The following is a 72,089-nucleotide window of genomic DNA, read 5'->3' on the forward strand; positions in this document are numbered from 1 at the left end:
TGTAATTTGCACAACCAACTTTTTATCCTCTTGTTCTTTAGTAAACAGTATGTTCTTCAAGAACCCGGAAAACAAATAAACGATGAACCTATCAAACAAGATTAAGAACCTTTTAAACCTCAAAAACCATATACAACATCAGAAACTCTAGAAACCTGCACAGACAAACAAGGGTTCTTGATAACATAAACGTGCAATGAATAACTATTTAATCTAGGTGTAGATGAAAAGTTTAGTCACCGTGATGGTGATCAGTGCTTACCAAAAGTCAAGGGTCAAGAGCCCAAACTAAAGCAAATGTCGTAGATGTGTTTGCTTTAGTTGGGCTCTTGACCCTTGACTTTTTGCAAACACCGATCAGCATTATGGTGACTAAACTTCTCAACTAAACATTTTGGCATCGTAGGCATATGCAGCATTTGCTTTAGTTGGGCTCTTGACCCTTGACTTCATTTTCAACCAAACGTCAACATCTAAACCTCTGTCTCAATAAGAACTGCTGAAGACATCTGACAGAAATAAAGTCAATCTGGTAAGTAATAAGTGAAGCTGGTAATACTTTTTGTGGAGCTGTTTAACCATTCTCATGAGAAATTGAATGTCTTCTTTTATCTTCAGTAGATTAAGGCTGAAGAAAGTTGTTCTTATTTCTCTTTCTTTCAGTGTTTGTTCACAGCAGGTGTTTGAATGATTGAAAGAATATTTCAGGAACATCATACTAAAATTAAGGAAACTGGACATTTTTACATTCTTTGACATTTCTAGAATGTTAAATTGTTGATTAAAATTAAGTTGAAAGAACATTTGTGGAACATCATACCTTTTAAAACACATTCTTCTAACATCAAGAAAACTGGACATTTTTTTACATTCCCAGAACCAATCCTGAATATTTAGAGAACGTTCTTATAACAAAAATCTGTTAGCTGGGATGGTAGATTAAGTAATCACCTGTACTGCCTTATCAACCACACAACATCTAAGCAGCTTTTGGCAATCCTCTGAACATGGCATTGAGTGTTGCCCAACCAAGTACAACCAGTTCTGCTCAAAATACTAATAGCCGGTATGCTAAAGGCCATGATACACTAAGCCGACATCAAAGAACTAGCACAGACGAAAGCTCACTGTGTTGTCGTCTCACTTCGCATGGATCTGGGCCAAAAAAGTTTAAACATTCTATGAAGACTACATCTAGAATCTACATTCTGCACCTGCATGAGAGGAAAAAACTCTCCATATCAGCAGGTGGCAGTAGTCCATATACGTCATTAAAAAAGGGAAACCGGAACAAGTACTGTGGATACACCATAACAATGTAGCGCTTGCTTACGATGGCCCTCTTTGGTTGATCGGATCACAAGTGGACAACACTAAATACAGGTGTAAATGGGGTGTAAACATTTTGATCCACTTTCGACCACTTCCAGTGGTAGTCACAAACGCATTAGACCAGATTGTTTTGAAGTGGAAATGCTCATGTGATCAAATGTGTTCAAACAGCCACTAAAGCCCGCCTACTCTCCAACTACTGACCTAACGCGTACACATTATGGGAAGCGTTCTAGCCAGATGGGATTTAAACTTTGTCAGCTGAAGACCCAAGTTTGGTTTGAAGATGAAAAATGTACCAAGCACAATGTTCTCTCACCATTCCTTATTTCTAACACTCACTCCCAGCGTCCGGCAGATCTTGCGGCTGTCAGAGCAGAAACGAAAGCTGATGCTCTCTGTATGTTTTTCTGCCATCTCAAGCTTTCAATGCAAAAGCTTATTTTGTCCATTAGATCGAAAGATCTGACAAAAAACATACAGTTACCCATCCATAGACCCTCCCCTCGAATAAATCAGGACAGAAGTGGTGAAAAGTGGACAAAAGAGACTGAACACACTGCAAAAGCTCACCCTACAGACACTCAATGACGGCCGATATTGGCCGACTGTCGGCTTGGTGTGTCATGGCCTTAACAAGGACCCTAAAGACTGCAGCTCCAGTCTCTAGAGCAGTGCTTGACGCCAGGAGAGTGGAGTTCACTTGCACAGTTATCTCTTAGCAGTTCAGTTACACTCATTCCTGCAAAGGCCAAAGTATGCTTCAGTTTTGATGCAAACGTTGGTGCTTGACACATGAGAATTAGAAAGTTTCATCCTTGTCCAGTTTCTGTGCTATTTCTCTCCAGAAGTTATAACCAATAAAAATGTCTTTGTACTCTTTTATACTCTTTTTTTACTCTTCCAGTAGTTTGCGGTTGTCTGTCTCATGGGTTTATTTTTCAACTGTGAAACAATGGCTCTGGCTAGTGTTGCCACCTTGTGGACAAACTAATTCATTAATGGGAGGTGAATTTCATCTAGTGGAAACTTTCGGTACTGCGCACAAACAAATTCTTCCTGAAAGCTCATTTTTTAAGATATCAACCTCAAATTTGGAACACAGCTTGCTTACATTTATAGCTTTGATTCTTCTAGTTTTACAGTAAAATGTGTTTTGGAAAATATATATTTCATATAAAAATTAAAAATGGTATTTTTGTGCATTTTTCATAACAACAAATGTGAAATGTTATAACTTTTTCAAGTTTACTTTTTTTTTTTTTTTTTTTTTTTACTTTTTTTTTAATCACTTCAGCAATAATCTGCCAATTGTCATCTTTAAAAAGACAAAACTTAAGTCTGTGCTCCAAAGCATTAAAGATTTTTTACAGTTTAAGTTGAAAATTTCATTTTCAGGTCCATGCTCAAAAAGTGAACAAATGGATTACAACTACTGCATAAATATAATTTTGTACAATAATATCCCCTAAAAATACAAAATATTAATTAAAAAAAAACATTTTTGAACTAAAGTTTGGTACAATAATTTCATTGAAATAATAATAATAATAAAAATCAGCAATTTTTGACATGCGAACAGTACCAGCATAAACCAGCATGAATTCTATGTCAGTTCTATGTCAGGTTTATACTGGATAAAGCTGGTATAGTCCTGGGGACCAGCAAACCAACAACCAGCATCCCATGCTACTATCAACATGCAAAACATTCCTTATGCTGGTGACCAGCAACGCTGCATTTTCCAGCGGAGGTTCAGGTGTATTAAAGGGATAGTTCACCCAAAAATGAAAATTTGATGTTTATCTGCTTACCCCCAGTGCATCCAAGATGTAGAGGACTTTTTTTCTTCAGTCGAACGCAAATGATGATTTTTAACTGCAACCGCTGCCATCTGTCAGTCAAATAATAGCAGTGATTGGGAACTTGAACAATAAGAGTCGAAAAAACTTCCATAGACAAATCCAAATTAAACCCTGTGGCTCGTGACGACACATTGATGTCCTAAGACACGAAACGATCGGTTTGTGCGAGAAACCGAACAGTATTTATATATTTTTTACCTCTAATACACCACTATGTCCAACTGCGTTCAGCTTCCGGCTAGTGAGGTCTGATCGCGCTCTGACAACGGAAGTGTCACTTCCGTCATCAGAACGCGTTTTTTGACCTCACTAACAGGAAGCTGAACGCAGTTGGACATAGTGGTGTATTAGACTGAAGAAAAAAAGTCACCTACATCTTGAATGCACTGGGGGTAAGCAGATAAACCTCAAATTTTCATTTTTGGGTGAACTATCCCTTTAAATTAGGGTTGGCCCTATATTCTGTGCTGGTCTATGTTGCAGAAGCGCATCTCATTGTCTTGAGAAAATTAAAAATATCTCACTCTCAGTACAGCCTGATGTGCCTAAATTCTTTTCACAGAAGTTCGCCAAACCAGTCCTGTAAACCTGATTTTAAAGGCTGCTTTATCACAAATGTGTACCTATGGTCTCTCAGTCAATCAATAACACATGTCTGAGACTGAAGGCTGGTGTGTGTTGATAGCAAGATTGAAGCTCTGTGTTTATGAGGGAAGAGTTTTCAAGAAATCACCTGTAGCCACATGTCCCTTATACCCATAAATCCTCACTACGCCCACAGAAACCCTAACACACGTCTAAGTCTTCCTTATTCCGTCTCTAGCCCCCTTTCTCTCTTCCGCAAGCCTAGTTCTCCGCAGGTATCCTGGAGTAATCCGTAAGGACACGGAGACGGGCTTTATTACATCTGATGTGATGAAACTGGGTCGTTATAAAGAGGCCGGCGGAGGGAAGGATGTCAGGGCCCAGATGAGCACGGCCTCCAGTGAGCAGAGAGCTCAGACGTCTGCACTCATCTTCACTTTTACACAGGGGGAGAAATTACTGCCCTCCCTCAGCTGACAAAATGTCCAAATCCAGTCTGAAATCCACTCTACATAGACTCAAATCCACATCTCTGACTGGATCCTCAAAGCAATCTCTCACAAAACAGACCCCGTGACTGATTTCTTTTTACTAGCAGAATATGTGCTTCATCCCTTCATCTAGTGCACTGCACTGACACTGATACCAACAGGCAAGTTAAATAAAGTGTGAAATTCTTAACATAAGGACTGTTACACGGATGAAAGGAGCATGGATAAAGGGTTGCATATCTTTTTTGTGACTGCTGATGTGTTGTGACCTTTTAACACAAGCGCTGTGTTTTCGCACACAGACAGATTGGCCATATGTAAGTGAATTTTATGGTGGATTTGTAATGACAAAAGCATCGAGTTAAATCACGAACAGGTCTTAAAATCTGACTCATGCAGCTTATGGGTGTTAAAGCTCGATTCCAGCTGTAAACCTAACACCACTGCTCAGTCTATCACTCCTTACAGTGTGTGTATGCAGTAATTAACATGTTACAAGTGCTTCATGTTCTATATATATATATAGTACTGGTTTAAAGCTGCAGTGTATAATCTGGCACCAAACATGATTGCAATAATCTACTTGTTTTTCTGAGGAAATGTGAATGATGCTTGACTATGCAAACTCACCACCACAATACTAGGTTGTTCTGAGTGGTTTTACCACACTATTATGTGGTTGCTAGTGCAGTTGCCAAAACATTGCTATGCAGTTCCAAGCATTTCCCCCCTATTTTATGGCACATCAATTGAAAGTGGTAAGTTTGGTCATTAAGGCATCATGTCTAAAGCACAAACAATGTGCCAATGAAACCGATGAAATTCTTGTGCGTCACCATGTACTCTATGTGTCTGCATTGATCAGTTTATATATGAATAAAAGCGTAAATTAAATCCGTTTGTCATATAAAGTGATTGTGTCTCTTCACTGTAAACCCAAATAAGTTGGCAAATCAAAAATGAGGCAATCAGTTAAGTTAAGGAATTCATAGTTTAATTAAGCAGAACTGGCAGATTTTTTATTTTGTACTCATACATTTTAAATGTTCTTAACTTCAAATGTTTGAGTACACTAATTTATACATGCAACCTCAATTTAACATACTTGCTCTCAAACTAAGCCTCATGCACCCAGGCCCGGATTAAGAACACATTGGGCCCTGGGGCTATAGCAACACTAAGGGCCCCCTTTCATATGATTGCCATGCCACAGTGTCTTGTACCACAAGAATTTTTTTTTTAATTATTATTATTTTTATATTTTTTAAAAATTCCTTTTATCAAATCATTTTATATAAGCACACTAAATATTCCATGCTATTAACATATTTTAAAAAATATTTAACATATAAAATATTTAACATATTTTAAAATTATATTGCATATATTGCTGACACAATAATTCTTTCCTCTGATTAACACAAAATAAACTATTTTGAAGAATGTGGGTAACCAAACCGTTGATGGTCCCCAGTGATTTCCACATTATATATATTTTTTTCCTACTATGGAAATGAATGGGGACCAGCAACTGTTTGGTTACCCACATTCTTTAAAATATTTTCTTTTGTGTTCAACAGAAGAAAGAAACTCATTCAGGTTTAAAACAACTTGAAAGTGAGTATGTGATGACAGGATTTTAATTTTTGGGGTGAACTATCCCTTTAAGCACAAGGGTCCGCATGCTATTAGGATGCTGTCACTTTAAGACCTGCACGCGTCCGATTTTCTCAACTCACTTCAGACATAACCAACTGTGTTTATGTAAACCTTTTGTGTATTTGACAGTATTATAGCGCAATCAGACGCGAAAGATGAAGTCCAGTAGTCAGGTGCTGTTTGACAGGCTTAAGTGTGTGTGCACGCTTCGGGTGTATGGGGTTGGGGTCAGAAAAAGCGCATCTCAGAACAGCACACGAATGACAGGTTTAACTGGCTTTTAAAGCACATGCAAATAAAGAACTTGTGATTGCGAATAAGTGCAGTGTCCCGTGAGTAACTCTACCGCTGTGTTAACGTGTGATGTGAATGTGTCGAGGTCGAGATGTACGGATGCGGCACCAGAACTGCAACTGATAAAATGTACTTCAAAGGCAGAAAGTGAGACAAGTCACACGACATTGGTGTTCGTCAAAAAAACAGTAGGAAAGTTAATTCGGGATTTTTACACGGGTGATGATGATGAGAGAAAAACACTGACATTCTGAATTCAAACGGCAATAAAATCAACCGACTCGTCCCTGTAAATGTTGAAAACACCTTACGTTTTAATGAGAAACAATTACTATCCGAATAGGGCTTAACTCGTAATAAAAATAATAACTTGATGCAGCTGCTATCTCACCTTTTTCAACGTGTAAAGCACGCAGATCGGCGACGGTGTCGGGTGAAGATAATTGTGAGCTGCCGCTGCACGCGGGGTCTTCCACTGGCTCGGATGTTTTATGTGAACCGAAGCAGTTAGTTTTGTAATTTTTGCTGTAAGATTAGCATCCCTTTTCTCCCTTTCAAGCTTATTTTTCATTTTTTGCGCAACACTATCACTTTTTTTAATCATTTTGAACACCAGCGAGGCTGAACAAGCAATAAAGGCCAATTTTCTAGTCTACATGCGATGCGATAGCATAATGCAAAGAGGCGTTTCCCGGTGTCATGTCGCGAATTGTAAAGTGATTTTGATTGGACAGTGATTTATCAGTCAGGCACATTTTCCAATCATTTTTTCTTGTTATTTATTAGACACAAATCAACCACCTTTGACTTGTCAATCTCATTTCCTCCAGCCAATCACGGGCCCCCTCTACCCGCGGGCCCTGGGGCTTCAGCCCCACCTAGCCCTTATGTTAATCCGGCCCTGCATGCACCACTTGTCACCATGATTGTAACTCTCCAAAAACCAAAAACTCTTCTAAATTAGCATAACAAAACATTAATCACTACTAAATCTCACACTTTACATTAATCTTGCACAAAAAAAATTATATAACATTTAATTTTAGCATTTACTCTCACTTCCGAATGCCATGGGCAAGCATGCTGGGAAATAGAAATCCCAGCCTAGTTTCAGTTAAACTTAAGTTTGTCTAAATTAAAAGAAATAAGTTAATAAAACTCAAAACAATGAAACAGTTCAGTTTACTTAAAATATATCAGTTCTGTGAACTTGAAAGAAAAACTCATCAAAGTTAATTTTACTAAACTAATTTGTTTAATTGAAGTTTGTCCTGCTCAAACCAATTAATTTTTTTGAGCATTAGGGTTTACAGTGTTTAGAAGACTTAGGGCCAGATTTACTAAACAGGGCAAATTAGCGTTAAAGCGAAAATTCCACAAAAGCGCCGATGGAAGTGGAAAGTTCTGCGCATGATCTACTGACGACGCGCAAATTAAAGAAGACAAACGCAGCCGGATCATTTCCATAATGACCAACACTATCTAGCAAAGAGCATCACAAACTAGCGTCTGGTTTAAGACATGCTTTTTTGGGGGTGGTACATAATGGCACAAATACCAGTAAATTGACTAGCGCAAACCTTAGTAAATCACCTCGCATGATTCATTTAATTACTCTCGTCCCATAAATGTCTGAATTTAAAAAATGTCTGAAAGAAAAACTCCTACAAATGCATATGCAATAAGTTCAGTGCAAAAATAACCCTGTCCACACCTTTTCTTTTCATTATTTATTTTTTCACTTTAGTAAATCCTGACAGTATGCCAAAAGGGGGTTTGCACTGGAGCAAGCTGTTAGTAAATCTGACCCTTAGCTCAAACCCCTCGATTCACTTTTACAATAAGGTGACCAGACGTCCCCATTTTCCTGGGACAGTCCCAGTTTTTGGTGCTCCGTCCCTGACTAGAGCTGTCCCCAGAAATGTCCCCGTTTTATAGATCGCTCAAAATAGTCTGCAAATACATTGCAAAAAAATCCGACCAGCATACAGCAGCCTGCTGATTATCGGAGCAATTGTGTAGTGATTATTTTCACCAACAGGAGCTGTGCAGCCACACTACTTGGTCATGCGCGCGCCGCTACTTCATGAAGAACGTGAGAGAAGAGCGTCATTATCATTAGTTATCAAAAGAAACATCGTTTTCAGCTTTCAAGGTAGTAAAATACCTACTATTCATGTTAAATTAAAGTATTACGGTTTATAACATGGCCTGATATTTATAAATACAAATAATAATAATAATAAAATATTAATAATAAGCTTGCAACTTACTTAGTGCTTGAAATGAGTCTAAAATGCAAAATAGTTAGTTTCTGTACAGAAAATATTTTTTTCTGTACAAAATTTCTGTACAGTATAAACAGCTCGTGAAAATGTAAATATTAAATTCAATAATAAATGTTAAAAAATATTTTTTAAATGCTGTTTTATTTATCTCATATTTATGTTGTTTTATTTTGTAATGTGATTTTTGATAAAATTGTAATAGTTTTTTTGTAGTTAAGTTACTGGTAAGTTTTTAAAATTAAATCATGATAATTATTAATGTAAAATGTGGAACCCACAACAATTTTTATTTAAAAAATCAAAAATGTATTGTGTCCATTTTTTAATTAATAGATAATAACAAATGAGATTTCGGTGATATTTTGACCATTCAAATAGGAAATATCCCCAGTTTACATTTCAGAAATCTGATCACCTTATTTTACAATGACTTTATAAACTTTTTGAAGCATAAAAAAGCAAAAAAAAAAAAAAAAAAAAAAATGTTTTGATGGAATTGACTTTCAATGAAGGGACAGAAACCTCTCAAATTACATTAAAAATGAATGGGTTTGGAACGGCATGAGGACAAGTAAATGATGACAGAATTTTAATTTCTGGATGAATTAAACTGTGGAAAACAGGTTGCCCCCACCCAAATTGGCTGAGCCAATGGTGCTATGTTGAGTTGTTCAAAGTGTCACAATGTTTCCGCACTGAAATCAACCCAAGGTTGGCTTTATAGTATAATGGCTTTACTTTCATGTCTATATATTAAACTGTGATAGGAGGACGTATTTTAACATTGAAAAAATGACACTGCAACTTTAAGTCATAAATTGAAGCAGAGTCAGATATGTGTGTGTGTTCTTGTATACATGGTTTATGAGGACACAAATGTGTATAATGACAAGTATATTGTACACTTCCTGTGTTCTCGTAAACCAAATGGCTTAAAAAAGATACTAAACTGTGTGTTTTTTTTAATCCAATGCAAATGCAGTTTCCTGTGATGGGTAGGTTTAGGGGTAGGGGTAGTGTGGGGGGATAGAAAATACAGTTTGTACAGTATAAAAACCATTACGTTTATGGAATGTCCCCACAATTCACCAAAACAAACATGTGTGTGTGTGCGTGTGTGTCTTTGATTGGTAAAAGTGAGACATTGTTTTAACTGGCTGAGGTAATGCCATTGTGACACATCTCAATGTTTGCAGGAAATGCCCAAGGCTGGGGAAAGCATTCCAGAACCCATCACGTCACAGGATACGGACAGCACAGGGGTTAGTGGGGGGTCTGGGAAGATTGCTGGGTGTGGAAGATATTCTGGTGGGATTTCAGGGATATTGCATCAGGGGAATGGAGGAAGTGGAGATGTAGTGGTCAAGAGACAGGCTTTGCACTTTTAAAACATAAAAAGTGAGAGTATATGATTCCAAAATTCAGTCCAAAATGAGTATAGTTTCACAGTATGTTTTGAGAAATAGTAGGAAACATGCAGGTTATACTGTGCACTATACAGTACCAGTCCACTCTGAAACCAATGTGCAGATCTGAAGAACTCAACTTATTCAATCTCCAAAGAAGCATACAAGAATCCACTGACATCTACAGACCACAGATGAAAACAGAAGGTTGTGGAAATTTTCCTTAATACCTGTGGATTTGCATTCTAACGCACAGCATTGTTGTGGCAGTCTGGCTGTTCAATGCCGTCCCTGAGGGAACGTGAGCCCTGCAGGTATATGAAGCCTACTGCACAACACCTGTTTAAACTAATGAGGTCTGCAGAAGAGGACAGAAGCAGGGTGTGAGAACAACCTGTGCATAAAGCTCTCAGATGAACCTGAGATAAGTACACAGCTCATTGTTTACAGTAGGCATCACAAATATGTGGACATTTAAGTCACATTTAAAATATCATAATGCCGTTCCATTTGATATTAAAGCACGTGTCATGAGCATTTAAATGCTGCAAGGGCTCTTCTCAAATCTTTTTAATAAACAAGTGTTTTGGTGATTTTTAGTGGATGTATGAAGTCAGTTCACACAGCTGTCCTATCAGAGTAACTAAAATCATTCTTATCTATTGCAGACAATCAAACATTTAACGTGACTTACGTTTTCAGATCCATTATAGGGCCACTCTATATTTTAAGTTCTTATTATGAGAGTACTATAAACAGAAACATGTACAGACAGAAATGATAGTTATTATGTTATTTATAATCATATAATTATAATAATGAACTAATTATGCAAGGAGTCATTTCATAAAAAAAACTAATCATATCATTAATTAAATAAACTCCATCTGTTCAAGGTACTCCAATAAATGTTGTCATGTTTTATTATATATGTAAGGCCAATTTATCATAATACATACACTATATTATTGTAAGGCTGGTTAGTAATTTGGAAAAGTCATAACACAAAACACTTTGCATTTATGAATCAGTTTAAAGTGTGAAAAAATTCAATCAGTGTGCGAACTGAGAGATGTTAAGTGATATTTTATCAGGATGGATCAGGTTAATCAGTAGCCTGAAGGAGATTGAGTTAAAGCGTCTTAGGCGGTAATCCCTGTGTGTATGTGTGTGTAATTGAGACAGCCCTTTAACCCTTATTAGCAATAGCCCAAGGGATCTGACACATACGGTTTGTTGTCCTCATTGTAATCTCTAAATATACTCGACTTGTCTCCATTCATCCTGTATATCCCTTGTAAAATCAAGGATGTTGTGTTAAATAAGCCCAATTTAACTTTTGTACAGAACATATTTTTGATGATTTTAACAGTTTTAATGTCTTGGCAGAAACTCACTGCACAATGGGAGTCTAAGGAGTAACCCAGCTCACAAAATTATATTCTGAGAACGTTTTGCTAACGTTTCCATTAAGTTATTTAAATGTTCTCTGAACATTCAAAACATACAGTTTTTTTAAAACTATTTTTTTTTTCTTGGTTATTGTGATCATTAGGGAAAATATTAAAGGATCAGTTCACTTTCAAATAAAATGTTCCTGATAATTTACTCACCCCCGTGTCATCCATCTAAGAAGAGTGTATAAATAATGTTTTGAGAACATTATTAAACCAGAATCATGTTACTGGGAGAAAGTTTGTTCTTAACTTTTAGAGAACCTTACCAGAACATTTAGAGAATGTTCTCTAATATTTGGGAATGTGCTCAGTGTTGAGGAAAGATACTTTTAGAAGAAATGAGTTACAATATTGTGTTACTCCCTAAAAAGTAACTAATTGCATTACTTAGTTACTTTTTATGGAATGTAATACGGTACATTACTTTTTGCATAACTTTTTTCGCATCTGGGCTGGACTTGCTTTTTAATAACAAAAAAATATATTTTTTTGGCAAACGTAAAGGCCCTTTCACACAAAAGGCCCTATCATACACCCGGCGCAATGCGACGTCAGGCGCGACCCAAGTGTTTTTTGCTAGTTTTAACCTGACGCAGTTATAATTTTCACTAGTAATATGTGCCTATAGGTGGGTGCGCAACACGCATACCCTCTGCTTGTTACACACACAAACATGCCAAATATTAAAAATAAAAGGATTACAATGTAAAAGTTTTTTATTGTGTACTTAAAGATAAAAATGCCTACATGTCATAATGGATAGTCATTGCATGTATCAGAATGACCTATTTGCAGTAATGATGAATGAAATTTGACCAATCGTGGCGATGCACACATGTATTTAAACTGACTCATCATGTTGAGGGTGTCTATATTCCACCATGTAAACAGCAATCCGCCATGGTGCAAGCGCACCTGGCATTTAAAGCGAATGGGAGACGACACTCTGATTGGTTTATTGCACATTACGCCCTAAACACAACCATGACTCATTAACAAACTACACACAACCCTTTTGGACCATGCGCCTTGTGGCGCCAACCATTTTTTTCGTCATTAAACAAGTAAAAGTGGATTCGGACACGTCCTAAGTGCACTTGCACCGTACGTTTCAGATCATGCACTTAGATCGTTAAAATAGGGCCCCAAAGTGCAAACACAAAAGGAAACACAGATTCACACTTGTACAGTAGTGCTTTCAGCTGTGCTGATCACAGAAGAATAGGACGCAGGAGAAGAAATAAAGCTATAAAAATAATTTAAACAAATGTAATGTTTTTCTAAAGTCATTTTTGCTTATATTGTTGAATTGGATCATCAAAGCTCAGCAGCAAAGGCATTCATTAATAAAGTGAGATTAAATGCATAAAGTATATTTGCATTTCACTGTTTTTATTATATATCTGTTTTTGTGCAAGTGAGATGAGTAATTGCTCATATTTTGTCTCTAGAATTACATGAAAAAGTAATCTGAAAAAAGTTACTTGAAAAATGTAATCCGATTACTCGCGTTACTTGCAACACTGAAAGTGCCACATTGACTTTCAGTACAAGCGTGTAACTGTCAACTCAGTTTTGTTTGTTTAAATAAACTGAATAATAAATCTATTATATTTGATTTTTGTGACTGTGTGTTGATACATAACATGTCACAGATGCTGTCTATACAACACAGACCAAACCAAACCTACCCCTATAAGAAGCAGATTTATGAATCCGCTGAAAACCAAAAGGGATTTAGCTAAGCAAAGTGTATCTAAGTAAACATGCATTCATGCAGGGAAGTTCAGAGAGTGTCAGCGATGGCAAACTGCTGAAGGCCCCTCGGTGCGTCTCTTTATCCCCCCACTCCAGCTCCACGCATGCAGGCTGTTTATGCATCCGTGCGTGTTTGTGTCTGCATGTGTGCGTCCCTGACTTCTCCCAAGGCAGAAAGCAGCGCTTTTTCATTTCAGCAGTGGGAATAGGGCGTCTGAATAGGCCAGTGTACGGCTATATCACATTATTAGTAATCATATCTGCTTAAGCCAAGCCTGCTGCTCCAGATGGCTGCTTTCAAGTGCAAATGAAGCAGTGAGACGAGGCCGCCTTTAATACGTACTCACGATTCACAAATAGCCATTGATTTTTTCTGTGTCCCCCTCCATCCAGCCAGTCTGCCGGTATTGAGCTCGGATTAAATGGTCTCCTGGGTTTTTAAAAGGAACATTGATTCTTCTAATTAATTGTGCGCCGTTCTGAAGCAGAATGCATAAACTCGTTCGTATTTGCACTTCAAGTCAATTATTTTGAGTTCGGCCGGACAGGGAACAAACAGGCCCGACATATACGAGGAGCTGATGGGAGTCATTTTGTTTCCTCGGGAAGTGTGAATACTCAAATGAAAGAGAGTTATTTCCATTTTAGTTGTACGTCTGAATGGGAATTGACAGAGGAAGAGGTACAGTCGCCCTCTGGGATTTCAGATGCCGTATGAATAACACATGGACGTTTTTATGAGCGCGCGCTCGCGTATACGGAGAGTGCAAATACGGCTTGTTTTAATGTATTGACAAATGCCTACTTTTCATAGCCTACCTCGTCATTATCTTAAATGAAATATTTTCTTCTGCTCTCAGAAGTACCCTATTGTTTTATGAATTCAAACAACGGCGCGTTGTGGGAATTAGCTTTTGATAGCTACCTGCCGAGAGGCCGCCGGCTCGCCCCCACCTGCATCATCGGTGCCCGTTCTTCTCGCGAGCGCTGTACACCTCTGCGCCGGAGCGAAAGGTCCTCTCAGCGCTGACAGCTTTGCTATTTAAGACGGGGACGGTCCGTTCCTCCAGATTGTAAGAGTGCTCGAAGAAGCGTATTACTCTCCTGATACTTCATTAATCTCCATCAAACGCGGCGACACTGCCACGGCTGACAGCGGGGACAAAGCAGGGTGCTGCTCTCCTCCCAGCTCAGATAATGCGTGTTTTACAGTAGCCCAGATGTCCACACTCAATAAAACATTTGAGGGAATCAGGCGAGGTGTGTTTGGGGATGTCTGTATTGACTGGCTGCTGTGTGGAGACAGCGATACGGGGGCTGCTCGACTCTGATTACAGAATTAAAAGAGTGGGCTGACAGAGCGACTGGCAGGCCGAGGGACGGGGATAATTGTATCTGTGGAGGGATTTGGATTTGACCAAAGTGTGCCATCCTGATTATCTCATGCAGGAAGAGCTGCACGACTGAAATGAGACTTGGATTAACCTTTATTTCCTTTTTTTTGTTTCCTTGCTTGAGTGTGGAGAGAAAGAATATGCACCGTTGTGACGCTGTTATTGTGAAACGATTGTTTAACTTTTTAGAAAGACCGTGAGTGCTATTGTAATAAAATTGTAATTTTCTTCGGGACTGCCTCACAGTTTTTAAAATTGTGAGATTGGGTTGCGTATAAGTGTGTGATGGGGTAAGATGAGCCGGTGTGGGGTAAGATGAGCCACCCCCTGTGACAAACTGTGTGTGTGTGTACACTACCGTTTAAAAGTTTTTAAAGAAATTAATACTTTTATTCAGCAAGGATGCGCTAAAGTGATGCAAAATATTTCTATTTCAAATAAATGCTGCTCTTTTGAACTTTTGGTAACACTTTATTTTAGGGTCTTTTAACTAGTTGCTTATTAGCGTGCATATTAGTAGAATATTGACACTTTATTAGTACTTATTAAGCATATATTAAAGCCTTATTCTGCATGATCATATTCAGGGTTGGGTTCAAAATAAAATACTAAATACCTTAAATTTAAGTGTATCAAAATAAACTACAAAATACAACAGCCACACCATGTATCAAGATAAACTACTGTATTTTTGTATTTTAAAAATACTAAAAAAATTCATTTACAAGGGGTATGAAATTTCTTCGCAAACCTTCCATCAGTTGGCCCATTTGATCTATCCCTTCAGCATTACACTGACTCAGCTGATTAAGTAAACAATGTTTGATAGCAACAGCTTTTCTCATGCAATAAATCTGACATATGCAACCAGTTAAAGGCACAATATGTAGGATTTTTAGATTAAAATATCCAAAAACCACTAGAACAGTGTTATATATTTTGTTGACTTGTGTACTTACATTACGGCAGCTGCCGAGCAAACGCACAGAGTAGCATTATAACAACTTTCAACACTCAAATGTATCGAATATGATAAAACAGCGCTGCTTTACCCCACGTGCACATGACCGGAAGAAGCGGAAGCGGCGACTGCAGCATAATAAAAGTCCTGCTGCTCTCGAGGCGTGTGTCGCACTCGTCTCTCATTAGTAATCGCTCCAGCAGCCTCGTTACTGCTCTGCTTCACACTACAGAAACGTTAATAATCTCATCCATGAACATGATTTCTGCCTCATCCCGATTCTTTTCCACCAGCTGTAGACGTGAAGACGACACCTCCCGTGATTCTGTGAAATCAAGGTGCATCGAGCTACGCTTTTGTTTTGAATGAGCGACCTCTAGCGGCGAAATACATATTGTGGCTTTGACAGATCAAATATTCACATGTCCCTGTGATCTCCTAGTTTTAAAGTAACCAACAGTTTAATGTTTGCAAATGACTCATAATTGTATCCTAATTTAGTTACTTGGTGTTTGGTAATGAAGGGCCTACTTTGCCTAAGCAACACTGACTCAATGACAAACAAGTCATTCATAAGAAGACAACTGATGGCTCCTGTATTCATAGCAACTAGTTTCTAACTAGTTTGTTAATCATAACATCTAATCATAAATATAGGGGGCTGCTGCTCGGTATAATAGTTTTCAAGAAAATTATGTAAATTGGAAAACTATTTAGCCTATAGGCTACCAAAACGAACACCAAAACTTAACATGAACTGTTAAAAATTATAGCAATTTATGCAAAAAAAAAAAAAATAAAAAAATGATGGAAAGCTGGCAGCTTGCATGTTTCTTACCTTGACCACCTTCTTCCATATGGATCAATTTTCTGTTCTGATCTCAACAAATCTTGGCAAACTATTGAGTAGGCACCAATCAGAGGCCGCAATTTTATGATGTCATCATGTAGACTTCTTACAAAGTATTTTACAGTATTTTAAAAATACAAAACACTGAAGTACTTTGATACAAAATACGAAGCTATTTTCATCAGCCCTATCAAATACAAATTACAAAATAAATACTGCCCATCCCTGACCTTATTCTACATTCTTAATCCTACCCAATACCCAAACTTAACAACTACCTTATTAACTATTCATAAGCAGTAAATTAGGAGTTTATTGAGGGAAAAGTCGTAGTTAATAGTTTATATGTGTTCCCTATACTAAAGTGTTACCAAACTTTCTATTCATCAAAGAATGCTGAAAAAATGTTTCAAGGTTTCCACAAAAATATGAAGCAGCACAACTATTTTCAACACTGATAATCATAAATGAGCATCACATCATCATATCAGAATGATTTCTGAAGGATCATGTGACACTGAAGACTGGAGTAATGATGCTGAAAATTCAGCTTTGATCACAGGAATAAATTACATTTTAACATATATTTCACATAAAAAACAGTTATATTTCAGTATTTTGGTATGTATATATATTTTGATTTGATTAATCTTTTATATTCCAGTACAATATGATTGAATATGTAGCTACAATAAACATTGGAATTCTTTTAAATTCCATTTTTTATTCTCCTTTTTGTGACTGTACAGAAATTTGGATGATTACTTTCACTAAAGTGAATCCATTATCCACGGGTCACAGAGATGCTGGAGCCTTTCCCAGTGTCTCGGGGAAACACCCTGGATGGAGGGCCAGTCCATCACAGCGCTCACACACAGACATACAGTACAGTCCAAAAGTTTGGAACCACTAAGATTTTTAATGTTTTTAAAAGAAGTTTCGTCTGCTCACCAAGGCTACATTTATTTAATTAAAAATACAGTAAAAACAGTAATATTGTGAAATATTATTACAATTTAAAATAACTGTGTACTATTTAAATATATTTGACAAAGTAATTTATTCCTGTGATGCAAAGCTGAATTTTCAGCATCGTTACTCCAGTCTTCAGTGTCACATGATCCTTCAGAAATCATTCTAATATGTTGATTTGCTGCTCAAGAAACATTTATGATTATTTTCAATGTTGAAAACAGTTGTGTACTTTTTTTTCAGGATTCCTTGATGAATAGAAAGTTCAAAAGAACAGCATTTATTTTAAATACAAAGCTTCTGTAGCATTATACACTACCGTTCAAAAGTTTGGGGTCAGTAAGAATTTTTATTTTTATTTTTTTGAAAAGAAATTAAAGAAATGAATACTTTTATTCAGCAAGGATGCATTAAATCAATCAAAAGTGGCAGTAAAGACATTTATAATGTTACAAAAGATTAGATTTCAGATAAACACTGCTCTTTTGAACTTTCTATTCATCAAATAATCCTGAAAAAAAATATTGTTCACAAATATTTTGTACAATTGTACACATTAAATGTTTCTTGAGCAGCAAATCATCATATTAGAATGATTTCTGAAGGATCATGTGACACTGAAGACTGGAGTAATGATGCTGAAAATTCAGCTTTGCATCACAGAAATAAATTACTTTGTGAAATATATTCAAATAGAAAACAGTTATTTTAAATTGTAATAATATTTCACAATATAACTGATTTTACTGTATTTTTAATTAAATAAATGTAGCCTTGGTGAGCAGACGAAACTTCTTTTAAAAACATTAAAAATCTTAGTGGTTCCAAACATTTGGACTGTACTGTACATTCATTCATGCTTATGGGCAATTTAGTGTCTTCAGTTCATCTGTCCTTTGGATGAAACCAGAACACCTAAAGGAAACTCCACACAGCGAGACCTCCAAGCTCAGTTGGGACCTTTTTGTTGTGAAGTGACAGTGAGCCACCTAACTGAAATATTTTTTTTGGTAACACTTTATTTTTTATTTTCAGAATTCAAATTTCCTGATAATTTACTCACCCCCATGTCATCCAAGATGTTCATGTCTTTCTTTCTTCAGTCAAAAAGAAATGAAGCTTTTTGAGGAAAACATTCCAGGATTTTTCTCCATATAGTGGACTTCACTGGGGTTCAACGGGTTGAAGGTCCAAATGTCAGTTTCAGTGCAGCTTCAAAGAGCTCTACATGATCCCAGACGAGGAATAAGAGTCTAATCTAGAGAAACAATCAGCCATTTAAAAAAAAAAAAAAATTAACCACAAATGCTCATTTTGCACTGCTCTGCGATGCTTCACGCATGACGTAATCACGTTGGAAAGATCATGCGTGACATAGGTGGAAGAACCACAGTAGGGCGAAAAACTCCATCTTATTTTCTCCTCCAACTTTAAAATGGTCCGAAATCATTGTTTTCTCTTTTTTTTTGTAAAGGCCGTTTGACTTAGTCTTTGCACGTCCACAGTGTTAACATTAGTACTTCTGCATACGTCACACGTGACCTTTCCATCATGATTACGTAATGCACGGCACATCACAGAGCAGTGCAAGACGAACATTTGTGGTTAAAAAGGTTTTTTTGTTTTTTTTTAGAAAATGGCTGATTGTTTCTCTAGATAAGACACTCATTCCTCGTCTGGGATCATGTAGAGCTCTTTGAAGCTGCACTGAAACTGACATTTGGACCTTCAACCCGTTGAACCCCAGTGAAGTCCACTATATGGAGAAAAATCCTGGAATGTTTTCCTCAAAAACCTAACCTAAGAAAGACATAAACATCTTGGATGACATGGGGGTGAGTAATTATCAGGAAATTTGAATTCTGAAGTGAACTAATCCTTTAAAGTGACATACCGTAGTTACACGTTACATGTACTTACTATTGTACTATAGATAATTATAAGCAACTGACCATAAACCAAACCATAACCTACATCCCTAAAGTAGGTTACTTAATATTCCTCAGTACTTGTTTGTGTAAGTACACTGTAACAACATCACCTTAAAATAAAGTGTAACCTATTTTTCTTATTTATACTGAAATGTTCTTTTTATTGTTTCATCACTTATAAACATTGAAACATGAATATTAATATTTTTTAACATAGGTCCAACAGCACATCTGAATAAACCACAGGATTTTATGCATTACTCATGTCTGTAACACAGCGAGGGGTGAGAAGAAGTACAAACCATAAGTGTTAACAGTAGCAAACTAATATCTAGAGCTAAATATTTGGATTAGTATAATACATTTTTCTCTTATGTGTTAGCATGTTTTTACTGTTAAATGTAAATAGTTTAATTAGCCATGCATGGCCCAGGAAGTTAAGTCACTTGACCACAATTTTATAATAAGGTACAGTTATAATGCCATATGGATGTTGTCTAATCATTTCCATTGATAAGACGCATACTAAAATATAGTTCTACTTCTAGATCATTTTGAATTACCTAGAGAACAACTTAAGCATAAGCCGGCACATCTTACCCCATGCACTCCCCCATACAGTATGTGTGTGTAATGGTATGGTAATGACTCTACTGTGTGATCACATTCTCTGCAGGAACCTGGAAGAAAAAACACACACAATCGGCCCTGAGCTCAGAGTACTTTCTACCACACACACATACACACACTCCACAGAGAGTCTGCATAAATTGTCATCTTTCTCATATTTACGAGACAAAGTCAGTGCTGCTGATGTAGTGTAGTATAGTGTTCCTGGCTGAAATTGCACTCTCAGATATGGGAAAACAAAACCGTTTCTGTATTACTGTCTCTGTACTTCAGGGGGAGATTGAATAGAAGATGTGTATGATAAAAAAAAGAGAGAGAGAGATGACAGAATATTTTAAATTGTAGTACTTTACATGTTTTGATTGTAGGTCATAGAGAGGGATATTTTGGCTCGCTCCACGGGAACACAGGGAAACCATGCATACTGATTTCACTGCCTGATTTCCATCCCGTGAAAACATACACACGCACACATTTCTTTGTGATTTCTGCCATTTATTGTATAATCCCTGTTTTCTCTCAGAGAAATATGATTTTAGATATACGATTGATGGGTCCAGACTGCTTTTTATTTTTTAATCTTTGTTCAGGCTCCACCACAGAGCCTAAACTTCTGTACAATCACATGTTATATTTCCAGCTCTCGAGAAAATGGGTCAGCTGAGCTCCGGCAAGGAGAAAACGCGCACTGGAAAGCGAGAAACATTTTCGCTCTCTTGGATCGGCCTCTTTGCAGCGTTTCTTCAGCGGCCACTGAGGTTTCTCCCATTAAGAAGTTCACAGGGAGATAAGTAGAGGTTGGGTTTCTTGTCTCACTCCCAGGGCTGTGCTAGCCAAAGCTGAAACCCATTATTGAGGCCTGTTTGTCAGACCTAAATGAGCTAGGAACGACAAGTTGTTTTCTGTGGCTTGGCTACAATGTTTTGTTTTGCATACAGTGACACTAACATTTCTGGAACAATAATAAAGTTATTTAGAACGCAGCATATGTAATTCATAAAACAGAACATAATTAACTGCTCTCGCACGTCAACACGTCATAGCGCAAAGATGTCTGGAATGTATGGGCAATGAAGAAAACTCAATTGACTTTGGTGGATAAAATACACATCAGAGAGACTCCAGTTGTGTTCTCCACTCTGGGCAGCTTTCATTTGATTTAATTGTAACAGATTTGTGAAATGAAGAGGAAGGATTAGAAGATATCAAAGACCGATTAGTGGCTGGCTTTTTTTGGTGTCTGCGCTACAAATGTTGTCATAGTCATCCATCAGCTGGTGCCACTACGCCCAGAGGCAAAAACCACAATGGCACCACACCAAGCAAGACAGACAGAATAAAGGACTGCACCCATGAAAGGCCAAATCCTGCCGCTATAAATCATACCAGCACAGCGCTAACCCAAAACCATTCTGAAAAATACAAACAAACTTCAACATTAAATGTTATGGGATGGAGAGAAATAAACACATAAATTAATGTGACAGTTCGAAGAGCAAACGATACCTAAGAACGACAGCAATCAGGGAAAGACATTTCATTAAAGGTGCATTTTTTATTTTATTTGACAGAAGAGTATGAGAAGTTGGGTCACTGTTATATGTTGGAGTCTACAAGACACTTTTGAAAAATATGTTTAAAATGATGTCCACTTACATAAGACTTCAGTCATGTTTTGTAGCTTAAAAAACATGTTTTATTGTATATGGAGCAGGTCGCCTCATGGAGGCTGACATATTGAGATCACATGACCAGTGATTTCAAAACACTGCTTCATGAAGCTTCGAAGCTTTACGAATCATTTGTTTTGAATCAGTGGTTCTGAGCGTGAATCAAACTGCCAAAGTCACGCCCCCAGTGGTGAACCATTGAAATGTCGAAACACTTATGATGTTTCTTTTACTGAAATCACATGACTTTGGTGCTCCGAATCCCTGATTTGAAACAAAAGATTCGTAAAGATTCATGAAGCAGATTGCCCATCACTAAATATTGTCATTATTTTGTTTTTTTGGCGCACAAAAAGTATTCTCGTCGCTTCATAACATTAAGGTTGAACCATTGTAGTCACATGAACTGTTTTAAATATAACTTTAGTAGCTTTCTGGGCATTGAAAGTGTTAATTGTCTTGCTGTCAATGCATGCCTCACTGAGTTCATCTTAATTTGTGTTCTGAAGATGAACGAAGGTCTTACAGGTGTGGAACGACATGAGGGTGAGTAATTATTTTTCATTTTTGGGTGAACTAACCCTTTAAATGCCTGTAATAAGGTCTGTGGTGAACACAAGCTCAAAATATTGTCACATTTGTCACATACTTTAGTAAAACCCCCTTGTGTGTGTTTAAGATTTTACTTGTCTTGAAAAAGGTGGTTGCTAACAAGTGTCTAAATGGGACTACAGAGGTTGTCGGGGACAAGTAAAGGTGCTTTTACAGCCTCGTTGTGTTTATGATCAGGCTCTTGAAAACTCTTCTAACTCAAACGTTCAGGGATGGAAAAAAAAGACTAAAATGGTTGTCGCAAGCTTAATGATTGCGACGCTGAAGTAATGCGACTGTGGTGTTGTTCGTTTATATCCTCCGTCTAGCTTTTTCCTTCTCCCGATTCTATTTAGGCTTCAAAATTCATAAAAGTTGTGTTAATTTGTGAAGATTATAATGATGGACATGTAAGAATCACAAACTTTTGTTGGTCACAGAGTTTAGTTACCGCAATAATCCATCATGCAATGGAAAAAAATCCTATTGGGTTTTTATGCCATCACAGCGCTTTACAGTCATGCAGAAATCAATGCATTTGAATGATGCTCCATCCACATTACTAGATATCAGTAGAAGTCTGACTGCCATATTGCCAAAGGCTGCATCCAAAACTGCATGCTTCCCTACTATATACTAGGCGAAAATCTGTTTGTGACAAAAATAAGTACGTCCGAATTCAGGGTACTTATAAAAGAGTCAGCAAAAAGTACCTGGATGACATACTACTTCCGGCAAGACTCTGAAGAGTGCTTGGATGGACGCTTTACTATCCCATGAGGCCACGGGAGAGGATTTGTGAATAAAGGTAAAGTGACGCAACTGACGCTGGTAGGTCACATGATAATGACAATATGGCTATGTCTTTACAACCTTTCTGCAGGACCTTGAAAGGTGCAATGACTTTGCTGCCTACATGTGGTTCAGAAACCTCTCTGATTTCATCAACAATATCTTAATTTGTGTTCTGAAGATGAATAAAGGTCTAATGGGTGTGGAACGACCTGAGGGTGAGTAATAAATGACAGATATTTCATTTTTGGGTGAACCCTTTAAGAAATTCATAATAAATAATAATAAAGCAAGGTGCCCTGATGAAATATTTGAGATGTATGGTTTATTTAAACTGCAAAGGTAAAACCGCATACACCGGTGTATCCTCGTTCACAGCTGCTCTGGAAGCTCCCTTACTCCTCGTTTCTTGCGGTGCAATTAGGGAATTGAGATGTCCTTCAAGATGGCTTTCTTTGATTGGTTTCGGGATCACACGCTGTAGGACGGAGGAGCAAGTAATGAGGAAGCATTCATTTGAGTATTGAGAAGCCTCCATACTTACCAGTAGGTAAAGAAGTATGTGAAAGAGTAGTCTCTCTGAATTAAAAAAAAATAGTAGGTGGAAAGTACCTGGATGATGTACTACTTCTGGAGAGATTCTGAAGTGTGCATCCGATGGACTTTCCCATGAGGCCACCGGAGAGGATTTGTGAATGGAAGAGAAGCGACACAGGTCGCTTATAGGTCACAATGACAACTTGACGGATGTAGTATGTCCAGATTACATTAATACTACACACCATTCACGCTACAGAGAACTTACTTTTTTAACAAAGTAATTTTTCAAAGTAATTTTTAATCTTTCATTCAAATAGAAATACCCCAGAAAGTATCCAATTTCAGATGAAGCTAAATGCACCTTTAATTAAAGGCAATCTTGAGAAAAGTTATGTAAAATCATTAGCTATAAGGAAAACACACACACACACACACACACCCCACAACATCTCTTCTCTGATGATGTGTTTACTAGCGAGAGGGTGGAGCAACCTGTCACTCACATGAGTTCCACCAATAGCAAACATCAACCATCTAACCATCCAATCAATTCTCCACGAACAAAATCAAGCCCTGCCCTACATTTGTTCTTGTTCCAGAAGCCATTTCACTCAGGTATACATTACAATAAGGAAGAAAATACTATCACAGCTTCCATTTCATGCTGACTTTAATCCATGCTTCTAGTCTTATTATTGGTTCACATTATTCCAAATATTTGCCATTGTAATTTTTCATCTTTCAAGTCATTTACATTAATGAAACAACACTGAAATTATCTCCTTTTTGAATTAATTCACAAAGCCATCTTATTTTTCATCTCCTCGCATCTAACCACATAGACTCATATACTGTATATATAGAGAGAGACCACGATCAACAATCCAATTCTTAGAAGAAAAAAAATCCAACCCCCCTATATATTGTTATATAACTGACGTAAAATGGGCTTTGAAAGCTGTTGATGTTGTTTTCATGCTAAAGTCGTGCAACAGCAGTTATTAATTTCAAAATAACATAAACAGTATCACATCCCATATGTTAATCATTCTACAATTTAGGGTACATTTCATGTCCATTGATTATAATTGTATTTTTTTAACAATTGTCTTCTAAAACATTTTATTTGTGAAAGGAAAGCACACTCTAATCTCGCCCAAATATATTTCTCACTGGCGGCTCGAAGTTGGCCAACGGCTGACCGTCGGATCGGTGTGTCTCAGCCCTTATACATTTCTACATGATATCCTGCATATAGGCAAATGGCGGTTCAACTCATCAGCTAGAGACTTGAGGAAATAATCAGACAGTATGAATCAAACTAGCATCTATGTGTCAGATTATCCAAAAGAAACCAGAAGTTCAGTTAACAGATGTATTGTACAGTTAGAGCAAAATGAATGCAGGGAGGAAATTTCACGTGAATACTTCCTACTATCATAACTACATCTGTGGGAGCTGTTTTTTTCCTGCACGGGCAGACGTTTAGAGAAAAAAAGCAACGTTTTACCCTAATGGAGATATTTTTCTTTAAACATGAGGCTAAGCTTCTAGCGCAGTAAAGCCCTCTCCCCTGAGCCTCTGTCTCCACCTCAGTGGTGTCCGAATGGTGGTCCCTTCTCTCATGTGTCATTGAGACACATTTGATATTCTGTCCGCAGTCTTTCCTGCGGTGCCATTTTGAAGCTTCCCCATTGAGGATCCATTTACCAAGGCCACCGGGAGCCTCCAGCCGGGCAGACTCTCTCCACGCGGTCCCTTCCACTGTAGATCGGCCCCAGCAAGCGGCTCCGCCAATATGTTAATATGACGCTTTCAGAAACAACTCATATTCATGCGGTAAGCAGGCCCAGCTATTTTCACCCCAGTAGACGAAGAACTAGTCTCACCTCTGCGCTTTACAAAATACCAGAAAATGACTGATTTTTCCTCTCCGAACTAAGCATGCAGATTTTTGAAAGGTCATAAATTACAGAATTTATATTCCTCAGCTTTGAAGTTTTGAAAAGCATAAATGCATGTACTAAAGAAGTTTTGTTAGCATATTTTGGTGCATTTTCATCTGTCACTTGGTAGAAGATCAAGTGTTGCTTGGCATGTTCTCATCCTCTAAAACTGAACTAAACTATGCAAGGTCAAATAAAGTATTAAAGCTGCACGCAACGATGAAAGGACCCTCGCACCCAGGGCCACTGCCACCCGGAGGCCTTAGGAAATCAGTGAACAGTGGGCGACATGCATTTAAAAGCATGTAAATATAGGAAAAATATGACAAAGTCATTTAGACGTGCCACACTTCCTGCAGCCAACAGGTGGTGCTTTGACTATAAATGAATATTGTCATGTTGATTTCCTCAGGCCAGGCCACGTGTTTCTAGCATGTTTGGTACTTCATGGCATATACAAATGTGCTTCTGGTAGTGAATTACAGTGTCAAGCATGCCATTTCCTGTTGCCAGTAGGTGGTGCTATAACTAACTGAATATTGGCATATAGATATCTTTAGTCCCTCTTATCACACATGTGAAGTTTGGAGAAGATCAGACACTGTATGCCTGAGTTACAACAGCTTCCTCTTTCATGGCGAAACATCAGACTTTGTCAGGCCGCCGCAGACACGCCCTTCTGTGAAAACTCAAGAGCTTCGCAATTTAACATCACTAAGGCCTTTAGATTAGACTGACCAAATATGATGTTGATCTGGTTAAATCTCTATGAGAAGTTAATCACAGTGTAAAACATGTCATTTGCTGTTGCCCACAGGAGGCGCTATGACTGTAACTGAATATTGGCATGTAGATGTCTTCAGGCCAGGACTCTTATCAGACATGTGAAGCTTTGTACAGATCGTCCTGTTTCATGGTGAAACATCAAAATTTGTCAGGGGCGCCACTTTAGCGAAAACTCTAGATCTTCGCAATTTAACATCGCAAAGACCTTTAGATTAGACTGACCAAATATGATGTCGATCTGATTAAAGCTCTAGGAGGGGTTTGTTAAAGTACAATAAGTGGAAATGGCAAAAACTGCCAAAATTTTGCAAAGAAAACTCAAAATATCTCACTTCCTGTTGGGTTTTCAGATTTTGCGCCGACGGACTTTTTTTGTACGTATTGGGCTGTTATATATGTCTACCAAATTTCATACCTGTACATGAAACGTAGTGCGAAGGGCGCTTAATTGAAATTTTGTAGGTGGCGCTATCGAGCCATTTTGCAACACCTAATTCTTAAACCCATATCAAACATTAATTTTCACCACTTCTGTTTCATGAGTTTTCGAGCATGTTTAGGCCCTCAAAAATGAATAATTGAAAAGAATAATTGTCATTTCAAAAATGAAGAATAATTGACTGAGCAATTACAATAGGGTCCTCACACCACTGGTGCTCGGGCCCTAATGACTCAGGAAACACTGAATACAGAGAAGAGCATGGGGTCTTGATTTGCCATGAAGTGAAACCAAACTAAAGGCCCTGTTTCCACCTGGTATTAAGATGCGTTTTGATCTATCGGATCACAAGAGGACGAGGGAGACACATTCCCGTTTACACCTGGTGTTTTAATCTGTCTCTTTTGTCCACTTTTAACCACTTCTGTCCTGATTTCTTCAAGGGGAGGGTCTATGGGTGGGTAAATATATGTTGTTGTTTTTTTTTTCTTTCAGAACTTTCGATCTAATGGACAAAATAAGCATGTTAGGTCATTAGGTGAAGAGTAGGCAATCTTTTGCACTGTTTGAATGCATGTGTTTAATACTATCTCTGGAAATATTTGAAAGTGGACAAGCTCAAGGTTTTCTGTATTTTTGGCTGCAGTGATGAAGTCAACGATGCTGACCTGTCATCTCCGGAGTAGTGCACGCACCTATATACACATTTCATATGGATTACATAACATGAGAATATTTGTTTTCTATTTGAATTGGTTTGTTTAAAATTTTGCTTTCTATAGATATATATTCATGTCTGTGAGGCAAGTTTACATGGAGTTTCGGTTCTTTTTTTGGAAAAGCTTTCATTATTTTACAAAAGCACAATGTTTTGTTTTTATGTGCACACAAATAAAAGTAGACTCTTCACAGTTTCAAAAGATGTATTACTCTTATCTCTATGACCAAAAATGATGGAGTATCTTAAGTGCAAGTGATCGCACCGGCGCCTCCATGTTAGCTGTCATACAGTAAACACGCTGCTATTCAGCTTTCATGCTCCGCACAAACACTGGAATAGTATTTTTCTAGGATAACGTTAAAGCGAGCGGCCATGTAAAATTGATACAACTTACATGTTTCAGATGATATTTGAGGTCGACGAATGATAGTCGAGCATTTGGATGTCCTGTGCACTGTAATTGACACGTCCGTCTGTCACGGAATGCGTGACTTCATCACCTCTAGTGAAGTTTTTCTTTCACCCAGCGACTAAGCGACTAATAACATTTTGGTCGAAGCCTCTTCTCGTTGACTAACGGTTAGTCGACTATTTGTGGGCAGCCCTAGTTTATAGCCTGTTTTCTTTCTGAATTTATAAAAGTTGTGTTCATTTGTGAAGAAAAAACTCCCACAGATCCCATCATTCCCATGCCTTCTGAGACCAAATCAATCAATAACACGATTCTCCATGTTCTGTATTCCAGCTCGGCTTGTTCAACGATCAAGACGGCGTTCTTGGTTTGCAAGCCAATTTGTCACCTTGCCTGAAATCACATCCTCTCACACATCAGACAAAAGCTCAAAGCAATTAACTTATTGTGTAGTACTTCAATCTAAAGATATGAGATAAGATACCGCCGCCATTGTACAACAGCTGCGTTTTGCCTTTCCATTTGAGTGTGGGTGTCTTTGTGCGTTAGATTGTGGATAAGCCAACGCAAGGTAAGGTAGGAGAGCGAGAGCCACAGATGCGGGCCTTTCTTTCTCTGTCTGCCAGCCTGTGTTTACCTGACACTCAGATTGACAGAGGAGTGATTGGAAATATCCCCCACTCACTGGTGCGAGCCCCTGAGTGCAAGAAAAGTGCTTTTGTAGTCTGGCTGTAATGGCCCAAGTTTGAATTGAAGGTTGAAGGAAAACGCTGCTCTCTGGTCACTCTCGGGGAGGAGCTGACGCAGTGGAAACGATGCAGCGAACAGAGTCTTAGATCAGGAACGCAGCTGAGAGTGCAGAATGTCTCTGGGCTGTTATCTCAATGCAATCGTGCTAATCTTTTGCCGTTTATAAAAGAAACAGCACTGCTGCGGACAAACTTCCGAGACTTTTCTCCGTCTACATGTGTAGGACGATACAAAGTGATTTTTTTCTATATGATCTTGGTGAGATCAACTTCCACCCAGTTTTTTCTACTCATGCTCTCTGGTGAATAACAAAACAATCTGCTGAATTTGCCCCCCAGACAGTCTCATTTCCTGAGTTAATTTCCTCATTCTGTGCTGTTGAACTCCCTTGACGCACTATGAATCAGGTACATCAGTTGTCTAAGTTAGGAAAAATTAGAAACGGTATTATCCTTTTTTTTTTTTCTTTTGTGAGACGGTGATGCTAACATGAATAGTAGAACAAAAACTTTATTGTTGTTTTACCATGTCGATTGTCAATACAGAGTTCCCCATTTGGTAACAATTTCTTTTAAGGTGACATAGTTACACATTACTGCATGTACTTACTATAGTAATAACAGTAAATTATGCATAATTACAAGTAACTAACCCTAAACCAAACCCTAACCCTAACTCTATAGTAAGTACATGTAGTTAATCAATATTACTCACTACTTATTTGAGTAAGCATAATGTAACTATGTCACCCCGAGTCAAGGTGATGTAGTTACATTGTGTAACCCCCATTCAAATTCAAATCATGATTCCAATTCCTATCCTTAAAGGAACGCTGCACTTTTTTTGAAAATGAAAAAAAAAAAAAAATGTCCAACTCCCCTAGAGTTAAACAGTTGAGTTTTACCATTTTCGAATCCATTCAGCCGATCTCCGGGTCTGGCGGTACCACTTTTAGCATAGTTCATTGAATCTGATTAGACCGTTAGCATCTCGCTCAAAAATGACCAAAGAGTTTCGATATTTTTCTTATTTAAAACTTGACTCTTCTGTAGTTACATTGTGTACCATGGGTGCAGCAGGCATAATATCACTGCGCCTGCTGCACTCATGGTACGGCAGCAAAGTTCCTTGATTATTACGCCGGAATGAGAGTATAGTTCCTAGCCATATCGGCCTAGAAAATCGCAACTTTTCATTTTCGTTCGGTCTTAGTACACGATGTAACTACAGAAGAGTCAAGTTTTAAATAAGAGAAATATTGAAACTCTTTGGTCATTTTTGAGCGAGATGCTATTGGTCTCATCAGATTCAATGAACTATGCTAAGCTATGCTAAAAGTGGTACCGCCAGAACCGGAGATTGGCTGAATGGATTCGAAAACGGTAAAACTCAAAATGAGCCTATTTTCAAAAAAAAGTGGAGTGTTCCTTTAAGCATGGGCAATATTAGTGGGACTTCCCCCCAAACCCCACCCCACAGCTGATTTCATTGGTCAACTCAATCACACAGTCACCTGGTAAGAAAAGTTCTGATTTCATGGATTCAGTTTAAAGTTCAAAAAAATAATGGGCCCTATTTTAACAATCTAAGCTCATGGTCTGAAGCACATGGCGCAGGTGCACTTAGGGCATTTTCGAATCCACTTTTGCAAGTTTAACAACGGAAAAAATGGTTGGTGCGCCCGGCGCATGGTCCAAAAGGCTTGTACCTAGTCTCTTAATGAGTAATAGGTGTGTTTTGGGCATAACCTGCAATAAACCAATCAGAGTCTCATCTCCCATTCCCTTTAAGCCCGGGATACACTGCATGATTTTTGGCTGCCTAAGATGAAAGATTGACATTGTGAAACAATCGTGGTGATGTCTGTGATCGTGGCTCTTAATTGGTGGTCCTATGTCATACAGTGAGAGTGGTACAAAGACGGCTGTTTTCAGAAATTCAGCATGATCAATGCACAGTGTGTTTGCTGCTACAACCTACATCTACTGACCAGCCAATAAAATGTATCTCGTAAACAAGTTTAATAGATCCATGTCGCACTGTGTGTGTTGTTGGCTGATTCACTATTTACATGGCGGAATATAGACACCCTCAACCTGACGAGTCAGTTTAAATCAGGAGTGGGGAACGTCGATCCTGGAGGGCCACTGACCTGCAGAGTTTAGCTCCAATCCTGAAGAAAACACTCACCTGCCTGAAACTTTAGTAATCCTGAACACCTTGATTAGCTTCAGGTGTTTTTTCTTCAGGGTTGGAGCTAAACTCTGCAGGACAATGGCCCTCCAGGATCAACGTTCCCCACCCCGGGTTTAAATACATGTGTGTATTTCCACGCTTGGTCAAATAATTAGCCAATTTCATTCAACATTACTGCAAATAAGTAATACTGATACATGCAATCACTATCCATTATGACATGTAGGCATTTTTATCTTTATGTACACAATAATAATAATCTTTTACATTGTAATCCTTTTATTTTTAATATTTGGCATGTTTGTGTGCTGCTGGACCTCCCTGTGTGTGTAACAATGTGCGTTGTGCACCTGCCTATAGGCGCATATTACTAACGCGGCCTTTAAATAACAAAAATAAATAAATACTGCACCGTTAACTTTAGCCCTTTTTGTTGCTCAATGGCACAGTCGTTTTCAGTTGCCTCAAAATAGCAACACACCAACAATGCACCTGAACACACCTCGTTTTCAGACCAGCACGCCCATGGGTGAACAGATGAGCGCGAGTGCATTTACTATTTAAACAATATGGGCGCAGGACGTGAAAAAGATAACTCTGTTGGGCTGAAACTAGCAAAAAACACTTGCGTCGTAACTGGTGTATGATAGGGCCCAATGAATGGTTTGCAATGGTTGCAACAAACAGTAATGCTATCTATCAGGATGTGCTAAAGTTAGGGTTTAGGTTAGGGTTAGTGATTTGTATTTGATTCTGTGTCGTGTCAGAAATCAGAGCTGTGACTGACATGACCAGTGAAATCTTTAGAATCAGGTTTGAGGTTAACTGGATTGTGATTAAATTCAACCTGATCTTACAGAAAAATGTAACAATGTTATGAGGTGGTGCTTTCTGTATGAATTCGTAAAATGTGAATTGTAAAAAAACGTACAATTACTAGAAAAAAGTAAGCATGAAGGTTCGCTCCTTAACATAACCATCAATGGGGCGTAAGCAGATCATTCGAATTTTACAAATGGGATCATACAAATTAGTCACCAATTTGCCAAAACACAAAATAGTTACGAATTGCAACACAGTTGTGTTGGCAATATTATGATATGGTCAGACTTTGTAACAGATAATATGATGTCAAACTCTGTGGCATCTTTTTTAAAAACATAATTCAACATATAATGCATCCAAAATGTTAAACTATACATTTTATTCCACAAAACTGCAAGGCCTAATTTTAATTCTGCTGAGAGGTTGCCGTGACGTATCAATCTTATATTGATCACACAACATGATTTCACAGGGCAGAGTTCACAAAACTTGAACTTTGGAACCAGTGAAATTCACAAAAAAAAATTTCCCGTCTTCATTCGCACGCTTATGAATGGAAGTCAATAGAACGAAAAGTTTATTGTGACAACTCCCTTTGTAGCAAAGCTATAGCATAACTAACAACCACAATTACTGAATGTTTTATTTTGTAGTTATGTAATAAATTAAGTAAAGTTACTTTTTATTTAACTGAATTGTATAAAATTATACTAAACTTATCTAACCATTTTCATTAGTACATTTTTCTAAAAATAAATAAAAAGATAAATGCATATATATAAAAAATAATGCATGACCAAGGTTGTTTCTGATGTTCAGATGGCACGTTTCATATCAATCTTGCATACTACAGTTGTAAATTGCTATTAGCCTATATTATGATATACATTTCATGAAAAGTGTGGGTGATGGACATGAACATGACAGCTTTACAAAGCTTTCATCGGCTATAGGCAAGGTTTAGTTTAACAAAACTACGTTCTAGTGCAGTTTTTTTCCATTTTATAAGTAAGCTCTTTTCAAGCTATGCCCACAAAACATTGTGATTATTAGTCAAATTTTTAGATGCCAAATTGTGCATTTTTACTGTTTCTTTAGAATGTTGGCAATGTTACAATCTGTTTGACTAATACACATTCACAACTGACATTATGTTGCACTAGAAAACCCCCTCAAAACTCTTTCATGGTTAAATGATTTGATTTCTACATTATTATTGTACAAACCCAATTCAAAAAAAAGTTGGGACACTGTACAAATTGTGAATAAAAACAGAATGCAATGATGTGGAAGTTTCAAATTTCAATATTTTATTCAGAATACAACATAGATGACATATCAAATGTTTAAACTGAGAAAAAAAAAAAAATAAGTTGATTTTAAATTTCATGGCATCAACACATCTCCAAAAAGTTGGGACAAGGCCATGTTTACCACTGTGTGGCATCCCCTCTTTTTATAACAGTCTGCAAACGTCTGGGGACTAAGGAGACAAGCTGCTCAAGTTTAGGAATGAGAATGTTGTCCCATTCTTGTCTAATACAGGCTTCTAGTTGCTCAACTGTCTTTGGTCTTCTTTGTCGCATCTTCCTCTTTATGATGCGCCAAATGTTTTCTATGGGTGAAAGATCTGGACTGCAGGCTGGCCGTTTCAGTACCCGGATCCTTCTTCTACGCAGCCATGATGTTGTAATTGATGCAGTATGTGGTCTTGCATTGTCATGTTGGAAAATGCAAGGTCTTCCCTGAAAGAGACGACGTCTGGATGGGAGCATATGCTGTTCTAGAACTTGGATATACCTTTCAGCATTGATGGTGCCTTTCCAGATGTGTAAGCTGCCCATGCCACACGCACTCATGCAACCCCATACCATCATAGATGCAGGCTTGTGAACTGAGCGCTGATAACAACTTGGGTTGTCCTTGTCCTCTTTAGTCCGGATGACACTGCGTCCCAGTTTTCCAAAAAGAACTTCAAATTTTGATTTGTCTGACCACAGAACAGTTTTCCACTTTGCCACAGTCCATTTTAAATCAGCCTTGTCCCAGAGAAAACGCCTGCGCTTCTGGATCATGTTTAGATATGGCTTCTTTTTTGACCTATAGAGTTTTAGCCGGCAATGGCGAATGGCACAGTGGATTGTGTTCACCGACAATGTTTTCTGGAAGTATTCCTGAGCCCATGTTGTGATTTCCATTACAGTAGCATTCCTGTATGTGATGCAGTGCCGTCTAAGGGCCCGAAGATCACGGGCATCCAGTATGGTTTTCCGGCCTTGACCCTTACGCACAGATTGTTCCAGATTCTCTGAATCTTTGGATGATATTATGCACTGTACATGATAACTTCAAACACTTTTCAATTTTTCTCTGAGAAACTCCTTTCTGATATTGCTCCACTATTTTTGGCCGCAGCATTGGGGGAATTGGTGATCCTCTGCCCATCTTGACTTCTGAGAGACACTGCCACTCTGAGAGGCTCTTTTTATACCCAATCATGTTGCCAATTGACCTAATAAGTTGCCAATTGGTCCTCCAGCTGTTCCTTATATGTACATTTAACTTTTCCTGCCTCTTATTGCTACCTGTCACAACTTTTTTGGAATGTGTAGCTCTCATGAAATCCAAAATGAGCCAATATTTGGCATGACATTTGAAAATGTCTGACTTTCAACATTTGATGTTATCTATATTCTATTGTGAATAAAATATAAGTTTATGAGATTTGTAAATTATTGTATTCCTTTTTTATTCACAATTTGTACAGTGTCCCAACTTTTTCGGAATAGTGTTTGTACATCAATATGTCAGTGTTTGTATGTGAGTGCATTCTCTTTTAGCACCTTGTGTTGTTTCTCCTTGTGATATGGAGTATGTGAGAGGTTTTTTCATGTTCATGTCTACTCTCTGTATTCTGGGAAGATTTTTAAAAGGGTAAACTTTTATCTAATGTATACATGCATCAGTTTGGCTCATCTTTGTGAAAGATGCTGCTCCCTTCAGCGTTCAGGCTGAGCTGCAGAAATGACTGATTATCATTAATCACTCCTGTTACTTGAGAAACACTTGACAGAGCTCAAGTGGCCTCTTACATGAAACCATAAACCTCTTAATTGCTGATTATAAGACCATGAAAAAAAAGATGTATCATCAGTTTCCCTGCTTGTTTGAATAAAAACTGGCAGGCAAACAGACTTATTCTTTCAAAATATGTTAAGGAAAAAACAAGGTTTTCGTAATAATAAACTAAAAAGACAAACAATTAGGTAAACGCCTCAAAAACAATAATAAAACAAACCCTGTCGTTCCCCATACTGACGGAAACTGTTCATCTTCACGGACAAAACTTGAGTTGCAGGACAACGAAACATAGGAAGCAACCCGGTCAAAGTGACAGACATCACGTCCATCCAATCAAAACCCGAGTTCTCCAACCTAACCTCCAATGAGAAGAGAGACGAAGGGCGGGACTTCCTGCTGGTGACGCAGTTGGCGAAGTGGAAGCCCCGCCGTCAATCAAATTAGGAAAAAAACAAACTGGACTAAAGCGAGCGCAGGCACCGATTAAAATAATCATGCTCGGGGTGTAATTAAACGCAGACATCAGTCTTCTTTACAGAACTCACGTAATGACCGGTACGTAGGATTTGGAGAGCGTGAGAATGGTGGCTTTGAATCTTTGTGCAGGCTATGTTCATGCTAAGCTAGGCTAACGCTAGCAGGCGGGTGAATCTGAGAGAGTTTAAGATCCGCGCAGGAAATAAATACAGAGCTCAAGTGATCCATAAAGCAACAAAACGCCTCTATTGTGCGCGATGAAGCCGTGTGTGCAGCAGGCGCTCGGTGTAGACGGGCTCTAACAGCTGTTTTGTGTTGTGTGTTGAAGCGCCTGAAGGGCCAGTGAAAGCGGGAGTCATGGCGGACAGCAGCAGCGCTCAGGACGGCGGCGGCGCGGATCAGGTAAATCACATCAAATCCTCTCCTCTCTTATTCTCTAATGCATGTGCTTTAGTGAAGTTTTCACTTTGTTCTGTTAAAACACTGGTACTTCCTGTGTGGCCACCCCCTTTCATGTATTAAACCCGCCCATCGTCAGGACGGACAGCCCTCGCCGCTCGCCCTGCTCGCAGCCACTTGCACCGGCCTCGGTTCGCCCGCCCCCGGAGCAGAGAACGGGGCAAACTCGAATAATGCTGCTGGGGTGGTAAGTCTGTAACTACTGATGTATCACTTTTATTCGACCTTACCGTGGTTTAAGTGTGAGCTAGGGCTTGTTTACTTTGAATGAGTGCGTGTTTACTCCCCAAACTTAAAGCGCAGGATATAGAGAAGCACTGATCTAGTTAGTTTAGACTGAATACATTAGTGTGGTTCACTCACAGTGCATCGCGTTCTTACCAGGAACTACCCACAGGAAGGCCAGTCATATTCTCAGCTATTCACAGACCAAACTGATTAATCATAGTTTGTGTTTTACTTGCTTATTTGTTGATATCAGACCAACATGGAAAAGGTCAAATAATTGGCTGTGTCGTTTAATTTTCCCAGAAAGCAAAACTGTGAGGGATTCATGTTAGTCTTTTCAGCAGTGTTATTTTTGACAGCAAATTTTGATTTAGGCTTAGTCATAGTCTTTCGACTAAAATGCCATTTAGTTTTAGTCATATTTTAGTAATCTGAAATTGTTTTAGTCTAGTTTTAGTTGACTAAAATCTAATGTAGTTAAATTGTAATGCATTAAGTAAGCATTTCTCTAACAATACACAGATCCAAAACACTGACATACATCTGATATTCTCCAAACTGTTTATGTTCACTTAAAGGGTTAGTTCATCCAAAAATATGAATTAAATTTGAGTCATTTATTACTCACCCTCGTGTCGTTCCACACCCGTAAGACCTTCGTTCATCTTCAGAAAGCAAATTAAGATATTTTTGATGAAATCCGATGGCTCCGTGAGGCCTGCATAGGGAGCAATGACATTTCCTCTCTCAAGATCCATTAATGTACTAAAAACATATTTAAATCAGTTCATGTGAGTACAGTGGTTCAATATTAATATTATAAAGCGACGAGAATATTTTTGGTGCCCCAAAAACTCTAAATAATGACTTGTATAGTGATGGCTGGTTTCAAAACACTGCTTCATGAAGCATCGGAGCGTTATGAATCGGCGTGTTGAATCATGATTTGGAGCGCCAAATTCACGTGATTTCAGCAGTTTGGCGGATTGACACGAGATCCGAATCATGATTCGATACACTGATTCATTATGCACCGAAGCTTCCTGAAGCAGTGTTTTGAAATCGGCCATCACTAAATAAGTCATTATTTAGTTTTTTTGGCGCACCAAAAATATTCTCGACACTTTATAATATTAATATTGAACCACTGTGCTCACATGAACTGATTTAAATATGTTTTTAGTAACCCTTTAAGAGAACCAACTGTACTTTACTCGCCAAAACGGATGGTTTTTGACTGTTAAAGTGCAAAAAGATACGAAAGAGCTCCATTCAGTACTTGTCAGGGATCAACACACTTATCATTGAGGTACTGTTACAGTTTTTGTTTACAATTTTGATTAGATTTGATTTTTAGTTTTTCTGCTTTCATTGTAATTTTAGTTAAATATTTTAGTAATTTTTTGTGTTTTTGACTTTTAGTTTTTGCTTTTAAATGTCTATATAGTTTGTTTGTTTTTTCTGTTTTTAGTTATTTTTGTACACCAGGTTAAAATCTTGGAAACCAGATGAAATAAAATAAGTTTACATTTTTATATATTTATTTTTTAATTTCAGTTAACGTTTATTTCAAGTAATGAAGTTTTTTTTTTTTATGGTTTTAGGTTTAGTTAATTATAATAACCCTTATACTTGTAAAATATTTTTAATAATGTGTTAATGTTTTTAGTTTTTCATTCCTTTGACAAGATAGTAGTTTACTATGAATTAAATACAGTTTGTGTAAACAAAATAATAATAAAATAATATAATATAAATAATAATAATAATAATAAAAAAAAAATTATAAACCAGACTCTTATTCTGAAATGTCTGCAGTCTGCACTGTAGCAGGCTGCTTATTTAAGTTCAGATGAGGGAGATAAAATATGTATTCTTACAACCGCCTAAAACATATGACCATATAAACATTGTGCAGTAAACATTGTCATCAACATTAGCAATCACTTGGCATAAATGTGTGCTATTCATTAATTGTGAAGCAGTCTGAAGCGCTGCTGGACGAGCCTGTAGAGCGCGCAACAGTGCCGCGTTTTCCCGCGGTTAAGTCAGCACATTCAAATGTGCGCATCTTCCACACTGGACAGCATTCCTGACTGGATATCTTCCCAAATCATCCCTCTCTATCATTTTCATCTCATTTTTATTTGTTGACGAAAATTAGAGTAGATTTTAGTCATAGTTTTAGTCATTCAAAACCCATTTTTATTTAGTCATCTTGTTTTCGTCTGTGAAAAAATGTCGTTGACGAAAATTGACAAATTATCCGTCAATGAAATTAACACTATATACACACACAATTTTTAAAAGAAATTAGTACTTATTCAGCAAGGATGGATTGTAATTGCAATTAATCAAAAGTGACGACACATACTGCTATCACCTTTTACATTGCTACACCTCTATTTCGAATAAATGTTGTTCTTTTGAACATTCTATTCATCAAATACTTGTGAAAAAAAAAAATTAAGCTGTTTCCAAAAATATGTTAAGAAGCACAAATGTTTTCAAAATTGATAATAATCAGAAATGTTTCTTGAGCATCAACTAATAGAATATTAGAATGATTTCTGAAGGATCATGTGACTCTGAAGACTGGAGTAATGATGCTGAAAATTACGCTTTTACAGGAATAAATTATATTTTACTATATATTCACATAGAAAATATATGTTTTAAATTGTAATAATATTTCACAATATTATTTTTGTTCAAAGAAATGCAGGCTTGGTTAATAAAATCCTAGTGACAAAAAAAAAAAAAAACAACTCTGGAAACTTGTGAAAAATTAAATATAGCGTGTACCTTGATTAATGGCAGTTTCACAGCTGTACAGAAAAATGGAAGAAACCATTGGGCATTTTTGTAGTATTTATGTTTGTCCCTCCAGAAGTAATAAGTACTGATTATTTAAAGCAGAACTTTGACTTTGATAAGATTAATTCATAGATAAGATTAGTTGACATAGTTTTGATTAGTTCATCTTTCTGTAGAGTGCAAACATTAAACTTTTAAGCCTGCTGATGCCATTTTTTTTTTGTGTGTGTGTGCATCAGGTGGCAAATGAATGGACTGGGACTAATAATGTCTGGTGACTTAGAGAAGCGAGCATATACAAACAAACCGTTTCATGAGCCCATACGATAAACATGAAGTGAAAGTGCAGTGAAAATGTTCAAGCTAGTACACAAATGCAGATATTGGCACAATGGTGTTGTCAAAAGTACCAACTTCGATACCGAGACCTATACTGGAATTTTAAAAATGTGACGCTTTGAGCGCTGTTGAGTGGATTCGTAAACGCCTCTGATTGGCCATTGTGTTCACGCGAACACAGACATGTCTGTGATTGGCTGCAATGACCGACGCTTCAAAAACCTGTTGTAAATAGACATCTTTGACACTCTTCATTGAGCGCTCACACAGATACACACGGGAGAGTTTGAAAGCAACTCCACTGATAGACTTCTGCTTTCAGACACTTTCAAATTCAGACACTTCTGCGTGCTTTCAAACACTCACGTGTTGATCATTGTAGCCAATCACAGACATATCTGTTGAGTGCGTGAACGCAATGGCCAATCAGGTGTTTACGAATCCGCCCAACAGCGCACAAATCGTCACATTTTTAAAATTTCAGTACCAACTTGGTATCGAAGTCAGTACTTTTGACAACACTAAGCACAACCAAATGTTGTTTTCCATTGATGAGAGACTTAATCCAGTGATGAAAAACGTCCATAATAAATCCAAATTCACAAATTCCACTCTATTTTATTGTACTTGAATTTTTTCTTGCAATTTAGTTAATTATTGCTATATTAGTAGAGAATTGGATTCTTTTGAAGTTAACATGATACCTTTCAGTGTTTCAGACCAAATTCTAACAATTCTCTTACATAGGATGGGTTTGTCCATGTTTTGCATTAGTCACCATAGTAACGGCAAGATAATTTATTTTGCAATGTTGTGGCATCACTTTGAATATTTTTTTCTTGTGTGAAACTATTTTGTTTCCCTCCCCAGAACGCAGACCTCTCAGTGCAGTTAACAGGGTCTGAAAGGTGGGAGGCGGTAAAGGACGACTCGGGCGTCCTGCATCTCCCGGGCACGGGTATCGTCACGTCCAACGGACAGTATGTTCTTCCTCTCCAGAGCCTCCAGGGTCTCCAGAGCCAGCCCATCTTACTCACGTCAGGGACCGACACGTCTGCCGGCGCAGTGCCTAACATCCAATACCAAGTCATCCCTCAGGTGCAGACGGCCGACGGGCAGCTGGGTTTCTCTGCCTCTGCCGTCGAGGGGGCCTCGATGGCGCAGGACGCCGCAGGGCAGATCCAGATCCTCCCAGACGGCACCCAGACTATCAGCGTCACGGGGACGACGGCAGCCGACGTTATCCGCAACAGTCAGCACCTCATGACCCAGTCTGGCCAAGTGCACCAGATGTCTCTGGGAAGCTCCGCCTTCAGCAGTCAGGGTCAGGTGGTCACTAACGTGCCTCTGGGTTTGCCTGGTAACATTACCTTTGTGCCCATTAACAGCGTGGATCTGGACTCTCTCGGGCTCTCGGGGGCCCAGCCAATAGCGACCGGCGTCACGGCTGACGGACAGCTGATCATGACCAATCAGAGCGTGGAGAACTCTGAAGGCTCGGAGAAAGCAGGGGAACAGCAGCAGACGCTCAACTCAAATGCAGACATGTTTGTGCCTACCACATCTTCAGCATCCTCCTCGTCCTCACAGCAGCAGGCCAGCACGATAGACGGCACGGGAGTGTTGACGCAGCCTGTGGCGGGAGAGCAGGGAGACGGATCGGGCTACCTCAGTCAGGGCACGGTGCAGGTGTCGGGAGGACAGCAGGTCATCCAGTTACAGCAGCTGCCCTTGCAGACCGGTGAGGGTCAGGTGTCTGCACAGGCCCAGCAGTCTCTGCAGAACATCCAGCTCATCAACCCAGGAACATTCCTCATCCAGGCCCAAACCGTCACACCGTCAGGACAGATACAGTGGCAGACCTTCCAGGTATGTAGCTATAATAATAATAATAATAATAATAATAAATATTTAATTGTAAAGCACGTTTATCCATGGAATGCAACTCAAAGTGCTTCACAAGCATAAAAACAAATATTGGGAAAGACACTTTCACCCCAAAATCAATATAAAATACTCAAAAACAACTATAAGAAGATCAGGAAATAAAATTAACTTACACACAACATTTTTGTTATACTCATAAGCAACTTAAAAAAAAAAAAAGATATGCCTTAACCTATCTTTTAAAAATATGAATGCTAGTAGCCTCTTCCACTTCATTTGGTAGACAGTTCCAAATTTTTGGAGCATAGTGGCTAAAAGAAGTACCACCGGATCCAGATTGCTTATGATTTACTGTATAATGTGCCAAAAGACCAGCACTAGAGGATCTTAAACTACGATTTGCCTCAACAGACAGTTGGAAATAAGGTGTAATAAGGTGCAGGATTATGCAGTGTTTAATAAACTAGTAAAAGAAAATCAATCCTTTGTAATTTAAACAAATCTGTCACAAATGATTTATAACCAGTTTTAGGGCTGGGAATTAAGAACCTTTTTTTTTTTTTTTTTTTTTTTTTTAATTCACTGCTTCTGTAATGATTGCCCTGCTGATGCAGACAGAATCCAGTAATAAAACTGATTCCTGCACCCGTATTCATCAGTGGCCCTGCACACGACAACAAACACACTGTCTGACCAGCAACCACCACACAATCAAAAATAGGCAATAATTATAATAAAAACTGATCAGTCTTGATCATGATTGATGTTACTGATTTTGAAATGCAGTAAAAAAGTCTACAAAATGTCAAAAACATACATTTTTAATTTTGAGATTGGTTATTGTTGGTTTCAGTTGTACCACTGTGACTTACAACGCGACAATGTAGGAATGCAGACGGACTCTTTTAAATAACAATTTTTAAATTGTCTCATAACACTGAGTGCTTAAAGGGATAGTTCACCCAAAAATGAAAATTGTCTTCATTTACTAATCCTCGTGTCATTCCTAATACATAAGACTTTGGTTCACCTTCAAAACCCAAATTAAGATTTTTTTAATGAAATGAAAGTCCAGGTAACCAGAACTTAAAAGTGAAATGAAGGTGTTGTAAAACGAAGCCATATGAATTGAGCGGTTTAATCCATCTTCCGAAGAGATATGAAATCTTTATAAACGGTTTTAATTTAGTTATCACGTTACTTAATCACTTGCTTAACCAACACAAAATAGGTGTTGCTTTAAAGCCTTGAAGCTTGGGTTTACAGTGAATATAAGGAATATGACCATCACCTAACAAGTGCTTTTAAATTTGCTGACATTAGAAGTGCTCTGTTTTCATAGCATGAAAAAATAACTGCTTTACATGAAAATGTGATCTGTAAAATCATCATGCATAACAGATAGACTTGTCATGTATCATTGAAAAGGTCTCAACTAGCAGAATACAAAAAGCATATTTGCTTTAGTTACAGACCAAACTATTCCAAGTATTTGTATGAAAAATTGCTGTCAATGCATGTGTAAACAATATGCACATGTTTTTGCGCCACGTTTTGGTTTGTAACTTTGCAAAACATTAGTAACCCATAGTAGGTCACATATCTATTGAGAGCAAGCCCAAACACATCTATTGAACAAGCCCAAACACAAAAGACAACAATGCGTAGATCATGTAGTGACATGATATGCTGCTTGGCTAAAGATATAGGACATCCGGGATCTGATCACAATCATGACGCAATGTTTTCAAATGTCATTTGGAAGTTCAACCAATTGAAACTGGATCTTAGGTGTAGTGGGTGGGTATAGTGTGTAGAGACCAATCGGACACTGTTTTACAGCTGGAGCATGTTTGGATTGATCACTCAGATTGATAGGTCTTGATTTACCATGCGCCATAGAATAGGAGGTGAAACAGTGCCGGAAGATCATCACTTATCAACCAGGATCTTATTACTTGTTCATTCTATGTACTTGTATTGTGGCGTTTACACAAGTAGTTCTTATGTTCAGACTTGTAATTAAAATGACTTGTTTTGAGGGTTATTTGGACCCTTGGCTAATTATGTTTCAAAATAAACAGCTAGACTTCCTAATCCATTGCATGGCGTTAAGACATTAATATACTTGACTATGGCTTGCTTGCTTCATTTTTTTTCTTGTGTGTCTGCTGCAAATTTTGCACCTGAGCCGCACGCACCTCAAAGCTATTGACCATTGATATGTTTTATCAATTAAATTATCAACAAATAATCGATCGTCCATTAATCGTTAGAATCCCTAGTTTGGAACAACATGAGGGTGAGTAAATAAGGTCCTAATTTTTATTTTTGTGCATTACCTTTTACCTTTACCATATTCTGCTGTTTAAAAATGTTAGCAAAAATAGTTGTATTTTTATCATTATAATTATATAAACATTCCACCACTCTGTTTTCCTGTTCCAATCTGTCCCTGCAGGTGCAAGGAGTTCAGAATCTCCAGAACCTTCAGCTCCAGACAGCTCCAACTCAGCAGATCACTCTTGCCCCGGTGCAAACACTGTCTCTGGGTCAGGGCGGTACACCAGTCAGCCTGACCTCAGGACAGATGCCTAACCTGCAGTCGGTGACGGTTAACACTGTGGGCCAGGCAGGCATTCAGTTCCAGCAGTCCGAGGACACAGACAGCACTGGAGGTACAGCAGCTGGTGCTTCAGGAAGGGTGATGAAAATGTCTGGAGTAAGCCTTTTACTCAGGATAGGGGTTTCCAATCCTGGTCCCAGATTACACTGCTCATTTTTGATGTGTCTCTTTTCTGACACACTTATTTGAGATCTTGGAGCAGGGGTGTCCAGACTCGGTCCTGGAGGGCCACTGTCCTGCAGAGTTTACCTCCAGCTTGCCTCAACACACCTGCCTGGAAGTTTCTAGCATTTCTAACAGTGGCCCTTCAGGAGCAGGATTGGACACCCCCGTCTTGGAGTCTTTACTAACGAGCTGATGAGTTGAATCAGGTGTGTTTGATTAGGGAGACATCAAAAAGGTGCAGTGCTGGGGTTCCTCCAGGACCAGAGTTGAGAACCACTGATTTAGGGAAGAAAAACATGGTAGATGAATGCAGGGCCCTATGAAATCCGTTTCATTCTTTTCTAAATTCTTTGTTTTCTAATTTAATTAGTCTGGATTCTGTTTTAATGTCCATTGATTATGATTTGTGAAATTAATCAAATTAAATTAATAAAACAATTGAATAATGCATTAAATTATTAACAATTGTAGTGTCCTATGAAATTTTTATTTTGTTTCAGAAATTCTGTGTCTTCTGTTTTAAATGCAATGTTTTAAAGTGTAATTGAATAAAATTAATATTAATATAATATTAAATATAGTAATGTTAATAAAATTTGATATTTTGTGGTATTTAATTGTTTAAACTCTATTATTATTATTATGACTTTATGAAGTACATTTAAATGTACAATAGTAATATATTTCTTAAGTAATATATAAGTTAAATGAAAGTGTTATCTTGATGGGTTGAAGTGAGTTTCTATGTGCATCTAACAATAGTTTTATCAAATAAAATAGTAAAATGCTCTTAAAATTCATATAGAGTGTACTCATATAAGCCGCGTTTCCACTGCTTGAACTTTCCCCAGGAACTAGGGACTTTGAGTTGGTACTCGGCGTATTTCAACCGCAGGAACCAGGGTCTGAATGAAATTCTGGGTAAAAATTTCCCCTTCAGAAAGTCCCTGCTCACGGGTACTTTTTCAAAGTTCAGGAAATTTAAGGGGGTGGGACTTGGGTGCTGAACATGTTGATTGGTTTAGTTCATGCAGCATTTTGATTGGTTGACTCCACGTAGCATTTTATTTCAACCGCCAATTTTAAAAGTCTGTTGTGGTGCATGCAGTACGAGTTGTTTGCTATTCGAATCAGTGGAGTTTAAAAATGATGGCCGATGGACCGACGACAAAATTTGGCTTTATTAAGCTTATATGCAGAGGACGAAATCCAGCAGGAACTGGAAAGTTGCGCGCAGTCTAGGGCTGCACGATTTATCGCAATTTTATCACCCGATTTGGCAAAGGCTGCGATTTATTTTATGCGCATCTTGTCAGAGCTGTACGGCTCTGTGATCAGTAGTAAATGCTTCTCCATCTGAAATGCGTGTCATTCCAGGAAATCCCATACTATCGCTGTAGCTGAGTAATAGACTAATAAACACACGACTGCCTTATTCTGTGCAAGAAGCCACATCATCTCACAGAAGGATGCTCAACTGTCGTTATGAAGTGAGTTTGGAGTAAAAACATGTAATTATATGTTGTCTTTTGTTGGACAAGATGTTAATAAATGCTTCTCATGTCTGGAAAGATGTTTGACGCATGTTGCTTTTTCAAATGCACATTATAAGCGATTCAATCTCGCAGCGCTTTCAGATGGATTAGCATTTGGAGCCATAGTTCATTGACAAGCCACACATAAAAAAATTAATCGCAGCTTTGCGATAAGCCAAGTCATTTAAGCGCGATTTCAATTTTTTTTTTTTTTCTTCTAAACGTCCGAATAATTGTGCAGCCCTAGCGTAGTCCTACGTCACTGGACGAATCTTCACGGTGCTTTAGACTGCAATGAAAATGCAGACAGAAACAGGTCTGGGTGGAAACAAGTTCCTGGGAAAAAAGTTTCTCTCACAAATTGTTCTGGGTAATTTCGGTGGAAACGAGGCTATAGTGAGGCTGCAGACGCTGAAAACACCTTGAGCGCCACGGTGCTCATTCACACAGAAACACACAGAACAACCAGACTTTAAATTTCATGTTGGTTTTATATTCGCACTTGTCCATATTCCTTTTTTTTTTTTTTTTTTTTTTTTTGGGTATACCCCTACTTTAAATTTATTCTTCAAATGCGTGCCAAATTCCATGACATTCCACATCACACCGTAAATTCTATTTCTATGAGTGGATTCTGTGATTCTGTAGTGTGTTCATGTAAATCTTAGGGCCCTATAGAGTAAACAAGATAAAGAGTGACATTACAGAGGGAAGATGTGTTTAGCAGGTAAATATGCAGTGCTGTTAGTGTAACGCTGATCATACTATACTCTGTAGATATTCAGATTAAGGAGGAGCCTGATTCGGAGGAGTGGCCTCTGGACAGTAGCTCTACGCTGAATGCCAATGACCTCTCTCACCTTCGTGTTCGTTTAGTGGAGGAGGAGATGGAGGGATTGAGCCAGGAGGGCAAACGTCTGCGCAGGGTCGCATGCACCTGCCCCAACTGCAAAGAGGGAGGTGGGAGGTGAGATCAAACTGCTGAGAGAACACATTTCCTTTAGCAGCTTGTTTTGTTTTGAGACACAGTGAAACTTATATTCCTGTGTAATACAGACACCCTATGGTGTGTGTTTGACTACATGCCTTCATTACTGGATGTGAGTAGTATATTTCCATTCTGACTGTACATTTCTAATTATATGTTGTAGGGGATCTAACATGGGCAAGAAGAAACAGCATGTGTGCCATATAGCTGGCTGCGGGAAGGTATACGGGAAGACGTCTCACTTGCGAGCTCACCTGCGCTGGCACTCGGGAGAGAGACCCTTTGTCTGCACCTGGATGTTTTGTGGGAAGAGGTTCACGCGCAGTGATGAATTACAGCGACACAGGAGAACACACACTGGTACTCTTCCCCTCTCTCTCACACACACACACAAGTTTCTCACTGCCTCTGTGACTACCTCTGTTTCCAAAACCTAGTTAGGTGCCTTGCTTACATAGGCAGCTACTGTCTAAGACAACATCCTGACCAGTATAGGGTCTCGTTAGTGACTCATTTGGAACTGAGTTTGATGTTTGATGCAGCTGAAAATTTATGCACACACATATATTACATTACATTATATTATATTATATTATATTATAATGTGTATGTGTATGGCCTAAAATTAAAGCACCAAATGAGAGTAAAAATCTATGTTTGCGAGTATATGAAACTGCGTCAGTCGCCAGTTGGCCAGTAACAATTTTTTTTAAATTCTAACAATGCAATGTTGTGATAACATAAATGAGAACAAACGTGAACTACGCCCTGTTCAGTTGACGGGTCAGTGCTTCATCATCACGAAAGTTTCAGCCTTTCCAATGTAAATATTCAAGCGCTTGAACATGCAAAAGGGATTTTGTTACTCACGCGCTGTGTTGGAACTTTAACATCCGAAGCATGTGACCTGAAAGCTGCGTCTCTCAGACAGCTCATGAACTCGAGCTCTCTTTCATGCCTTCCTGCGCTTCAATGGACAAATTCACTTAAAATTATGTCAAAAAACACCTGTCTCGTCGAGTATCCTATTAATGTCAGTTATGTCTTAAGTGAACGCAAACACAAAACTCATGATCCATGTGTGCATTCGGTCTTAAAGTGACAGCATCCTAATAATCCTGCTACTGTCTGCATTTTTAATGTAAACGAAACAACAAAGGACAATCTAAAATGTTGGTGTCATTCTGCCTGTTTTTATGTCATGGCTGGTAAAAAATATTTTTGGCTGGTAAATTTTCTTAAGTTCCTGGCCATTGGCAGGTGTGGCAAAAAATTAGTTATAACACAATAACATAAATTAGAATACTGAAAAGCATCAATTTTCTTCCAACACCACCTGTATAAAAACAAAACAAAAACAAAAAAACACGAGTACTTACACAGATACACACAGGAGCATTTGAAAGCAGATGTTTGTCAGTGGATCCTTCTATCAGTGGAAATATTAGAGATCTGCTGATAGACGCCTGCTTTCAAACTCTCCCGTGTGTATCTGTGTAAGCACTCAGTGAACGTCAAAGATGTCTGTTTACAACATGTTTTTGAAGCGTTGATCATTGTAGCCAATCACAGACATGTCTGTTGAGTGCGTGAACACAGTGGCCAATCAGAGGTGTTTAAGAAACCGCACAACAGCGCTCAAAATGATAGGGACATACTGGTATCGTCATGTTTTCCAAATTTCAGTACCAATTTGGTACTTTTGACAACCCTACTCAGTACCCTAGGATTTTTTTATTTATTTTTTTGGAAAGTATTGATTCCCCTTTATAATAAGTGTCTTTAACTACTATGTAGTAACATTTAAATGTATCATTTGATACAATGCACTCACTGTGTACTAGTGTTGTCACGATACCAAAATTTTGACTTCGATACGATACCCAACTTCAGTATCACGATACCGATACTTAAACGATACTATGGCAAAAACTTAAAACAGTAGGAAAAGTAAATAAATAACATATGACAGAACTTCTTTCTTCACCAGTGTGCAGCTGAAAATTCTGGATTTGAGCTTCATTGCCATGAAGTTACAGAGTTAGATTTAATATAATTTTTAAAGTTTATTATTTTCATGCTCAAGAAAATTGTAAATTATGTGCTATTATGCTTTTTTCCTGTTTTTTTTTTTTTTTTTTTTTATACATGTAAGCAGGGCTTGATATTAACTTTTTTCACTCACCAGCCACTGTGGCTAGTGGTTTTCCAAAGTTACTAGCCACTCAGCATTTTCACTGGCCACAATTTTGATGTTGGTAAATTACATTTTATATGATATGATTTATATGATTATATTAAATTTCTTTGAGTCATTTTACTTGATTTAGAAGATTTAAAACCCTTTCAAACTTTTAAATGCAGACTGACCACCCAAATCAAGATTACATTGTATATCAGCTGGTATAGGTGGGAAAGAGGTGGACAATATCAGCATGAGCTAGTATGAGAACAAGTTATTTGTGTTAGGCTATATAAAAGAACAAAGAAGCAAATTACAAAAACAATAGTAAATTAAAAATAATCTTTTTTCAGATACACTAGGTTTATTTAACATATAGCCTGCATTTATTTATCATCTTTTGTTGTTTGATTAACATTAATGACAGACAGGTAGGCCTATTTAATTGAGCTGCTGAATGCATGGACATAACTGACAACTATCCAGTTATCACCCACCTGTTTACGTCCACTTAAGCCATAACCGACTGTATTCACGCAAGATACTCCACACGATGGACATTTAGACATCTGTGTGCACATGTATTTGACTATTCAGGCGCGAGGAGAACTGATCGCGCGAGCGACAGAGAGAGAGAGCGCACGCTAGAGAGCGCTTCTGTTGTGTGTCATTTAGCGCAATTCCGCCTATCCCTCCTTCACTAACTGCATGTAAATAACGAATTGTGTGATTGGAATTAGAGCTATAATGTAATTAGAGCAATGTTATTAAAGCATAAATTGGTTTAATATAACTGTATATTCCCTTCACATATTTGTTTTTTGTTTTTTTTCAATTAATTTTATTTTAGCAACCAGATATCACTTATTAGAATCAATAATACACCTCTTTGCGGATGTCTGCTTGCATGAGTAATATAAATAACACTCATTTAATTTTTGAGAGCATAAACATAATGCTGGCATCACATTCACTAACCTGTCGCTCTTTAAATTCTTTGTACAAATCGGGATGTTTGTCGGCAAGATGCTTTTGAGTCCCTTCGCTTGCGTTATTTTGTAACATATTTTGCAGACGGGCTTCGTGGTGTCCGTGGGCTTGCCCTGGCTGTCGCAATGTAAGCAAAATAATGCCATATTTTGCTTTGTGCATCTGCTTTCTCAAGAATTTGTGGACGGTCTGCAAGAGCACCTGTATTTGCAGCCATACCTCTCGTTTGGTCACCATAAAAGCCGTTGCGCAGTTGGGAGGAATAAACACGCACTCAATGTGCCTTAGAAGCAGCGCGCTGCACGCACACTGCCCCCTGCTGTCGCACATTGGGAAATACAGCTGGTACTCAAAGTACCGGTACTAATAAAATGAAGAACCGTACCGTTTCTAAAAGCAGGGTATCGCGATACCTTTCTAGTACCGGTATATCGTGCAACACTACTGTGTACATGCATGTTTTCACATTTACTTATATTTTAAAAATACCTACATGTAATTACAGCTGTGATTAATTAACTACATTTATAATGACACTGTTGACCTTCTCTTACCTCTTAACCCACCCTTAAACCAACCCATCCCACCAAACCTGTCCTAACCTTAACCGTATCCACCTCAATAGCAGCACAAGTGTTTCACAATACAACATCACAAGAAGTTCATTGTACTTAACAATTAATTTATGAATGTACATAGTAGTTAAATACACTTAATATATAATATGTCCAAAGAATTTGTTTTATTTGCATTAAATTGATAAAGTGACAGATTTTGATACAAAAATCCTACTTCAAATTCACATGTTCAAATGATTTCTGAAGGATCATGTGACACTGAAGACTGGAGTAATGATGCTGAAAATTCAGCTTTGATCACAGGAATAAGTTACATTTTGATGAATGTTTAACCATATTACTGTTTTTACTATATTTTTGATCAAATACATGCAGGCTTGCTGAGAATAAGAGACTTCTTTCAAAAACATATCATACCGACCCCAAATGTTTGAATGGTAGTGTACCTAGAAATTGCTGCCTTTAGATTTGGGTTAAACAGTTTTTTGTTTTTTGTTTTAAAAAGATAAATTAGTATCTTAAATGAGCTTTTTAAGCAGGCTTCATGTAGGGAGCTCACTAGGTTTTGTAACCGCTTTTTTTCTGTTCTTTTTCTCATTTCTATGTCATTTGTGGTTTCACCATTATCAGGAGAGAAGAAGTTTGTGTGTTCAGAGTGTTCGAAGAGATTCATGCGCAGCGATCACCTGGCCAAGCACATAAAGACGCATCAGAACAAGAAGGGAGGCGGCGGAGCCGTGGTTGCCAGCGTGGGCGGGGCCATGTCCTCGGACAGCATCATCACGGCGGGCGGGACCACACTCATCCTCACCAACATCCAGCCCGGCACCATGCAGGGCCTCGCCACCGTCAACGCCACCGTCAACACCTCTAGCTCACAGGACCAGCTGACCACAGCCGAGATCCCTCTGCAGTTAGTCTCCGTGTCCGCCGGGGACGTGGCCGAGTGACCATGTGACGGCTGCGGAGACGACCCGTGAAGAGTCTTACAGGAGGAACGTTCTGCCAAGGTTCCGCCTTTTCCTGTACGACATCACGTCCTCTTCTCCCGCAACCTCAGACTTCATTTTGACTACATCGATTCCACGCTCGCGCATATACCTTGCTTTTATACCTTTACATATTTACCCTCCTTTACGTAAATATGTACATTTACGTGAATGCATATATACACACACACATATATATATATATATTTTACAAATATAGAATTATTGGGGGATTCATCTTTTTATGGGGGAAGCATTATTTCTTGTTTTCACATACAACACTGAAATGCCTTATATTGTATTATAAGCTGTCGTGTACAAAGGCTGAGTTGTTCGTGGGTGTCAAGCATCTGTTTCAGTGTGTACTTGTTGGAATGGGTATAATCGTGTTGTATAAAGAATGCAGCGCTGGTGACAAACGGGTGGCTGATGTTAAAGGAACAGTTTAGCCAAAAGTGAAAATTCTCACATTATTTCTTCCCCCTCCATTATGTCATTCCAAACATGTTTGATTTCTCTGGGAAAGAACTGTTTTTGAAAGGGTTAGTTCACCCCCCCAAAAAAAAGAAAATTCAGTCAGTAATTACTCACCCTCATGTCGTTCCACACCCGTAAGACCTTCATTAATCTTCAGAACACAAATAAAGATATTTTAGTTGAAATCTGAGAGGTATATGACTCCTCCATAGACAGCAATATAATCAACACTTTTAAGGTCCAGAAAGCTACTAAAGACAAATAGTCCATGTGACTACAGTGGTTCAACCTTAATGTTATGAAGTGACGAGAATACTTTTTGTGTGCAAAAATAACGACTTTATTCAACATTATCTTCTCTTCTGTGTCATTCTCCTACGCTGTTTACGTCGAGCGCTTCCGGGTTCCACGTCAGAATGGTGACTCGCTCATGTGTCATGCTGCTCATGTGAACAGCGTCGGCCAATAATGAGTCGCCGTTCTGACTTGGAACCCGGAAGCGCTCAACGTAAACGGCATAGTTTACAATGTGAACAGCATAGGAGACTGACATTGAAGAGAATAAATTGTTGAATAAAGTTATGTTTGTTTTGTTTTTGCGCACAAAAAGTATTCTCGTCGTTTCATAACATTAAGGTTGAACCACTGCAGTCACATGGACTATTTTAACTATGTCTTGGCTACCTTTATGAGCCTTGAAGGGTGCAATGACGTTGCTGCCTATGTGTGGTTCATAAACCTCTTGGATTTCATCAAAAATATCTTAATTTGTGTTCTGAAGACAAACTATGGTCTTACGGGTGTGGAACGACATGAGGGTGATTAATTAAATTTTTGGGTGAACTAACCCTTTAATCTCCAGAAGGGACAAATTCTCCATTTAAAAACAGCCAGTTTATGACTCAAGCACTTTATTCAAAATAATCTGAAATCGTATTGTGTGAGAAATGGACCAAAAGTTAAGTTGTTATTGAGTGAAAATCCCATCTGCCGCAGCTCGTTTACCGTTCGCCCTGTAACGTTTAGTGACTATATATGTGAGAACCTGATGTCAAAGACGTTGATTCTGCATTTTTGAATGTGGTCGTGAGCTTTGGGTGGATGGGAAGTTGCAAATCTGTTCCTCACACAAAGTTCCAGAAGATTGGGAATGCGGCGTCGTAGGTTTGAACTGCTTTTCAGGAAGTGGGGGAGTAAGTAATGGCAGAATTTCCATTTGCGGGCGAGCTCTTTCTTTCATTGTAATTCTAGGTCGTAAGTGATATTCGTGGTGTGAGTTCTCCATACGAGGAGGAAGATGTAAAAAAAAAAAAGAGAACTTTAGAAAGAAGCCTGCCATTTTGCTGTTGGGAGTCATGAAGGTGTCCAATAGTGTCTTTAAATGTCTCTGATGCTCCTCATGAAAATGCATTTGTTTTCTTTTATGTGCTTTTATTTTGTGTAGGTAAACCCCGGCCCGACAAATGGGGCAAATATGAAACAATCATGTAATTAAAAGCATTTTATGTACCATAATTCTCAAACCTCTTGGAGTTGATCAGATCTTTCAATATGAATTTGTTGTGAAATGAAGTCTTTTTTGAGCAAAAGGATATTTATATACATTGTAATCTGGATTTGTGGTGCTTTTCTAAGGAAAAACTCCCTTCGGCTTTACTTTTTTAAAGGACTGGACTGTAATCAGCATCAAGAATCATTTGTATGAAATGAATCGGTTTGTAGTTTGCCAAAATGAATTCGCACTCTTTGATAAAATAGAGAGAAAAAACTGTTGGTTTATGTCTGATGGTTCGCAGCATTAATATGTACAACTGTGTTTCAGGACCAAAAGAGCCGCTCACAGTCTCAGCGCTGTGTCGAAATCACAGCCTACAAGGACGGGTTAGATGACGTTAAACAACCAAAAGCTTTGCGGGACAATATCTGTTCACGGTGGTTATCGTGTAGCTTTTGAGCTCCCTCTCCATATGCTTACTGTAGGCGTGAGTCTCGGACGCCTTTATTCAAAGGGAGGGATTGTCCTCGTAACTGTTGATCATGAACATTTTGTAGGAGTTTTTTTTGTTTTTCATACACAGCAGGTCATCAGTCAGGACGCACTCGTTTGCGGTCAGTCCATGTACAAGTATGGCTTTGTTTTCACGTGGTACTGTACAATTATTCTCGGTTTATGTTTTTATTCCTTCAACTAATCATGATTGTCTCTTTATCTGCCGATTCTGAGTACCATTGCCAATTTTTGTGTTGGGGATTTTATACCCTCCCGTAGCCAAGTTTGTAATGAACAGTTTGAAAAGGTCCAGAATGAAACACTATTTTGTTTTCTGAGTTGAAAGGGTTGTTCTTCTGTCACAGTGATCCAGAATTGCATTTTTTTTTTTTTTTAGTCTTTTAGTTTGTGAAGTCTAATTTGATTTTGTTCATTATAAATAGCATCTTAACATGTCACTTTTATTTTATTTTTTATTTGGTCATTTTTCCAAGAAAGCTTCGGACTATTGTACAATGCCCACTTTTGAGGGCAGCTGTTTATTTCACACTAAAATGACTAAACATAATCCTGGGCTTGTCAGTTGTCTTATTCTCACAGAACACTGATGCACATATTTACATACAGTACTTCTTTTTTTTTTTTTTTTTCCTAAATCACAAAAAAATAAATTGCATACGGTTTGAAAGTTTGGTGGTAGTAAGAGCAGTAAGATTTTTATTTTGCTTTTTTTTTATTATTATTCAGCAAGGATGCATTAAATTCATCAAAAGTGACAGTAAATACATTTATAATGTTACAAAAGATTTCTATTTCAAATAAATGCTTTTTTTTAATCTATCAAATAATTGTGAACAAAATATGAAGCAGCACAACTGTTTTCAGCATGGCTAATAATCATAAATGTTTTTTGAGCATCAAATCATATTAGAATAATTTCTGAAGGATTATGTGACACTGAAGACTGCAGGAATGCTGAAAATCAAATAATTTTAATTTGTAATAACATTTTGCAATATTACTGTATTTTTGATCAAATAAATGCAACCTTGGTAAGCATACATTTCTTTCATAAACATTTGAACAGTAGTGTCTTTATCTAGTCACCATTTACTTTACTATTTTCACTATTATTAATTGCCTCTTTTTGCCTTTTTTTAATACAAATGTTCCTTGTAATCTGTAAATTGATATGAGGAAATAAAAACTATTATGTCACATGTATGACATCAACCTCCTGCATTTACTCACATATTAAACTATAAAGATCAGAACGAAAAGGCAGAAGCATTTATGCAATTCAATCCATCTCTTACTATTTGTATTTAGACCACAAGTTTTGTGATTGAAATGTTCTACCCCGTTATGTTAAAAACCCATCACTTCTTCTACCGCCTGGGTGTTGTGTGTGTGTGTGTGTGTGTGTAACCTTGTGTGTATGAAGTCCAGTAGATGTCACTGCAGCAACAGCACCAGAGCTGGACATCCAGCTGAACCTCCAGCACTTCCTGGCCTCTCAGTCCGTTGATATATTCCTCACCTCAAATGCGTTTAGAAGCTTCTCTGACATAGTCAGTGTTAAAATATGTCTAAAAAGAGCTGGCACGAAGAGCATCCACCCACAGCTTTACCCTCTTAAATTGCATATGAAATATGTTGTTTTATTTTTGAACTTGCTCAAGTGTGAACAAAATTCTCCTTCATGCGTTTTTCATTTTCACTTAGAAATACACTTAAAGCAATTTCCTCTTAGAGGGGCTTATATATTAAAACCACATCATTTTTCATGATCAGAGTCTGTTTTATATGAATACTAAATCCAGCTGTGTGGAAATTGATTTGTTTTTTGTGTTTTCACTTCAAGGTTTTAGGTTCAGATTTATATTAATGTACAAGGGAAAATGTATATTTTAGATGCTTGACTAAGTAATACAGGCCTATACGTTTTCTCACCTTTTTGCAGTTCACTTAAAAGGATAGTTTAACCATCAGTCATCATTTACTTGCCCTCATGTCGTTTCAAACCTGTATGCATTTTTTTTTTTTTTTTCTCCTGCAGAACATAAAAGAAGATATTCTGAAGAATGTTGGTCACCAAACAGTTTTGATTCCAATTGACTATGGACAAATACAGTGCAAGTCAATGGTTACCAACATTTTTTAAAATAACATTTCACAATAACATGTTCCTCAAAATAAACTGTTTTTTGAATGACATGAGGGTGAGTAAAAGATTTCATTTTTGGTGAAATATCCCTTGAAATAGCCTTGCTGTGTGAAATGAATTTTTAAAAACACAAATACTCCACATACTCTTTCAATTAAAGGTACACTATGTAACTTTTACTAAACAAAACTGCATGCATTTTTTCGAAGAGCATTGTTTTTGTTGTGCTTCTGCTCTGCGTGACTGTGCGGATGAATGAGTGACCTCTGACCTGACGCATGAGGATAGAGCAAAACAAAACACCGGTCATGAATTAGAAGTCTAAAAGTCTGAGACACAAGAGGTTACAATACTCACGACTTGCGCAGTTTCTGTATGGTCGTCTACCGTCACTTATTTGAATTTATAAAGTTTTAAATGTGGATATCTGTCTTTCAAAAACGCATTGATTCTTGATTCACTTCAAAAGGATGGCTTGAGGATGAGTAATTAATGGGAAAATTTTCATTTTTGGGTGAACTAAAGGCCCTGATATGCTTCAAACGAAAACGGAGAATGAACTGATGTGACATCATTTCGAACAAAATCAGGCCAGAACGAAGTTCGTTTTTGTGTTCGTTTTGGGAGTTCGAATCGGCTTGCCAAAGCGAAGTCTCAGGAAACTTTCGTTCCAGCTTCAAACACCTTTTTTACTACCATTGGTCCGTGACGATAACATAATAGGAGGTGTGCGCTGAGGCTCCGCCTTTTTTCACGCGGAAGTCTTCTCTGACTCATTTCATCTGTACAGTTTGTTGAGGTAACCGCTCCGCGGGTGAAAACATGAACACACTGGATAGCCGCTTTATAATACAAAATAAAATTGTGCTTCTGATGAATTGAGGCACTGAAACGGTTTGATACTGTAAAGCTGCTTGCTTTTAAGCAATCTATTGAATAAAGTGCTGTATAAATGAACGTGATGTGGCTGGAGGGCAAATTTGCAGATCTCATGTTAACATACCAATGTTGTTATGATCAGATGCTTTTCCTATGCTTTCTATGAAAAAAAAATGCTGGCTGTTTTCTCATTTTTGTTGTGTTTATTTTGTGCACAGCAAATATTTACATATTCATCTAACCGTCGCTCTCAGCCATATGGACGGCGTCAGATGTTTAATTACAGTACATCGCTGCTCATGTATTTCAAACTTCATTTTACCCCTAAACAAAGAACGAAAAAGAACTTTGTTCGAAGCCATAACACTTTAATAAACCTACTTCCTTGAAAATAAATTCCAGCACAGCACTACAAGAACCATAATGAAATGACTCTGTTAGAGAGCTACATATGGCAATTTATCTGTTCAAAAAATACATTACTCACCTGTAGGGTAATAAAACCGCCATCTCTGCATCACTTTTACATTTCAAATCCCTCAGTTTTCACCATCTCTGAGGAGGTGATGAATCATCACCTCCTCACCTTTCCAAGCCATTTCCACAGATTACCCAGAATCCTCAGACATCACCAGTCGCCGAACTGGCCTTCCCCATGGTGGAGCTGCTCAGCTGGCCCCTCGCCTTTATACCGACCGATAAAAGCATCAGCCGTCCAGCTGATAGGTGAGTTTTGTTTTCCTTGAAAATAAATTCCAGCACAGCACTACAAGAACCATAATGAAATGACTCTGTTAGAGAGCTACATATGGCAATTTATCTGTTCAAAAAATACATTACTCACCTGTAGGGTAATAAAACCGCCATCTCTGCATCACTTTTACATTTCAAATCCCTCAGTTTTCACCATCTCTGAAAAGCCGATGTTGATTCTTGTTTTATTACGAGCTCAGTCGCGTTCTCTTTTTGCCAGCAGACTTTCCTCTGTTCAGCATTTGTATAAAACAGGTGATTCCCTGGAGGTTCGAGATTTAGCGGCTCCATGTCAACCTTTCTCACTCATTGTGACAACTAACCTGTGCCACTCAAACTTTTTTCTATTCACGGAAATGTTGAGACATTAACGCATGTGATGCATGTACGCAATTTTCTGCAAAAACCATCCCATCAGGTCTGAAATATAAAGACTTACAATAGGCTTACCATGGTGATTTAGGGTTATGAAACAGGATTGATGATGGTTTGACTCATTATTTAAATTTTGTATATTTTGAACAAAAAAGTAACAGTGTACCTTTAATATACATTGCACTTAAAATAATTATAAAATAAAACTTGCTTAAAATAGTTACCATAAGATTGACTTTTCATAACTATCCTTTGAATTTTTGGCATCTTAATTGCAAATGGTCACAGTATTTTTATCTCATCATGGTTGCAGCTACACATAATCAAAAGTGTGTCCACTGAAATCTTTTATCTGCCAAATCAAGGTGAAAAAAGCACATGCTCCTGATTTTGACGTGATTTGTTGCAGAGATTCAGAGAAAACAGTCTATTAAACGTTCATATGGAGCCGTCCGTTGCTTGCCACCTTTCATTTGCATAATTTAATGAATTCAATTCATTGTAATGCAATACAGAGAGCACGGTGAACATGAAATGACAGTTTGAGTTAATGAAATGTGTTAACGGTATCATCATTTACTTGTATGTTAATTAGTCCAATTAATTTCCAGTGCACGGTAATCTGAATATTGTAATAGCGGCGTGCGTGTCTGAAGTCAGGAGGGGAGTGGGGCATATTGAAACAGGGCCTATATGAATCATCACCTCCTCACCTTTCCAAGCCATTTCCACAGATTACCCAGAATCCTCAGACATCACCAGTCGCCGAACTGGCCTTCCCCATGGTGGAGCTGCTCAGCTGGCCCCTCGCCTTTATACCGACCGATAAAAGCATCAGCCGTCCAGCTGATAGGTGAGTTTTGTTTGGATGACTTCTTTCTGCTTTTTGACCTTGTGTGATGTCCGGTTCTTCTGATAGAAGGAAAAGAGAGTGGAAAGTGATATATTCCTGTGAAAGCAGCGTCCGCGGCGCGAGGAGATCGATGGGAGGCCCGCCGCGGACCCCCGGCCACGCTACAGCTCTGATAAGTGAAATCGCTCTAGTGTGGATGGGCCACTTTCTGCTGGACCGCACAGATAAAAGCTTCCGTGTTTTCCAGCAGGATCTGGATGGGGAGGGCGGCTCAAAACAGCATGAGCAGATGCGGCTCTCTAGCTGTTATTGTTTTTCAGTAGTTGTTGTTTCTTGTTATTGTCATATTCAAATTTCAAGATTTGAATTGCTGTAAAACAGGGTTTCCAAACCAATAACTATAAAACATTCTTTTGAAATACATTTTGAAAAATATACTTTTATGAAGTTTCTGTATGTTTTAAGTATCAGTCCACAGATCCCTTCAGTAACATAATAGACACCCTGAAAACACTGCTTCTAAAACAATACCTTTAGTCACCGTGAAACAATAGTGGCGGCAAATGCGGTAGTCTTTTCTCCCCTTTTGTATATCCAAGTGTAATGGCATCTCAAACAAGAGCAAATGTCGGGTGGATTTTGTCCATGGTGAATTTATTTGTTGGTTGTGGTTTGCTATTGGTGGATCTCATGTGAGTGACAGGTTGCCCCGCCCTCAAGCCAGTAAACACATCATCAGAGAAGAGATCCCCTGCAAGAGGGAGGGGAAATTTGATTATGAGGAACATGAATTAAAAAAAAAATGATTACTTATTATTATGATTTTGATTTGTGACCCTGGACCACAAAACCAGTCATAAGTTACACAGGTATATTTGTAGCAATAGCCAACAACACATTGTATGGGTCAAAATTATCGATTTTTCTTTCATGCCGAAAATCATTAGGATATTAAGTAAAGATCATGTTCCATGAAGATATTTTGTACATTTCCTACTGTAAATACATAAAAAAAAAAAAAAAAATTGTGAGTGGATTGCTAAGGACTTAATTTGGACGACTTTAAAGGCGATTTTCTCAATATTTTTTGTTTTTTGTTTTTTGCACCCTCAGATTACAGATTTTCAAATAGTTGTATCTCGGCCAAATATTGTCATTTCCTAACAAACCAAACATCAATGGAAACATTATTTATTCAGCTTTCATGATGTATAAAATGACCCTTATTAAAAAAAAAAGGTGCACACAGAAAAATCATTTAAAATCATTCTTATTTAAAAATAATAATAATTAAATAAAATAAAATAAAAAATAAAAAATAAGAAGAAGAATTGTCCATTTTGATTTCATGGTAACTTTAGTTGATTTCTGTAGAATATTCCTTGCCTCTTTGTGCACTGTAAAAAAAAATATTTTTCCTGATTTGTTATCAGATTTGTTGTCAAATCAACTTAAATAATTAATTTAATTCAGAAAACAATATTTAGAGTTTCCGTTGATTAAACCAATCGCCTTCATTGTAGTAACTCAGTGAACTCAAAATTTTAATGCAACCAGGTAACTTACTTTTTTTTAAGTTAAACCAACAATTCTTTTTCACAGTGTGGGGATTATTGTATTTTTACTTATTCATTTATTTATTGCAAATAATGCTAAGCATAAAGCTGAAAGGTAAAGGGAAAGTTAACTTAAAATAAACAGAAGTGCTGAGCAAGTCAAGTTGACGTCACATTTATTTATATAACAGACTGTTCAAATTAATAAAATAACAGTAGGGTGAATTCAGGTTGATTGGGACACTTTTTCCAAGTCCACTTTCCCAAAAAGTGTCCCAGTCATTCTGAATTCACCCTATTAATGTTGTAAACACTCATCAATTCTTATGTTGATTCAGTCCAGTTCAACGGTGTTGATGATGCATTGTCTAGTTGAAATGAGTTTAAATTTTGGTAAAAAACATTTTTGTTACATTTTGTTTAAATATAAATTGTCTTTTAAACCCCAACTGAGCAAGGAAGAAAAGAAAAGAAAAGAAAAGAAAAGAAAAGAAAAGAAAAGAAAAGAAAAGAAAAGAAAAGAAAAGAAAAGAAAAGAAAAGAAAAGAAAAGAAAAGAAAAGAAAAGAGCCTTAAAGTATCAGTAGCCTATTCAAGTTTTGAGGAACAAGTTGTGTAGATGAAAGGGCAGAAAGCAAATTTACCCCAAAGATGCTAAATGGAGGTTATTTAATTAAAAATGTGAAGTTATAGCCTACTGGAAATGTTCTGTAAACAATCAGAATTTTGTTTTAAGGAAATAAATGTATATAATATACGACTGAACCTTGTGGTGTGTACAAGGTTTGTTGAAGTATAGATGCAGCAGCTGTTATAATACGGTGTTTGGGTAAAAGACTTCTGCCCGTGAGCTCAGGGGAATCGTCTGTAGTAAGATACAGTAGGTTTTAAAGTAAAAGCTATGGAGAATTTCGCATTCGCAATTTAGCGCAAGGCGCGTGAGGCTGAGTGTAATTTCAGGTATTCTCTTTCATCTGTGGAGCTGTTTGTGGTTTGAGCTGCCAAATGGCTGTCTGTGAAGTGCTGGTCCTGGACCGGCCCTCTCACTTCGAATTAGAGTAATTGGACCCAGTTTTCCACTTTTTTATTTCAATTCATGTGCAAAATATATAAATAAGATAACTGAAGATTTGGCAGGCCGGTAGAAAGCCCACACAGAAATAACATAAAGGCATTTTCAGCTGCATTTGTGACACAATTTGATATTCCTGAGGGAAAGGGCTTCTGTGAAACAGGACCATAATGAGAACAGTTGGTAGAAATGGTTTATTTTATTATATTTACCTCAGGATATAGCACATTTCAAAAAGCCTGAGGTTTCATCTCGGTCTCTCCCATTTAGTCTAACTGCTTCTTTCTCGCGCGCTCTCTCTTCCTTTCTGTCGCTTTTGAGGTGGTTAAATATGAGGCAGTAATTTCCCAAAATGGCCACTATTCAATGAGATTGAAAGAGCAACAACTTTGCGAAGAGGGTCTTAAGAATCGTTTTGAGAGCTGCATTCATATGCCATGTGCTCTGTGTTTCATTCAGCCACTTTGTGCTATTCACATATGGTTTTACCCATGGTGTCTCTCAGCTCTGGTTAATGTGCTGATATGGAGGCCTAATGTATATTCACACATGTGCCATGAGAAGCCCTGCCACATCCTGGTGTGATATCTAAAACCTGTCGATATGGCCATATTACACATATGTTTATATTGATGATATGTATGAATAAATGCAGGGAAAAAAAGTTAAACTAGCATCTCTGCTTGTAGTAATGCATGTGTGTACGAGACAATACAATGAAATTTGTAGTCCAGCTCTGTTTGAGTCATGTACAAACCGGATTCCAAAAAAGTTGGGACACTGTACAAATTGTGAATAAAAACAGAATGCAATGATGTGGAAGTTTCAAATTTCAATATTTTATTCAGAATACAACATAGATGATATATCAAATGTTTAAACTGAGAAAATGTATCATTTTAAGGGAAAAATAAGTTGATTTTAAATTTCATGGCATCAACACATCTCCAAAAAGTTGGGACAAGGCCATGTTTACCACTGTGTGGCATCCTCTCTTCTTTTTATAACAGTCTGCAAACATCTGGGGACTGAGGAGACAAGCTGCTCAAGTTTAGGAATAGGAATGTTGTCCCATTCTTGTCTAATACAGGCTTCTAGTTGCTCAACTGTCTTAGGTCTTCTTTGTCGCATCTTCTTCTTTATGATGTGCCAAATGTTTTCTATGGGTGAAAGATCTGGACTGCAGGCTGACCATTTCAGTACCCGGATCCTCCTTCTACGCAGCCATGATGTTGTAATTGATGCAGTATGTGGTCTGGCATTGTCATGTTGGAAAATGCAAGGTCTTCCCTGAAAGAGACGACGTCTGGATGGGAGCATATGTTGTTCTAGAACTTGGATATACCTTTCAGCATTGATGGTGCCTTTCCAGATGTGTAAGCTGCCCATGCCACACGCACTCATGCAACCCCATACCATCAGAGATGCAGGCTTGTGAACTGAGCGCTGATAACAACTTGGGTTGTGCTTGTCCTCTTTAGTCCGGATGACACTGCGTCCCAGTTTTCCAAAAAGAACTTCAAATTTTGATTCGTCTGACCACAGAACAGTTTTCCACTTTGCCACAGTCCATTTTAAATGAGCCTTGGCCCAGAGAAAACGCCTGCGCTTCTGGATCATGTTTAGATATGGCTTCTTTTTTGACCTATAGAGTTTTAGCCGGCAACGGCGAATGGCACGGTGGATTGTGTTCACCGACAATGTTTTCTGGAAGTTTTCCTGAGCCCATGTTGTGATTTCCATTACAGTAGCATTCCTGTATGTGATGCAGTGCCGTCTAAGGGCCCGAAGATCACGGGATCCAGTATGGTTTTCCGGCCTTGACCCTTACGCACAGAGATTGTTCGAGATTCTCTGAATCTTTGGATGATATTATGCACTTCAAACTCTTTGCAATTTTTCTCTGAGAAACTCCTTTCTGATATTGCTCTACTATTTTTGGCCGCAGCATTGGTGGAATTGGTGATCCTCTGTCCATCTTGACTTCTGAGAGACACTGCCACTCTGAGAGGCTCTTTTTATACCCAATCATGTTGCCAATTGACCTAATAAGTTGCAAATTGGTCCTCCAGCTGTTCCTTATATGTACATTTAACTTTTCCTACCTCTTATTGCTACCTGTCCCAACTTTTTTGGAATGTGTAGCTCTCATGAAATCCAAAATGAGCCAATATTTGGCATGACATTTCAAAATGTCTCACTTTCAACATTTGATATGTTATCTATATTCTATTGTAAATGTTTACCAAACTAACTTTTTAGTTATTCGTCTGGGAAAATGGAACACAAATCTTTATTGCTCAACATATTTTTGTTTAATACTTAAGTAGCAAATCATGGTTTGTTGGTGTGTCTTTTGTTGCACTAACACTTCTATTCTCACTCATGTTAATTCTGACTGAATAAAATTTAGGTAACAAAACAAAAAAATGGAAACATTTCCATTTTTAACATTAGTTAACCACATTAGTTAACATTAACTAACAATGCAAAGTATTATTTATTTATTAACATTACACTGTCATGTATTGTAGTGCTTCCTCAAAACAGCAGGCCCTGCATAAGCTTCCATTAGCCTTTGATGTCATTCAGGCATGGCTTTATAACTTAAAACCTGTTTTGAATGCTGATAAAACCAAGCATATGTTATTTTCAAGTTCACAAAAATTGGTAAATAATCTAATTTCTCTCCAGACCTTGTGTGTTTGAGTCAGTAAAACAGTATAAATACATTGGCATCATTGTTGATGACACATTATCTTTCAGCTCTCACATTGCTCAACTAAAGAAAAAATTAAAAATAAAGCTTGGGTTTTATTTCAGAAACAAGTTTTGTTTTTCATTTAATGTAAGAAAGAAACTAGTTTCTGCTACCTTTCTACCTGTACTTGATTATGGTGATGTAGTGTATCAATTTGCTACATCTTCTTTGTTATCTGGATGCTGTTTATGGGCACTGTAAGATTCATATCAGATTGTAAACACATCATTGTACTTTTGTATAACAGAGTAGCCACTAGAACAAAAACACACTGGTATTTAATCATTTAAAAGAGTTGTTGCCTTCATATCTCTGTTGCCTCACTCAACAGAAAAGTGTTGGGGAATATTCCCTCCGATTCACACTCTCTCTGTTCCTTTTTTCCGAACTGAAAGGCTTTTTTTGTACGCAGCTCCATTTCTCCAATCAAAACTGAAATTACAAAACTTGGTGTCTATGGAACATTTTAAATCTATTATTTGGCAACTGGAAGATGACTCAATGATGTGCAATTGTTTTTAAGTGTTTTTAGTTTGTTGATTTTTGTTTTGTAAACCTGTGATTGAAACTGATGTACTGCTGTCCATCTTGGCCAGGACACTCCTGTGAAAGAGATTTTTAATCTCAGAGAGGATATCAGTAAAGGTTAAATAAATAAATAAAATAAAATAAATATTCTTAATTTCAGCATTTACTAATACATTATTAAAATCAAAAGTTGCATCTGTTAATATTATTTAATGGACCTAAGGTAACTTGAATTAACAATAAACAGTTGTATTTTCATAAACCAATATTTAATAATAAATACTGTAACAAAAATTTATAACACAATAAAATAGTTAAGCAATATATAAATCACACATATTTTGTACCACATATTTCTAGCTATGACCCTCCTTAATTTCATACTTCAACATCATCTTCATAAAAATCTGAAATGGCAGTCAGATTGAAACCAAGGACCCTCATTAATGACTGACAGATCATTCATACCAAAATAGACACCTCTATTAAAGTCATTTCCCTTACGAAAAAAGAAGTGTGCTTAATTGTACTGAATATGCACTTGCTATTTTGTACTTCTTAAAGTATTTTTTTTAATGGACTGGCGGATAATGTAATATTAATGAAATAAAAGGCTATTTAAGTGCATAGAGAGTACAGTTTAATGTTTCTTAACACACTTAAGTACACTTTTTAAAGGTACATTTTGTAATAATGTCAAAGGTTTTACATTAAAGTACATTGTAAATCATTATTTTAATCATGTTTGTCATGCATTAAAGAAGTACACTTATTTTTGTTGACTGAGATATATTTATATATAACAGCAGTGTATAAATTCAGTATTGTACAGTTAATATATTTTGAACATACTAAATTGCAATTTCATCAATCCAGATGTGTGATTACAAATAAAAGTAGTACCTCACATACAAGTTTAAATTGAAATGGCATTGAAATATATTTTAGTTTACCATAAATGCTTGTCAGTGATTAAATGATTTTGAATTTACATATCAAGATGTACTTAAGTCATACTGTACTGGTTACACTTTATTTTAAGGTGTCTTTGTTACACTTTAATTATACATTTAAGTACTTTAAGTAACATTAAGTATACATACGGTTAGGGTTTGGTTTGGTTTAGTTGCATGTAATTATGCATAATTTATAGTTATTACTATTGTAACTATATATGTAACATATGTAACAATGACACTGTGAAATAAAGTGTAACCAAAAACACTCTAAAGGTCAGCTGATAGCATTTAATATATTTAATGCAGTTTCATTGCAATTTAGTGTCCAAAAACATTCAGTTTGCACTTAAGTTTTCTTTTAAAGTGTATATTTCTTTACTAAACCCTTTTCACAAGGCTTCCCCTAAATCTAACACAGTATTGCGTTTGTCTGATTTGAATGTAGTGACATTGTGTTTCTTTGGCTGACGGAGTCAAGCTGCTTCTAGCAGAGAGTTTGAGAGTTGCTTTCTCCTCTAAGTGTCTTTAGGGAGCGAGAGCTCTCTGCATTCACCGCACACGTGTGTCCTTGATCAACTGCAGAACTGGCGTATGCTGAAGCTGATCGTTTTCCGCAGGCTAGTAGACTCAGCATGGACCAACTCAATAACCTGATATTCCCCCACAGCTGAATATGGCCAATTTTGCAGTAGGTCAGTGATTTTTTTCCCCCTTCTTTTTTTCCAAGCCGAGACAATTGTGTGACCTCCCTCTATGGTGCCAGCAGGGCTCAAGGGTGTGTGTGAGTGTGTGTGAAAGAATAGCTCATTGAGTTTCTATGGGAATGGTCAGAGTTAGTGTGTGTGGCGGTAGTCTGAAGGTGGTGGGGAACCTGTGGAAGCTGAGGCAAGGTGGGTATTATGCAAACGATGCCCCTGCAGTCCCAGAATGCTTTGCTCTGGATTGTCTCTGCCTGAAAGTTTCCTGCCATTATTTGTAATCTGCATTAAACTGAGGTGTTTGGGTGGACGCGAGATCGAGAGATGCGGAATTTTAAATGGAAGGAGGGGGGAAAGAGCACAAACACCCCAGGTTGCAATTGCTTGATGTGTTTTGCTCTGGCCGAGAGGTGTGTTTCTATTCACAGGGTCTAATTAGGTGCTTTCTTGTTTCAAAGGAAATTACAGGTTTTGTATGTCCCTGCTCTTCCAGGGAGGAAAATTTAAATAGTTTATTCTTTGTCATCATTGTTTGTTTAAGCGATACTTTGCCACCATCTCGAGTCTTTGTTTTTAAGATTGTGTTCTTTTTGTAGTTGCGTATGCATTCGGACACATGCCATCAGAATCAGAAATTTTTCTTTTGCACTCTGTTTTTGTTGTATCCACTTAGTTCGTCACAATTACTATTGATCTTAGGATAAACAATTAAAACAAACCTCTAACTCATCGTATGTTGGTGCTAAGGACATGAATATCTCAAATTGTGAGAACACTCTAGCAGCTTTCGAAAAAAAACATTCAGAAACACCTTAGCGACAGCATAGCCACACCCTGACAACCACCAAGAACACCCTAGCAACAGCCTCAGAATGCTCAAAAGCACTCATAATGACTCACTCATTGTTACAGTGTGCATTAGTGCCCGCCCCCTTTTTCAACAGCGCTGGTTACGGAACAATTTTTCCTATAGGGATTTTAAAAAAGTCTTTGTTAAAGAGTTATAAACCCTGAACCAAGCCAAGCAGCTACAAGGAGAATCACAACACTACAAACTTCGATTTGAAGCAAAAATGTATTTGAAAATCGGACAAAAAGACATAGGTACAAGACTGTGAACTTAAAGGATTAGTTCACTTTCAAATGAAAATTTTCCTGATAATTTACTCACCCCCATGTCATCCAAGATGTTCATGTCTTTCTTTCTTCAGTTGAAAATAAATTAAGGTTTTTAATGAAAACATTCCAGGATTATTCTCCATGTAGTGGACTTCAATGGAGCCCAAACAGTTGAAGGTCAAAATTACAGTTTACAGCGATCCCAGACGAGGAATAAGGGTATTATCTAGAGAAACCATCATTCATTTTCTAATTTTTTTTTTTTTTTCATTTTATATGTTTTAACAATAAATGCTCATCTTGAACTAGCTCTCTTCTTCTTCAGTGTCTACACTGCCGGAATTCAAATAGAGAAGAAGAGAGCTAGTTCAAGATGAGCATTTATTCTTAAAATTTATATATATATATATTTTTTTATTTTTATTATTTTTAGAAAATGAGTGTTGGTTTCTCTAGATAAGACCCTTATTCCTCGTCTGGTATCGTTTAAAGCCCTTTGAAGCTGCACTGAAACTGTAATTTTGACCTTCAACTGTTTGGGCTCCATTGAAGTCCACTATAAGGAGAATAATCCTGGAATGTTTTCATCAAAAACCTTCATTTCTTTTTGACTGAAGAAAGAAAGACATGAACATTTTGGATGACATGGGGGTGAGTAAATTATCAGGAAAATTTTAATTTGAAAGTGAACTAATCCTTTAATGGCTTTAGTGATAGAAAGAACTACAATTCTATGAAGCATTGCAAACAGCATAATTGAATTTAAAAAAATGATGGGGAAGCATAAAACTACTCATTAACAAATGTTTTTATATATATATATATATATATATATATATATATATATATATATATATATAAAAAAAAACCTATATATTTAATTTTTATTGCAAAATATGCGTATATATATATATATATATATATATACACACACACATTTAAATATTTTGAGAGCATAGAGATATCAACGCAAATACGTCATTCGCAGTGCTTCATGGGAGTGGGTGGAGTTAAAAAGATCTTTTGGTTCTGCTGTTAAATATTTATTTTAAGAATAAGCTTAAATAATGTGGGCTGACGGCTTTAGCAGAAGCAAATATCATTGATTAAGAACCTCGTTGCTCACAGTAGGTCCGTCTCTAAAGGTTTATGATTTATCATTCAAAATCAATTTCCCTATGGAGAAAATGAATGGAGGTTTTACTTCCGGAAAACCCGACTGTCGCACTCTTTTAACTTTCAAATAATAGTCAGATCAGGTGCATAAATATGCTGTTGTGGTTTTTGAATGCCTAAAACATGTGCTCCTCATGTATGTGGTTATTTTCCATATTTCCATTTAGTGCCTCTGAAAGCTCAATTTTTGCTGCGCCCTCTCACAGAAAAATTGACACGCGTAGCCATTCACTTAAAGAGAGCGAGCTTCTGCCAGTGAGGAGACAGCCGGGAATCGTCTCTGTTTTGCGGAAATGTACATTAAATGGTGTCAGCGTCTGAATCGAAGGAGGTCAGCACGGGGTCCCCATGGTGACAGTTGCCGGGAGAACTCATTGAGAGAAGTGAAAACGAACCCCTTTCCTTTAGACTGGCAGGTGGCCGATGGCTCTCCATATCTCCCATCATGTCTTTGGCAAGGTTGACACAGGTGATGCGTGAGAGGCAGTACTATCCATACGGAGAATGATGTACATATCATTTCCCTGGCTGACTGATTGAAGACTGTAATCTGGACAGAAGTCTTTCTCTCTTTGATTACAGTCGTCCATCTACCGCGAGAAAAACACGGTGAGTGCGCGGCCTCCTCGTCGCTCCCACGACGCCATCAGCTGCTACAGCGCTGCCCTGCGGGCCACAACAATCTCCATACCATTTGTACAGCGGACACAACACGCGGATGGCGCTACGACAGCGGCTGACAGACACGTACAGATTCGTTCGGCTCCCAAGGTCATTGTATTTCATCCGTCAGGACACACAAAGAAGGAAACTTCAAAAAATGCCTCTTTCTTTTCAGACGTGCGTCTCGAGAGTACCTGTGATTACTGAATAGGCCTCTTTAAGGGACTGACCCCAAACGAAGGTCCGCGAGCGCTCGCGCGCCGCTGAAAATGCCAGCGAGTAAGTGGATGGTAGAATAGGTGTTTTACATGAAGGAACACTTTTCTTCTGAAAGCCCGTCTCACACACAATTCCCTCGTCTCAAGCACACGCAACCCCCAAGATCGACTGAATCTATTTTCTCCGAGATGTTCCGTCTACTCCCTCCTGCTGTTGTCGGCTTATCTCTCACATTAGGCCTGGCTCTAAATGGGTGAGATTTCACTGTTGACAGTCGCTTGCCGCTCAGCAGACAGACTATAGCGCATTAGCACACGTTCCTTAGCACATTAGCGTGTTCCCGTGGGAGAAGTGGGATCAAGATGATTGCCCTCTCTTACACGCGTTACTGCTCTTATGCCGCGTTAGGCCTGCCATCATTACCGCTTTCCGACGGTTCCCACAGCAACTAGCAGCCAAGCAGAGCGGCATTAGCAGGTGTCGCTTTGGTGTGAGGTGAAGCTGTCAGGCTATACTCGGGCCTTCTGTTAGGACCTTTCCAGCACAGATTCGATTGGAAGTCAAGAGTGGAGGTTAACGTTTTTGATTTAAAGTTTTGTGAATGCTTGTTTTTCCAAGCAGGTAAAGAGAAGGGATATAAACAGCAGATACTGTTGTCTAAAAAGAGTAGCCTTTACAAAAAGTATTGTGTCTAATGATAAAATTGTGGTATTTTTATATATATACCATGATGTTATTTGATTTTTCTTCTACCATGGCAAATACTGATACCATCATGGCACTGTCCAACCATGGTAATGTAATAAAGAGAGTTAATAATTCTTATTCATAATAGTACTCCAGTATTTTGGTGGTTGATGCATTATTGATTATTATTATTGATTATTTTAGGTTCTATTATTGGTTGCCATTTTTTCCCCCCTCCCTACTGGGTATTGTTCATTACTTCATTTAAATGGACCTGCAGTGTGACAAATTAATTTTAAAAACAAAAAACATGGTATTACAATTGTACCATGCCCGTCCATGGTATCATATCATAGTAAAAAGGAGTGAATAAGGAGTTGTTTTGTCTTTTGGTGGTTGATGCATAATTTGTCCATGGATCGACATCAACATTTGAAGTTAAATTGTATAGATTAAGTCCTGTAACTGGTCAGCATTTCTTTTAATCAATCCCACCATATTTAGTCATTTTCTTTCCTTCACTAGTTCATTTAAATGGTCCTTCAGCATGACAAATGCATTATAAAAAATATTCCATGTAGTGTTTCCACTAATATGGGTTTGACAACTCAACAATCGAAAAATAGTAAATAAATATGTAAATAATTACACAGTGGATCCTTTCTGATAGTACTCATTGTACTAAACAATTATTCTGAGGTACTTCAAAAAATACAATCAAGTAAAAAGAAGAACGTCACAAAGCTTGCTCACCTATTATCAACGCAAAACAAAAAGAAAAATACATTTTAACGTCACATTTTAAATCCACAGTGGCCAAAAGAAATCAGAGCGGCAAAGTCATTGTTTTATCTGATACACATCAATCATGTTATCTCATTCAGATATCCTCCACATATATTTGATAAAGCGTCTTCCGAAACTCTTTATTCTTGTAAAGTAAGCATCAAATTAGTTTTTGACTCATCTTGTTTTTTTCCCCCTCCCTCAGTTTATCTCGTCAAGTCTTCTCCTCCGCCCACTCTCGTCTCTCTCCTTGTTTTTCTCCTCCAAATGAACAGCTTGAGAAATAAAGCAGAGGAACTTTACATTGTGCCAGAGAGGGGGGTGAAAATTACGGGCAGTGTCAGATAATTGAGCTTGTCTTAAGAGACGGGCTAATAACAGACACAGATGCGGAAGCCGTGTCAGTCTGAGAACGCGCTGACAGACTCTCTCTGTCGCTGATGAGCTGCGTAGGGGAAATCGTTCCATGCAAACAGCTTCGTTATTACGATCTGGCAAGCGCCGCGCATGTGTGTACCCAATTCAGCCTGAACTGACAGAATCCGATTGACCGGGACACATTCATGCCCTTTATTCTCTTTATACTCGCCAACAATGCAGATAATTACTGCGGCAAGAAAAACTGAAAATAGAATTTCGCAGCATGCAGTTGGGAGGAAAACAATGCAGGCGCTGTCACCGGGAGCATTTCTGTGTCTGATGAAATTGGCCCAGTCACTATTTACTCACAGTGGGAGAATGTCTCAATCTTAGACAGCCTCCTACATTTCTGCCTACCTCACGAACGCGAGCTCAAAACTCTAGCATGCGGCTGCATTTACTGCCGGTGACACCAACGGATGATTCTTGATGTCAGGTGGTCAGGGAATTATTGGGAATTGCTCATCGCCTTGACGTCATGATTTTTTCAATCGGCGCTCAGATGATATATTTGCTTTCGCGTCTCTTTTCGGTCCATATTCTACTGATTTAGTGGCAATATGACCTTTGACCTGACCTTTTCAAGCAGGCTTTTAGATCTGGAAGGAGGGGCACCTTTCTGACCCTCTGTCTCCATGTTGCTATCAGTTGGTTGATGTCATAACTACAATGTTATGAGGGCAAAAAGAAACTTTATCCATTGACAGTCATTCAAAAGCAGTAATGTAATTGGACAAAACACATTTTTTGCAATCAACATAGAAATACTCATTAAAGGCAAACTATGTAAAGTTGCGCCGCTAGAGGTCGCTTATTCAAAACAAAGCATTATCAAATCAGATCAATATTAGGCATGGTAAAACATGGTACTTGAGGTAAATCAAGAAAACTAGATTTAAAGGTGCCCTAGAACTTTTTTTAAAAAGATGTAATATAAGTCTAAGGTGTCCCCTTAATGTGTCTGTGAAGCTTCAGCTCAAAATACCCCATAGATTTTTTTTAATTCATTTTTTTTTTAACTGCCTATTTGGGGGCATCATTAAATATGAGCCGATTTATGCTGTGCGGCC

The 72,089-nt window shown here is 37.9% G+C and overlaps 1 protein-coding gene across 3 annotated transcripts; it reads left to right on the forward strand.

The window, feature by feature from the left end:
* The first annotated feature begins 33,001 nt into the window (after positions 1–33,001).
* On the forward strand, positions 33,002–54,462 carry sp3a (sp3a transcription factor). Of its 3 annotated transcripts, none has more exons than XM_067408731.1 (8): positions 33,002–35,177; positions 35,428–35,501; positions 35,638–35,745; positions 39,813–40,811; positions 43,291–43,507; positions 46,032–46,122; positions 46,307–46,503; positions 50,524–54,462. In XM_067408731.1, the coding sequence occupies exons 1-8, from the start codon at positions 35,171–35,173 to the stop codon at positions 50,841–50,843; spliced, it is 2,013 nt and encodes a 670-aa protein (XP_067264832.1). In that variant the 5' UTR covers positions 33,002–35,170; the 3' UTR covers positions 50,844–54,462. The 3 variants fall into 3 exon arrangements, with proteins under 3 accessions (XP_067264832.1, XP_067264831.1, XP_067264833.1); XM_067408730.1 differs by having other exon boundaries at positions 33,004–35,177; positions 45,933–46,122; positions 50,524–54,461; XM_067408732.1 differs by lacking the exon at positions 35,638–35,745 and having other exon boundaries at positions 33,004–35,177; positions 45,933–46,122; positions 50,524–54,461.
* Positions 54,463–72,089: the final 17,627 nt, after the last annotated feature.

This window comes from Chanodichthys erythropterus, chromosome 14 (assembly GCF_024489055.1).
Source record: "Chanodichthys erythropterus isolate Z2021 chromosome 14, ASM2448905v1, whole genome shotgun sequence".
Taxonomy (NCBI): Eukaryota; Metazoa; Chordata; class Actinopteri; order Cypriniformes; family Xenocyprididae; genus Chanodichthys; species Chanodichthys erythropterus.

Excerpts from the sequence above, each read along its gene's own strand:
- sp3a (XM_067408730.1), top strand. Across the intron at positions 35,502-35,637 it reads ACGGCGGCGGCGCGGATCAG|GACGGACAGCCCTCGCCGCT; the intron begins GTAAATCACATC and ends GCCCATCGTCAG. Across the intron at positions 43,508-45,932 it reads GGACACAGACAGCACTGGAG|ATATTCAGATTAAGGAGGAG; the intron begins GTACAGCAGCTG and ends TATACTCTGTAG.